This window comes from Ursus americanus, chromosome 27, assembly GCF_024610735.1.
Source record: "Ursus americanus isolate L20-20 chromosome 27, mUrsAme1.1.p, whole genome shotgun sequence".
NCBI lineage: Eukaryota > Metazoa > Chordata > Mammalia > Carnivora > Ursidae > Ursus > Ursus americanus.
The window spans coordinates 7,326,948-7,391,040 of NC_142153.1; the positions used below are offsets into that span (position 1 = coordinate 7,326,948).

The 64,093-nt window shown below is 38.2% G+C and overlaps 1 protein-coding gene and 1 long non-coding RNA gene across 2 annotated transcripts in view; both read right to left on the reverse strand.

The window, feature by feature from the left end:
* The window catches only part of TCIM (transcriptional and immune response regulator), a 1,422-nt gene extending 1,199 nt beyond the window's left edge, over positions 1-223 (reverse strand). The window contains exon 1 of the mRNA XM_045779179.2: positions 1-223. This exon is cut by the window's left edge and continues 1,199 nt beyond it. Within this exon, the coding sequence (XP_045635135.1) occupies positions 1-33 (33 nt within the window). The 5' untranslated portion in view covers positions 34-223.
* A 35,026-nt stretch (positions 224-35,249) lies between these two features.
* On the reverse strand, positions 35,250-57,205 carry LOC123780333 (uncharacterized). The gene is made up of 4 exons (XR_006776376.2): positions 56,743-57,205; positions 41,018-41,166; positions 39,210-39,339; positions 35,250-37,428 (listed from the first exon to the last, which is right to left on the reverse strand). It is a non-coding gene; the product is annotated as an uncharacterized LOC123780333 (long non-coding RNA).
* Positions 57,206-64,093: the final 6,888 nt, after the last annotated feature.

Sequence of the window (64,093 nt, forward strand, 5' to 3'; positions counted from 1 at the left end):
GATGGTGGCTTGGTGGCTTTGCTTTGCTTTCATCGATGTGGGGATCTTCGGGAATTCTGCTCCCGGGCTCTCCAGAGAGTCTGTAGCAAAATCATTCCGGGACTGCTATTTAAAGTGTGAACAAAAGCTCCAGGCTCAAATTACACTGGTGACATCAGAGTGATCTCAAGGAAGAACAATCACAGACAGGTTTAACAGTTGAGTTGCCAATATCCTGTTCTTATGCAAAATGTTAAGAGCTGCGCTCAGTGATGGAGCAGGGATCTGGGGATTTCTTTTTACCACATCTGTGGCAGTAGGATTTTACAGGCTTGGGCCCGTCTTCCAAAAATAGCTGAAACCAGGAAAGGGCAAAGGTAAGACACAAACAAAGTGGCATAGACTCTCAAACTCTTTCCAAACAACCACCAAAACAAAGGTTTCTGCTAACTACAGGAAAGTTTTAATTCCCGGAGAAGTCATTAAAGTGTATTCCAAACATTTGGCAGCCCACACCCGTGTCCTTTGGACATCCCCATCCAGGGCCCCTCCACAGCTGTGGAGAGAAAGCCAAAGAATCAAGGACGTCAATCTGGACTACATCTGATTATAAAAGGAGAGTTCACCCACAAACACTGACATGATACAGCCTGAAACTGTGAACTTTCAGAGACTGTGTACAAGAGCCCATCTGTAACCACTGAATAAAACTGTCTTTTATTATTTATCTATTTAAATATATTTTTTATTTTTATTTTTTTAAAAAGATTTTATTTTTAAGTAAGCTCTACCCCCCATGTGGGGCTCGAACACACAACCCTGAGCTCAAGAGTCGCACATTCCACTGACTGAACCAGCCAGGTGCCCCCAAATTGTAGTTTAATAAAAATAATAATAGCAATAGACAACATCTCCTTAGGCTTGTGTATCTATCAACAATCCATATTTTTTTAAAAAGTCGGAGGGAAAGTCCATCAGGTGCTTTATGGAAATTGTACTCACAAGAGTGAGTTGACGTTTTCCTTTAATATTTATTTTGGCACTGCCTGGACATAGAGCAGTACCTTCTTTGGAAGAATTTAAATTTGTTCTTCTCAACTTCCACAGTATTCAGCCAGCCAGTGCCCCAGTGGTGTGGCGCACTTACATTCAACCAAGTGATAGATGTCAACTTCAGAGTGCCCCAGAGACCTCTCTTAGAGAAGCAGAGCTGGTCTTCAAAATTTCCTCTAATCAGTCAAATCACGTCTAGAACACACAAAAGGGGACAGAGTGTGGGGAAGGTACCTCACTAGAAAATTGAATTAGAGACTCTTCTTATGTATTCATTCATTCACTCACTCACTCATTAATTCAGCCAATATTTAATAAAGGTCTACTTTTAGCTAGAACATTTTTAGGCATTGGAAATATAAGAGTAAATGAAACTAAACCAAACAAATCAAGCCAATCAAACAAAAAATCCCTATGTTACCTTAATGGCGTTTACATTCTACCAGGAAATAGATACTAGAAAAATGTACATTTATAATCTAGATGATGTCAGAAAGTAATACCTATTATGGATGAAAACGAAGCCAAGTTGTACAGGAGAGGAAGAGGAAGGTTGAAATTTGCCTGGAATATTCAGGGGCAGCTTCTTAAATGCCACACTGTACAATGACTTGAAGGAGGCGAGGGAGTTAACTGTGGAGGTATCTGGAGGAAAGGTGCTGTAGGCAAAGGGGACAGCAAGTTCAAAGGCCGGAAGATAAGAATGTGTGTGGAGTACATGGAGAACAGCCAGGTGATCAGTACGGCTGGAGCTGAGTGGCCAGAGAAGAGGGGAAGGAGGTGAGGTCAGGAGGAGACGGCAGTGGGAATAGGATGGAGACAGACTGAATACAACTTCTGAGGCTTTTTCATGGATTGAGCTTTTACTCTGTAGAATATAGGTGGTCTTGGAGAATTTGGAGCTGAAAAATGACATGATTTTACTTATAATTCAAACTTTTTCTTAGTAGAGAATACATTTTAAGGAGACAAGCCATTGTGTGAGGAGAAAAAGACTAGTTCTATGGCTGTCAAAATAATCCAGCCAAGAGATGATGAAGGTCCTCACTAGGTGAGAGCTGATCAGATTGTGGGCATACTGTGAAGGCCAAGTCAAGAGGATTTGCTGAAGGCTCCGACGTGAGGAATGGAAGACAGATAGGAGCCCAGCACGACCTCTTCCTGAAGGATGCTTCTTTGAAAGGTATCTCTAGGTGAGCTGGTGCTCAGCTCGCCAGCTGTGGCCGTGGCTGCTTGCTCCAGCTTTCCCACGGAAGGACCCTGTGATCTGCCGCCGATGACTATGGGTTTACTGGCACACCTTTGTGGCTATTAAAACTGTACTCATTTTCCTCACTGTTAAAAATTGTTATTATTACATCAGCAAGGATTTTTACTTAATTTTTATTAGGTGCCAAACACAGAGCCCCAACATTACACAATCCACCTTCATGTTGGCATTATCATTACTCAAGGCTTTGCTGACCTTATTAATCCTATGCTCTTTCTTGAGGCGATTCTTATAGGCTCATGCTTTCTAGCCCCTACTCACTGATTACTCCCAAATGTTAAGTCCCCATTTATTTAACTAACCGATCAATACAAATGTATGTAAATAGATTTGTAGATTTACATATATGTAAATATGGTACACATAGCTGTTCAATTATTAAAGTCAGAAACCCAGCTATAATCTTTCATTTCTCCCTCTTTTCTCTCCTATCTAGATCTTTCTCTGTCTCCCTTTCCCTCTCTCTCTATATATATACATATGTGTGTGTGTGTGTGTGTCTGTGTATATATTTTATCGACAAAATATTTCTCAAATCTATCCACTTTCTCTCCATTTGAACTGTTACTGTTTAGACGAGCTTTCATGTGGTGGATTCCCTAACACACAGCCTTTAACTCCCTTTAGGATTTCCCCAGATGCTCAGCTGTCAGCCGCCTTTGGGGACAGCCTCCCCTGAAGAAGGTCACCCTCCTCTTGGTGCAGCCGCATCTAGGGACTGACCAACTCTGAGGGGTCATGCACCCTTCAGAGAATCCTTTAGGGTTAGCTGAGACCTCCCTCTGGCCAAACCTGTTTCCCACCCCCATCCGAAGGCATTGATCCCAAGAACACTCCATAATAAATCACCTGCCTGCTGATCTCCCTCTCGGGCTATGATTCCTTGGAAGCCCAGTCTATGACACCCTGTCTTCTCTCACCTGGACTAAAGCCAAACCCTTTTCCTGGCATTCCTGCTTCCACTCTTGCCCTTCATTCTCTACAAAACACCCAGAGCAATCGTTTCTAATGAGCAATCTGGTCAGACCACTCTTGCTGTTACTCTTAAACAAAGCCCCCAAGTCTTAACATAGCCTTTTTAAGCACAATCTGCTCTGTTTCCTGACGACTTCGGCAGCATCATGATTTGTCACTCTCCCCCATGCTTTTATGCCTTCCAATTCCTTGAATGCACCACACTCATTCCTGCCATAGGTCTTTGCACACGTTTTTCCTCTTTCCGGAATGTTCTTTTCTACATTTTATTTCAGCTAGGTAATTCCTACTCATTCATAAAATCTTAACTAAAAGCTAATTGCTCAGAGTGGCCCTCTCCGTCCTCTGGTTCTTTTAGACGTAGATCAGTTCTCTTTGCCAACATACTCTTCACTATTCCTTCGTAGTACTCACTACAGTTTGCAAGCGTACGTTAATTTTTCCAAGTATTCATTTAAAGTCTGACTCCACCAAAAGCAGCTATCAGATTAATCTTCCTCATTACTGTATCTAAAGCTCCTGTATACTTGTTTTTTCATAGTAATACTTAATAACATGTGTGTAATCCTATTTAATTCCATATCAATGTTTCATAGTAGGAACTATTGCAATCCTCATGTTAGAAATAAGAGAACTGAGGCATTGACAACTTATTACCTGTTGTGGGTGAATAACAGCCCCCTAAAACGGCCATGTTCTAATCCCTGGAACCTATGAATAATGGCAAAAAGAAACCTTATATTACAAAAGGGCTTTTATGGTGAAAGGAATTTTGCAGGTTTAAATAAGTTAAAGAATTGAGATGTAGAGATTATTTTGGCTGAGATCTTGAGATGTGGAGATCATCCAGGTTGGCTCATGTAATCATAAGACTCTAAAAAAGAGAGAAAGATGTTATGCTGCTAGTTTAGAAGTCGGAGGAAGGGGCCATGAGCCAAGGAAGGTAGACAGCCTCCAGAAGCTGGAACTGGCAAAGAAACAGGTTTGCTTCCTTCAGACAGAATAGATCATTACATACCCATTTTAGACTTCTGACCTCTTGAACTATAAGATAATAACTTTGTGTTGTTTAAAGCTTCTAAACCCGGGGCAATTTGTTACAATGGCAATAGGAAACTAATTTACCCTGCAAATCCTGCAGCTGTGATGAGACAACTTGAACCCAAGCTTATTTGAGACACATTTTTCCCCTTTCCAGAGGAAAGCCCATGATTTTAAACTCTCAACTGTATTACTCTCAAATCAACCACTAGCTCTGCTATCAAAAACCCTGAATAATGTTTCTACGTGACGTTGAGCAGTTCTTCTTGAGTGTTGCCTAAAAGCATTCAGATGCATTTGAGAGATTAAGGAGTTTCAAAATTGTTTAGAGGACAAGACCATCCACAGGGAAACAATGTCAGTTTCTGTTTCCCAGAAATGTGACACAAGCCTTAAGGTTGTCGCTGATGCTCTTTGCCAAAGGTAAATCCATATGTGCCTGGAAAGCCTTTTACTGCTGTCACCCTGCCTGTTGCCTTCTTTGTATAAATATTTTCAGTGAATGATGTGGACAACAGGATCTAAAAATTTACTGGCAAAGATTCCCAAATTGCATGTGGACAGGATCATATCATATAGACATCTTACAGAATGTTTTCTTTCTGTAGTAAAGACAGGAGATAATGAAAGCTGTTTGAAAGAAGTAGTGTCTGAGGTCCTGTACTTTCTTCTGGGCTCCATTTTTGCCATATGTTTTCATCACACAAAGAGATTAAGTTTCTGTTTGACAGTAATACATGTGCACGGTTCGTTTCGTGTCTAATCACTAAGTGACTTGTATACCTCGTTATTCTTCATGTAATACCTACATGACTCTTCATCACAATATTGAAGGCAGATATTACTGACTTCCATTTTGACCACAAAGAAGGAACTAGGCTGAACAACCCACTCAAGGTAAGTGGTGAAAACTGCATTCATTTCCAATTTTTTTTTATCCCCAAAATCTCTTCCGGAAAGGTTTTCCTAAACTTTTGCTGCATTACTTACCTCTCCTGGTCACATGACCAGGACTCTAGGTTTACCTTTTTAGATAAAAAATTATGACTTACTACTAAATTTGGTAAAGCACTAAAGATATAAAGGTATAGTGACTGGAACATAGAATGTATCCAATGAATACACACTGAATAATTACGAGTAAGTGAAAGAAAGCAAACACACAGAATTTTACTTTGATGCTGTCTTTATGTACCAACTCACCTTCCTAGCAACTTCCTGAATATGAAGCAGAGAGAAACCAACAACTGGAACTTTGTACGTCTTACTTCAATTAAATTATCCCTGGACATTTTTGTTTTAACAACAAAAATTTCACACTGTATTGCAATTTACAAAATGCTTTCACATATATTATCTCATACTGAGTAAGGGACAGGCGGGGTGAGGTAGGGAGAGACAGGTAGGGGGCTACTTAACCAGGCTCCCAGATGTGGAGAAATATTACAGACAAGATATTAATCAGAGAGAAGAAAACATAACAAATTCATCTTGTTTGTCTTCTGATAGTTTCATAATATTAACAATTCCATCTTGTTTGTCGTAAATGTTGTAGACAAGATATTTACCAAGTTCCCTGGTCAGTTTTCTATACAGACCGACAATAAAAGCCCTCAATGGCAACCCATTTGGGACCCCTTGTCATCTAGAGACCTTTTATTCCTTTCCTTTCTGTTCTCACCTTCACTTTATAAACTTTCACTTCATGTCACCCTTTTGTCAGCGAGATTCATTCTTTGATTCCATGAGACAAGAACCTTGCAATCCTGCAACAATATGACTTTCATAACAACCCTGATATCCTTGTTCCTATTTTACAGATGAGAAAACTGGGTATCACAGAAATTAAATAAGTTTTCCCCAATCTTGGAGCCAATTAAATGACAGAGCTAGTCCTAGAACCCTCATTTTCTTCTCTGAAATCCTGTTGTATAGCTTCCCGATTAAGTTCATTATTTACTTACTCCTATAGTTTGAAAGTTCTACCAAACTCTCTTTCATTTCTCTTTGCATGTATTTATTCAGTGATTTATAGATCCATTCGCAAAGTGTTGGATACTTACTATGTGCTATATGCTTGAGGAATTCATTGGGGCAATTGGACATGGTCTTTGTGTTTGTGGAACATGAGGTCTAGAGAAGAAAAGAGACTTTAGATAAATAAATAAACATACAAACATTATGAAGAAAATTTTCTTAAGTTTTAGAAAATGAAAATCAGGTGATATAAAGTAGGAAACAAGGAGAGGCTTCATTTTAATTTTCCCAGTTATGAAAAGCCTTTCTTAAGAACAGACATTTAAGCTGAGACTCAAAGTAAATACTGAAATTAACACGGAGAGGAGCAAGTTGGGGAGATTTGGATGCAGAAAGAAGTCCTGTGCAGAGGCACTGAAGTGAGAATGAGTTTGAAGGGCAGGAAAACAGACACAAAAACAATGCAGGCAGGAAACAGAAACCAACAAGGAGAGAGAAACTAGATTGGTAGGCAAAGGGCCAAATGATGTACAGGAGAGTACTGAAGGTCACGGCAACGATTGAAAATCTTATCCTAAGTGCAATGCGCAGTCTTGCAAAGATTTTAAGTATGGAAGGGGCTTCTTAATTTATTTATTTGTAATTACTTTGGCTGTTGGGCCATCAAAGACAACTAAAGAGAACAATTATGGTTTCAGATAATAAGTAGATTATTCTCAGTGCATTTGGGAAATGAATTTTAAAGAACGTGGCGTGAATTGGATAGAGGATAAGGTACGGGTCAAGAGTTGCTCCAAATAGTCCTGTGCTCCTTGGTGGGAAGGAAAAGGCAAAACCGGACTTGGATTCAGGAGAAAGATCCGGAGTTTAGTTATGCACACAATCTGCATGCGTGGGAAACTGCCAAGATAGTCTGAATACATCAATCTGGAGCTCTGAGGAGTCTGAAGTGTCTTTTGCATTCTTTACCCATTCTCAGCAATAATTGTCAAGAAATCAACATTGACTGTAGCTTGCTTGCTTTCTTTCTTTCTTTCTTTCTTTCTTTCTTTCTTTTTTTTTTTTTTTTTTCGCCCACTAATGCACAGATTTAGAACCCAGCAACGCCCGGTACAAGGTAGGTTTTCAATAAATAGTTTTAGAATTATATTACATTAAAAAAAAAATACTGAAACCTATGGAGGGCTAAGCAGATACAAAGGAGAAACAGCTGGTCAGTCAGTGGCTGTGTTGTTTCTTGTGATTTGATGTCGAAATAGTCTACATTTTTCTGTACTTAGAACGGCTGTCATCTCTTAAGTAATTGTTTTAAGGGTCTTTATTATATCCCATATTTTTATATAAGGTTGATTCTAGATTTCCATTCCTTTGATGGTTGTGGTCAATCCTTTTTAAAAATAACCAGCAAACATTTTTCTTTCAGTACCTTTTATTACATGTACCTTCAATCTTCAATTATTGCTGATGAGAAGGAATAGCAGTTTTATTTAGAAACTTTAATTCTGACATTTATTTTTCATCATTGAAAGGAGCTAATTATAAATTCTGGAGCAATACACATTTCAAGGCAAAAAAAAAAAAAAACTGGGAAATGCATTTTCAAAACGTTTCAGTCAAAATATGGGGAAAAAACCCACAACTGTATTGAAAAGAATTCCAGCCAAGACCATTTTAAGAAATGCTTCTTCTTTTCCATGTGAAATGAAACAGCTGTCTTTGCTTAAGCGTCAGTCTATATTTGTAGTGTTTCCTAAAAAAAGAACTGAAGATAAGCTTTTCTTTTTAGACATTTCAATTAGTTGTTCAGATTCAGATATTGAGCTCCTGGTATTTATAGCTTCTTCAAAAAGAAAACACTTGTGAACATAAACTAACATGTTTTTCTCAGGAAGTGAGCATGGGATATTTTTATATATTTATAGTAGACTGTGTGTTTCTATAATCTGTGACTAAAGCCAAAATACGTCTTGGTGAACCGCCTCCTCCCACTCCTAGCTCCCACCCTCTCCTTGCGTGCTTCTGGCTGAGAGTAGTGACGTTGGCCAAGTTTCATTTTTTCCTCAGACTGGAACTATTAGCAGAGAGGGTTGCTGCTTACATGGGCTTCCCAGATTTTGTAAGTCATATTGCAAAGGATGTGCATGGCCACTCCTAAACCTCCCCTTCTGTTTTCTTTTCCTGAGCAGGGGCCATCACATCTGGCTCCTCTCCCTGCAGACCAGCCTCATTCAATATGACTTTCTAAGAACTCGATGCAGCCCAAATTCGTAAGGGGCATAGAGAGAAATCTGGTCAATGAAGGGTCTCAAAGTCACTGAGGGACAACTGGGGCCTTTGGAATTCTTCTTAGTGAAGGAAATCCTTAGCAGAGACAACACATCTCAGTTTACATACCCAAGGGTTATTATGTGGAAGAAAAATCAGGCTTGTCTGAAAAGTGCCTAAGGGTAGCAATTAGACCAGTACAAAAAGTAAGCTTCAGGAAGACTGATTTTGATTCAGGACAATAAAGGCATTTATTCAAAGAGAGTAGGCAAGGAGAGCACTCAAGTACAGTCAGGGCCACCACTTGGTAGGTACAGTGTAGAGCCATGGAAGGAGTAGAAATAGATCAGCACTTGTTCTTATTTATTTTATTTTTATAGTCACGACATTAGACACACATATAAATGTATGTGACATTTTTGTTTTAGTCATCATATATGAGAACATATATGTATACATATATAATACATATAAATCATGTACATAAAGAACTGAAAGACAAATTGCAAAGACAATTAAACCTACTAGCTCTATGCACTATGTTGGCCATTCTACTGTATTGCATCCTCCCGTCATTTTTTTAAAATTTTTTTAAAGATTTTATTTATTTATTTGACAGAGAGAGAGACAGCCAGCCAGAGAGGGAACACAAGCAGGGGGAGTGGGAGAGGAAGAAGCAGGCTCCCAATGGAGGAGCCTGATGTGGGGCTCGATCCCAGAACGCAGGGATCATGCCCTGAGCTGAAGGCAGATGCTTAACAGCTGAGCCACCCAGGCGCCCCTTCCTCTTGTCATTTAGAAATGGTCTAGTTGCAACCCATTGAACAGATTTCACAACTCACTAGTGAGTCACAGCGTGCAGTTTGACGCCCACTGAACTGGACAATTGACTCTAACAATGCCGAGCAGAGAAGATAGTCATCCTTCTCTTCAATAACTGTTTACGTAAACTAGTTGTTTGCTGTGTTGCTGCAGCTGTTGTTCTTGACAATTGTCAAAATAGCAGAAAGACATTCAACACGGTCGCCCAGGAATGATAGATCATCCAGTACCAAAGCCTTCACTCTAATCATTTTGGGGATTTTTTTCTTAAATGTCTCTGGAGCTAGATTGTAGAAACACATAAAAATATCTCAGTAATTTAAACCACACAAGCATTCATTCATTCATTCATTCCTTTGTTCATTTATTCAATATAAAAAACGTTTTACTTTGAAAGCCTCCTACTTTGCTATACCCTTAAGAAATAAATACTATGTATGTAGATGGGTCCTGTTTGCCACTCCTCCAAACACCCCAAAGTGTTTCCTCTAATATTTCTGCAGAGACGATGACATGGGAGCTGGAGGAGCAAATAGTAAGAAGGGAGCCGGGCCGGAGGGCAGTGATGGTGAGGGGTGGAGACTGTGAATAGCCTGGGGTGAAAGTTGACCAAGTAGGTCCGAACGGACTCCCAGGACACTCAACAGGCACCTGTTTTCAAATGCAGAGTGTAAAACCCTGACCCGCAACTAATTTGCTGTTTCTTGACACTTGAATATGAGAATCCCTAAAGTACTGGGAACACTGTACAACCGCTATAAAATCTAAGCTTGCTTGCTATCGATAAGCCAGCTTTTCTACTCAAGGGAGTTAAGTAGACTTCAGCTACTGTCTAAGTTTTTAGACAGCCAGGAAAAGAGAGGAAAGCAGCATTTAGCATCTTCATGTGCTTTGGGATCATTCAGAGAAGGGTACTCGGTAAGAATTTATTGTGGGTTTTATGTTTCAAATATGGAGGAAATGGATCCCGGTTCCTGAACTTGGGCTGTTTTTGCTTTGAGCACTTTTGTCTGGTCCACAGTCACTGAGCAATACTGACTGAATGTTTACCGAGCCCTTTAGAGTGTGTTATCTTCCTATATAGTTTCTAAACACTCTGACATTCCCTTAAGCTGTGTTTTGTCTTTTTCTTTTCAAAGTGTGGTGCTCTACACAGGCTCTCACATCTTGTGAAATGTTATTTCTGGTTAATTATGTTCTAAGTTCTTCTGTGCATCAGGTAATTCTTCTAGGAATAAAAATGAATTACATTGAAATGTTGGCAGAACCATGCCGTCTGTCCTGCCGTATGGATCTTGTGACCAGAAGGGCACCGCCGTCCCTATTTAACAGATGAGACTCAGGAAGGTGATTTTCTAAGGGTCCTGAGCTGTTTTTGGGTGGCACAGCAAGGGTTAAAACAAACCAACGGCTGCTCTTCTGCAAATCTGGGTCATAGGCCGCCTTTGTTTTGAGCGTCTCGGACTCCTCTTCCCGCTTCTTTCCAGGTAACGAAAGCCTTCCCTCCGCATTCAAACTACTTTCCAACATGACTGAGAATCAGCACTTTATACTTTAAGGTAAATGAGAATAACTTCCTGTGGTACCTTCTAGAGAGGATGTTAGAAGTTATGCCATATTCTCCGCCAGTAAGGGAGACCTTCAGCTTCCCGTAGTCAATGAAAGCACACAGCTGGCGCGCCACCCTCGTCAGTTTCTACCCAGTTGCTGAATAGGACTATCCGCCCGGCCAATAGTAGTTATCAATAAACCACAAAACAAGATGTCACAGGCCTAGTAAATGTGTAGCGTGATGCCCGCGTGTTCTTGACTTTCAAAAGGAATATGCACAGCACCATGAGGAGTCCTGCTCACTTGGACTGAGCCATGGTGCGTCTGTCTCCAAACAGCCAGCCCAGTTCCAGCATTCGCTTTGTCTAACCTTAAAGACACTTCAGAACGCCAGGTTCCCAGACGTTCCTCTGGTCCAGTCAGGCTCCGAGTCCCGGAGTATACCACAGCTCTTGCATGCACTCTTTTCTCCCCCAGCTCCTGATCCAGAAGGAAATATGGAAGCACAGCCAGAAGCTGCACGATGAGCCGCTGTGAGGTTAAGCGCTCACTGGCCCTTTGGGCTTCTCTCTCAGTCCCAAGTCCCTGGGGTTGCAGAAAAGGTTAAGGCTGTGGATAAGCAGAAGCTGGCTGTTCTGGTGTCCTTACCTTCTTTCCTCTTGGTACTCCTGACAGGAAGTCACTGATATAAGATGACGCTTTAAAAAAAAAAAAAAAAGCGGGAATAATGGCATGTTGCCTAAAACCGAAGCTTACTTCACAGTTTTCCGCTTGCCTAAGAAGCCAGTACAACTGAAAGATGACATCAGATTGCACCATCTATTTAACAGATATTTTGAGAAGGGCCTTGTTACTGGACCCCTTACAATAAAACCAAATGCCTTAATCATTGCATTTTATTTATTTTTTAAAAAGATTTTATTTATTTATTTATTTATTTATTTATTTATTTATTTATTTATTTAGAGAAAGAGAGAGTGTTGGGGGCAGGGGCAGAGAGAGAGAGAAGGAGAGAGAACATCTTTTTTTTTTTGTTTTGTTTTGTTTTTTTAAGGTTTATTTATTTGACAGAAAGAGAGAGAGAGCCAGAGAGCACAAGTGGGGAAACAGCAGAGGGAGCAGGAGAAGCAGAGTCCCTGCTGAGCAGGGAGCCTGACGTGGGGCTTGATCCCAGGACTCTAGCACTGTGACCTGAGCCGAAGGCAGATGCCCAACCGACTGAGCCACCCAGGTGCCCTGGAGAGAGAGGATCTCAAGCAGACTCTGCAGTGAGCATGGAGCCTGATGGAGGGCTGGAGGTTTGTGAGCAAACCTGAGATCTTGACATGAGCCAAAATCAAGAGTCACATGTTCAACTGACTGAGCCACCCAGTCATTGCATTTTAGAGATGACAAGGGCTACGAAGTCTTTCTATAAAAGGGATATGGGGTAAGGCAGAGTCTTGGGCTGCAGGGCTCAATTCACCCTATCTCTGCTTCTTGGCTACTGTTTCTCTGAAGCCTGTGTGGCCTGTGGTGGACTGGAGACTCAGTTTTTCAGAGACTTGCAGAACTACAAGAGACAATGAGACTTCTGACTGTCCGTCTCTTGACTCTGGCCCAGATCACACACTCATCATTTTAAGTAGGCAGATAGGAAATTCTTCTAATTTTGTTCCTAATCCCCTGGCTACTATGTTGACTTACCACCTATTTTTATTTGATGATAGTCTTGGGAGAGGGTTAATTAGTTTCTTTTTAAGAAAAATTCCAGAGAAAAGTTAAAGTCTAAAAAATTACTGTCTGGAATTTGATATTAGATAGATGTTGGCCATAAATAACCAGCAATCTGGCAAACAGTGCTCCAAATCTGGGTAGAGGAAAGAGGGAAAGAAAGTCCTATTTCTCGAGTTCCCCCTGTTCCAGACATCTCTCATACACTTTGTAACTCGTCACCAGAGTGCTGAGAGATAGCAGTCAGATTTTTGTGGAAACTGAGTTTCAGTTAATCACCGAGTGCACAGTATCCCTTTTTTTGTTTGGGACTATCTGAGAGCTTATTTGGAGGTTCTAGCACGGGAATGCTGCTACTCTGCTTGTATACCCTTGACCGAAGAACGGTCCTCCTCTATCGGGGAAGGTCATCCTCTTGAACTTACTAAGCACACAGCTTCAGGAGGGACACAGAGAGAGAGAGGAAGGGACACCTGCTTAGCCAGCCAGATCAGCTGCATCAACCCTAGCAATCAATGGGGTGACAGATGTCACAGCCAGACCCTCTCACATCCTGTTTGGAACCATCTGAATCCAAAACCACAGAGACACTTTGCACCAAACTGCTCCTGTGGCTTCCGTGTCTTCCTCCCCTTTCCTGCTCTATCTGCACACACAGTGTGCTCTACCCATAGCATCACATTACATATATTAGCTAAGATAATCCTCATAGCAACGCGATGAACTCTTGAGAGAACTTCAGCTTAGGGAAGTTAAGTCTTCCCAGGACACGGAGGAGCTGAGACGGAATGGCTGTCCCAGTTCTGTGTCACTCCAGGTCTTGCTTGTCCACAGTACCACCACATTCTCAGGGGACATTTGAAAGAGGACTTTATGGATGTTAATAATTCTGCGGCTGGGTGAGACCTAAGAAAACAGAGAGGGAAGTGCTCTATGATGAAGACGACATCTGAACGGAGGCAAGAAGGAAGGTTAGGCATGCTTTAGATGGAGAGTCCAGCAAGGGTTACAGAGATGGATAGATTGGTTTATGTCTTCATTTAACTTATTTTATTAATTTATTTAAAGATTTATATATTTACTTGAGAGACGGAGGGAGTGGGGTGACAGGTAGAGGGAAAGAGAGAAACTTGAGCAGATTCCCACTGAGCGCATCTAGGCAGGGCTTGATCGCACGACGCTGAGATCATGACCTGAGCCGAAACCCCAAGAGTCAGACACTTAATCGACTAAGCCACCCAGGTGCCCCCATTTTTGTTTGTGTTTTGTTTTTTGGTTTTTGATTTTGTTTTTGTTTTTTGGATAGCATATATTTTAAACATTGTTCAAGTGCTTACTCTGTGTCCCAGGACTAGTTTCTCTACTCGATCCCCTCTCCATCCCCAGTCCACAAACATTTCTCTCCCAGTCCGTCATCTCAGTTAATGGCAATAATACGCACCCTGTGCTCTCTTCCTCCACCTTGTTTCCTCTCTCTCTCTCTGTCTCCCACCTTACACTCAATTCAGTGAATTCTGGTGGGTCAATTTCCCGGAATATACCTCACCAACTCTGCTGCCCCCACTACTCTCGATGCCACCATCATGTTTCTCCTGACATCACCAAAGTTTCCTTACTAGTCTCATGCACAGCATCTAGAATGTTTCTTTTAAAGCATAGATCTCATCATAATTCCCCCCTGGATAAAATCCTCCAGCAGTTTCACACCGAATAGAATAAAATCTGAACTTCTGTGAGTTTACAAAGCTCACTGTAATTTGTTCCCCGTGCACATATATGGCCTTAGTTTCTCTCTGTCTCTCTCAGTCTCTCTCCGTCTCTCTGTCTCTCCCCATGATCCACACTGGCCTTTCTGCCTCCTGGTATGTTAAGAGTGCTCCAGCTTTAGGACATTTACACCGCCTTTTGCATAGAATCATTTCCTTCCCTGACCGCCACATGCCTTCCTTTTTTCATCAGTCAGATTCCAGTTCTAATGTCCTCTTCTTACAAGGGTCTTCTCTTAGAATTTATTGTGGGTTGAATTATGTCCTCCATAAAGATATGTTGAAGTCCTAACTCCAGAGCCTGCAAATGTGATCTTTGAAAATAGAGTCTGCAAATATAATGAGGTTAAGATGAAGTCATACTGGATTAGGGTGGGCTCTAATCCACTGATGGGATTCTTATAAGAAAAGGGAAAATGTGGACACAGAGGGGAGGACCATGTGAAGAGTAGGGCAGAGAGTGGAGTGACGCATCTAACAAGCCAAAGACTGCCAGGGATTGCCAGCAACTGGCAGAAGCCAGATGAGGCAAGGAAGGGTTTCTCCCCTCGAGCCTGCAGGCACAGCATGGCCCTGCCGACATCTTGATTTTGGACTCCCAGCCTCCAGAACTGTGAAAGATAAATTTCTGCTGTTTTACATAACTTAGGTTGTGATAATTTATGTGGCAATCCTGGAAATGAGTACAGAATTCAAGCAAAAGTTCACCCCAACTATCTCTCCGTCCTGTAACCCTATTTCATTTTATCTATAGCATTTATCACTCTCTGAAATTATTCTTACGTGATTGTATATGGAATTCATAGCTCCAATTATAATATCTGTACCTATATACTTATAATATTTATGTATTATATATAATACATAAATTTATATATTTATGTATACATTTTAAAATCCATATTTCTATTTAGATGTGCTTCAATAGAATATAAAATGTATTTTTGTAAATTTATATATTTATTATATCTTCATGTATATATTTTATATATATATATATACATATATATAATATATGGATATTTGAAACACAAAATTTGTCTGTCTGTTTCCTCCAACACCTAGAGGATTGCCCATGTGTGACAGGGCTACACAGGTATCTGTGACATTAATGTGTGAAGTTTTTCATTCAGTAGCAGAACCATGCTCAGCTTCCCTCGGAACAAAGCCTTTATCATAAATGTTGCAAGCTCTTCCCTCACTAAAGGCCAGCCTCAAATACAAAATATATCAATACTTCATTTGATAAATCAGATTCCGTGAGCACTGAACTCAAATTCTATTCCTTTTATTCAAACTCCCAGGGAGGTGAAGAAAATCATTAAGATGTGATTTTTCTCTCAGTTAAGGGACATATATGTTTCGGTGTGATTCTTACAACAAAGTTCTGAATTTGAAATTATAACAATAACTAGCTATTCCGAAAAGCATTGAAAATGCAAATTAAATCAAATATATTAGGTGAAAAGACCCAAGTAATTTACTTTTACCTGTTGCTATTGCTTAAAAACTGAGACAGGAGATCCCCAAACAATTATGATTTCCTATGACTTGGCAAAAATCAGTTCTTTTTTTAATTTGAGTTTAGGTTTGGCTAAATGAGTATAGCAATTTTTGTGCTCTAATTATCATGTGATCTGCTTAATTAAGTTCGTACTAATGTCACCTTTTTCCTAAGTATAAAGCCTTGCAGTTGTGTTGAGTAACATAGGTGAAACTTAACATAGAAAAATCAAGTTTGTTCCGGTGGGCAAAGCTAAGGCTTTAAGAATCAAAACTATCTGATTTCTATCACAAGGCACTACATGATCATGGGTAAATAACTTTGATTTTCTGAGCATGATATATCATTGTTTTTCATATCATTTGTTACTTTTAAAAAACTATCATAAAAGTACATAAAAATACAATAAAATGCCAAAAAAGAGAAATCAGTCATAGTCTCACCAGCCTCAAATAACAACTGTTACTACGTTATTTTATCTTGTTCCAGTTGGTTTTGCATGTCCATATTAATAAAAAATATATGCACAGAAGTGTGGGTATGTTTCTGACAAAATTAAGAACATAAGGTATACAATATACAGTTTTGTATCCTGCTTTCTTTGGGGGCTATATAAATATCCATTTCTTTTATTCATATTCTATGTGAATTTTGTGTGTGTGTGAATCGGCTTTAAATGATTGCCCTAGGGACACCCTGGTGGCTCAGTAGGCTAAACATCTGCCTTCGGCTCAGGTCATGATCCCAGGGTCCTGGGATTGAGTCCCACCTCTGGCTCCTTGCTCAGCAGGGAGCCTGCTTCTCCCTCTGCTTGCCCCTCCCCCTGCTTGCGTGCTCTCTCTCTGACAAATAAATAAAATCTTTAAAAAATTTTTAAAAATAAATAAATGATTGCCCTAAATTTAATTACATCACTACACTATAAATTAGCAAGCAACATTTTGTTGAAAATCTGATCTACTGCTAATTTATAAATGATGTTTTAGTAAACGCTGTTGTCCATAAATCTTTGTGTACATCACTGATTATTTCCTTGAGGTAAATTCATATAGGTGGAATTATAAGGTCAATTCTGTGTCTCTTCCCCTGCCCCCCCTTCATATGATGAAGTCCTAAGTCCCAGTAGCTCAGAAGGTGACCTTATTTCAAAGTACGGTCATTATGTATGTAATTACTTAAGATGAAGTCATTCTGAAGGAGGGTGGGCTTTTATCCCAGTAAGATGGTATCCTTATAAAAGGTGAAATTTGAACATGGACATGGACATGCACACAGGGAAGGTGATGTGAAGACACAGGGAGAAGACAGCCACCTACAGCCAAGGAGAGAGACCTGGAATATGTCCCTCCCTCACAGCCCTCAGAAGGAACCAACCCTGCTGTCACCTTGATTTTGGACTTCTAGCCTCCAGCACTGTGAGATGATACATTTCTGTCATTAAGTCACCTGTTGCGTAGTCCTTTGTTATGGCAACCCTAGTTCACTAACACAAGAATAATTGAACTAGACATTCTCATTCAAAAAGAAAAGAAATGAGAGGCACATAGCAATAATTGTTTCATGGCAACATGTACTGAAATCCATCCAGGCACATATCACCAGTTTCTTAATTTGACTCTCCTGAGGTATGACGTTTTGTCGATCTTATCTCTGTTCTCAGAACTCGAAGCTCTTCACTCTGGGACATCCCCTCTTTTTCCTAAGACATGGTCCATTTTTGTATTTGACTAGCTTTGTCAGCCCGCTTCCTGCTTCCTGGACTCAGAGGTTCCCTTTTTATATTTGTCATTTTTAATCCAAGCTTACAATGTTTCTGCTAGTACAATTATAGTAAGTATTTTATAGGTATTCTATAAATGTTATTAGGGTTTATTCCACTAGACAAAATCTACACCTACAAATCTCTGGCTTGGGCTGAGAATCTGGATTCTGTGAGACAGACAGCCTTATGTTTGTTAGACACATTTTGGTCTAGCTGAATAGACTTAGCATATCCTCAAATCCTTTTGAAGTTTTAACAGACTTACAGCCACACACCTGACTCGTTCTTTTTTCGGACATTATTTCTTTCTTTGAGAATCTTTTGCCATCCAGAGAAGCTGGAAATGAGAAATGGTTTTATTTTTCAAATCCAGCAGGGTCTGACTTTTCACATTTCTTCAAAGTTCTGCTTAAAAGTAAACATATTCCTTTATTTTAGCTAATCTCTTTCTATTGATAGCTTATCATATGTGATTATAAAAAATTAGACATTTTCAGACTTCCCCTGACAAATCTCTTTACCCAAACCCTCCATTTCATTAGTCATATTTCCTATTTTCCAAGTTATTACAGACCATAGAGTGTTGTCAAAATTTCTGCCATTACATAATGCAGATTTCTTTTTCTTCAGCATTCAGTAACAATTTTCTCACTGTCTCTGAGGTTTACTACAGTTACCATGGACAATGTAGTTTTTATCCACCATACAGTCTCAAAGACAATGCCATACGTTTCAGTCTTAAATTTTGACAATTCCAGACTCTAATTTAGGTATCAGGTAGGGTTCGATAAGGGAAACAGAACTAAGACTGACATAGAAGAAGGGATTTATTATAGGAATTAGACCTTATTCATTTACAGGAGTTGGTGCAGAAGTCTATTGGAAAACTGTTTACTCTCGTGGTGTGACTAAAATTCTTGTAGGTCAGGAAGAACAAAAGTCAGGCAGAAAAACTAAAATTGAATTGGGGAAGGGTGAAGAAAAATTGGAACCCCTGGGGACAAACTGGAATCCACAAGGATAAACTGCAAACCATATCTCTCACCCCTCTGACTTCGATGACTTTAGTGACTTGCAATGGAGCTAGTGTCCTTTGCCACAGAGCTATACGTACCCACACTCCTGACTTAGGATGCCAAGAAGCTGAAAAACCAAATCTAGTGGAAGCTGGAGGAGCTGCAAACCCAGCTGCTCCCTCGTTACCACAAGGTAAGTCAGCAGACTGAGGCACCAGCTGTGAGATGTCATGGCAACCAGCACCCTACACCCTTAGAGTGTAATGGCCACTGTGTCACTTACACCTTCCAGGAAAAACTGCTTCAGTGGGAGGTGATATAACTGAAGGCAGTAGGAGGTTCCACATCGATTCAAGTCTGATTTCTGTAATCATGATTCACACAACACACTTTTTATTATGGGACTGAACTCTAAGAGGACGTGGAATATCTTAATGTAATGGTTTTCTTTCCATTAATAGGATAATGAGGGGTTTTTTTTAAAATGGATTTTCAACTTCTGCTTTGGCTGAAGGAAGCTCAAACTTATATTGTGATGTTCAGTTTTTGTAATTATCTTTGGTCAGTGTTTCTGGTCTAATAACTGCTTCCCCTTCATTATTGCTTTTTTGACATTTTGATCATTCTTTTAATTATTTAGTACTTAATTTTGTAGGCCATCTCAAGTAACTTCTGGAAGTAGGTTGTAAATATAGTATGTTCTTGTGGTAGTTGTGCTGTCACTGCCAAAGCTTTTTCTCTCTCTGGTTGATTCTTTTTGGTTTTCCTGTCTTCCTCTCTCTATCTATCTCTCTCTCTTTCCCCTTTTCCTTTCTGTCTTGTGTGTAAACCTTAGTTTTTAAAATTGATCAAGAGGTCTTAGATTAAGTTCAAGTGTGGTTATATGCTATGTCGAGGGAACAAAGTCTAAGGGCTCATTTCACTCAACGGAGTTTTCATACAATGAAGCAGATAGTAGAAAACCCCCCAGAAGAAGCATGGCTCTTCCAATGAGCACCATAAGCCAGAGGCTTCCGCGTTGCCAACCAGTCTTCAGCTTTTCCTTATCTTACTCAAGGGTAAGTTAATCACATTATGCAAAACCAGGAAGAAAAGAATATGATGAATTTTAGATTCTCATTGAGAATTAATAGTCTGATACTTCCCATAAATTCAGTGCCATATCTTGAGTTCGTAATAGCGCAGTACATAACAAGATAAACTGCTATCGACTCTTAGTAAATTACAGAGTTTTACCAATCTTAGAAACAAAGGTGAAACATGTGACATTTTCCAAGTGTTCACAAAGCAACATGAAAGAATTTCCAATTCTTCATACTCTTTTTAAACCATCTCCTTGCCTAGAATGTCTTTGTACAGGTCAGAGAAATGGAGGCTGAGGGTCCATATAGACACCTATACAAACACATACTCCCTCTCTTGTAATTTGGAGGCATTTCTGTTCACAGGCATGCAGCTTGATCTAGCCAAAAAGCAATAATGTAAAGAGGGTCAGGAAGAGGCTCATACACTGTCCTTTTTCTTTCTTTTTTTTTCTTTTTAAGTATTTCTCCCTCTCTCTCAGTTATTGCTCTGTTAGACACTAAGTTATCTCCCACAGTAACTTACATAGTCCACAGTAGATATTAGATAAACATTCATTAAATTAATTAATGATGTTGAATATAAATTGTCTTTAAATGGTGAAGAACTTGTGTGTGTTTCTGTGTGTGTGTGTGTGTGTGTGTGTGTGTGTGTGATAGTGAGAGAGGAGAGAATCTGGTATGGTTATCTGCTCCAAGTGATACCACCAGCAAGAAGTACTGAAGGTCTTCGGCCGCCAAAATGAAAAATTAGTTCCATGTAAACAACAGCTGGAAAACTGAAGTGATGAAAAAGATTCAGGCTCCAAGACACAATAACAGCACAAAATTACATACTTTCATTTCTTCTCTTCTTATCAAAAATAGATTGGAAAGTCTCTCTTTCTGCCTTTTATTTTTTTTTTCAGCTCTTTTTTTGTAACAGAATAATGACCTTTATGATTCAACGACCTAAGTAGTTAGACCATGGAGTCAGGTAATCAAGAACAATGAAGGTCTGGGGCACCTGGGTGGCGCAGTCGTTAGGCATCTGCCTTCGGCTCAGGGCGTGATCCCAGTGTTCTGGGATCGAGCCCCACATCAGGCTCCTCCGCTAGGAGCCTGCTTCTTCCTCTCCCACTCCCCCTGCTTGTGTTCCCTCTCTCGCTGGCTGTCTCTCTCTGTCAAATAAATAAATAAAATCTTAAAAAAAAAAAAAAAGAACAATGAAGGTCTGAATATTCTGGTTTGACTGTGAAGAGAAAGAGCCACTCTAAGAACTGACTGGAGGGGCGCCTGTGTGGTGTAGACAGTTAAGCGTCAGACTCTTGGTTTCCGTTCAGGTTGTGATCTCAGGGCCCTGATCTCAGGGCCCTGATCTCAGGGTCGTGGGATCGAGCCCTGTGTTGGGCTCTGTACTCAGCGTGGAATCTGCTTGGGTTTCTCTCTCTTTCTTTCTCTGCCCCTCCCCACCATGCCCCTGCTCCCTTTCTCACTCAAATAAATAAATAAATCTTAAAAAAGAAAAAAAAAAAACCCAACTGACTAGAACACAACGCCATTGATCTCATTATTTGTGGTTGTGTCAGGTTCTGTCAGCACTATGAACACTGAACTAGTGGATATTGAACCATTGCTCCTTGGGGAAATATACTGTTAGGCTCCTGAGAGTCACTGGTCATAACATTTTCATCAACAGATCAGCACAGACCTTCTTTTATGTGTGCTCCTACTTAGACATCTTGTTGAATATTTATTATTTTCTCATTAACCTTAAACTCACAGCCAACAACACTATAACTCATGCCTGAACAATGCTTATCTAGTACATGTTTCCTCCCAAAGGGGGATCACACTGGATAGCACTTAGCACTAGATCAGTTGGAGGCCAACTGAAACAGCAAAATCACCAACAAAATACACAAAAATGAGGCATTAAATAAACCACAAAAAAGACACTTGTTTACAGTATGAGAGCTGGAACAAAAAAGCAGTGTCTCCTTGTTCAACCTCAGCTGGGACTGTGTGTGTCAGACTATGCACATTTTTTTGCTATTTCCACATGTCTGCAAATGACCATGAAAATACCAAAAACTATTAGTTTGGGAGGTTACTGATAAACTTTCATGATTAGGTAAATTCACAAATACAGAACCCATGAATAAAGAGGATTAACTGTATAGACAAATTAAGACCCCTTAAACTGAATCCAATTATGTGAGCCACATTTATAATCATCCTTATTATGCATAACACAGGTTCAGCAGGAAGTAGAAACAAATGGTTCTGGGACATGTTTCTAATAAATGTGGTTTCCCATTAAATGTATGGTGGGTGAGAGGCTCAACCACTTGGCATAACAATGAGAATTCTGAAAAAAAAAAAAAAAAGCCTATGTATCATTTAAGACCCAATGGCATTAATGGAGACCATAAAATGATGGCTTGACAAGTGAAAACAGCAATGAAGCCTCTTGAGGAAAGTTATCCTTAATGCTATTTTGGTGATCTTTGAAGTGTCTCTGGGCTGTTGAGAAGCATTAGACATCATTTCTGAAGAAGAGATAATGATCATCTTACTGGGAAAAACTGCAGGTTATCTGGATCTTGTTTTTGGATAAGGTAAAAAAAAACAAAAAACCAAGGAAATGGAACTGTTCCTAGATTCACATCTTAATGCGTCCTAGTAAGTTTCAGAGCCGAACTCTATTCAGTGCAGAGCTCATTATAGCCAGGTCAAGCAGGTTGTAAGCAAATGTTGCTGAAAATCCTAGACAATGCCGTAGAAAACAATGAACATGGGACAACATAGAAACACTGTAACGCAGGTATTTTTATATCCATTTGATACTAAAAGGATTTTGTTGTTTTAAGAATTGATAAAAGTGTTGCATAAGCGCGATTATTACAAAAATAGGAATAAGACTCATAAAGTAGGGGCGCCTGGGTGGCACAGCGGTAAAGCGTCTGCCTTCAGCTCAGGGCGTGATCCCGACGTTATGGGATTGAGCCCCACATCAGGCTCTTCTGCTATGAGCCTGCTTGTTCCTCTCCCACTCCCCCTGCTTGTGTTCCCTCTCTCGCTGGCTGTCTCTATCTCTGTCAAATAAATAAATAAAATCTTTAAAAAAAAAAAAGACTCACAAAGTAGTACGTGGTATTCAATATATGTCAGTTATTGCTATGCCCAGTTTTGAATCGGGTAAACAGAGGGCCTTTGAAACCACTTTCTCTAGACAGGCTTCTGACCACAAATAGGCATTGTGGGAGTCTTCTCCCTTGTAATGGAGACTGCTACCTGTCATATAGCTTTTCTCCTTTTCCTTTCTAACAGAGCCTCACTGAGCTACTTCCCTCCAAGCTTTGGTGCAGAAAAATGTGGTCATGTGACCAAGTTTCAGCCAATCGGGTGCAAGTGGAAGTCAGTGGGTGGGACTTCTGGGAAAGCTCTCTATAGGGAACTGGCACACTTGACATATTGTTTCCCTCCCTTTTCTACTACGTGAGGGCTCTTGAGGGTATTTTGAGAGTAGAGGGCAAGGGTTACACCCGAAGAACAGAGGAGCGTAAAGCTAAAAGGAGACTGACTCCCTGCTGAAAGTGTGACACCGCCATACCAACACCAGGCTGCTGACCTCCAGTAAGAAGAACAAATAAACCCTAAGGTGTTTAGGCCATTGGGTTAGGGTTTCCGTTACTAGCAGCCAAATTCACTTTCTAACATGATCATTGTTGGGTAACATTGAGGCCAAAGAAGTAGAAATTTAAGAAACAGTTTTCTTTTGTATGTTGGGTTTAACATAGAACAATTCATGCCAACAACTATGGCACACATATTTCAGTTGGGTGAGTTTCCAGGTTTTTTGGTCAAATATTTGATTCCATATGATCTTGTCTATAATGTCCTTTGTAAATAGATATTAAAGTGATCCAGGATGTGGTCAAAATTTAGATCACTTAGATGAATGAATTATGTCTCTCTTTGAAGTTGGTCACCAATGCTTCCAGGTGTTACTTTATATATCCCCATCAGTTCGAACCAGCTTCTGAAAGACAGCCTGAGTTCAAGCTTTCTGCCTCTTAGCCTTACTGTTGGATGATAGCGGACCCCTCCCAATTACTGAAAAGAATGTTGCAGATTTCCTGTTTAACAAATGATGGTGAAGATGGGCAGAGAATGGAGGCGTCAGTGATCCTACCTATGAAAATACAGTACATGCTTTGCTAAAAAAGGATAAAGATGAAAGGTCTCTAAGTGGCTGTGTATCCATCCATTGTTTAGTGCAGACGGCGCTGACTCACTGTCCTTATGGCGAGGGGAAATCCTGTATTTCCCTCTCTGGGGCTTTTGGTTTAATCTTTGCTTAAGAGAGGCAGGCACTTCATTGTTCAGCTGGAGCCTTGGTGTCACTATTCCAGACACACTTGTGCCAAGTTTCAGGTGGCCTCTATAAATCATGTCATTGGAACTTGGAGCATAACTTTTTTCTCTTCTCTTTTGGACACTGGGTAGCATTGTGTTTGCACGCATATGTGCATCTTCCTACTCACTGGGACAGTTCAGCTCAGTATTCCTGGCAACATCCTTCCAAGTTCACCTGTCATTCTCAAGAATTATTCTCAGCTTTTTTTTTTTTCTTTCTTTCTTTTTTTTTTTTTTTTTTTTTTTGAGAGACAGAGAAAGTGGGGGGAGGAGAAGAGGGAGAGGAAAAAGTAGACTCCAGGCTGAGCACAAAGTCACCCAGGACCCTGAGATCATGACCTGAGCCGAAGGCAGATACCCAACTAACTGACCCACCCTGGTGCCCCTTTTCAGCTATTTTTTGTTGTTGTTGTTTTTATCATATTAGGAAAACTCCATACTATGAAAACTCCAGCTACTTATTTCATCGTATTAAGAAAATACAATATAAATTGTCAATCATATACGATATCATGTACTCAACACTACTCTCATCAATCTGCAGAAGGAAATCCAAAAACATTTAAGACATGGCATCTGCCTTAAATGGGTGAAAAGAGTAAGTCAATCGACTTGAGAACTATATGTTCTAGAACTCACAAAATTCTTCAGTCATTAAACTGCAACTGAAAACCACAAAGAATTTAATGAGAAGCCAAAGGGACTACAGTCAGGGAAGAATTCACCAGAAAGGTAGGTGGCCTCAGAGGTTAAACTTTATGTAGGTTCTAAATTAGGAAGGAAAAAAAGGCAATTCCAGCAAGAATCAGGAAATGCAAAAGTTGGGGATCAAAACTGACTGCATGTTGGCAGGAAAAGGTAAGTTAAAATCTTGTCTTAAAAAAAAGAGGATTTCCAAAGAGAACTAGCAGGATTTTAAATTGTTTAAGTGAGGCTACATGGTGGAGAGTGTTTGAGTTTGATCTGTTAGGAATCAGAGAAACTTTAGAGACGCTCAGGGACAAAATGAAACAGTGTTTAAGGAGAAATTTGGCAAGTGTTCATTAACTATTAATATAATGCTTACAAAGCAAATGAATAATAAAATTAAAATTTAATGTAGGGATGTTTAAAATTACTTAAAAGGATAAGCAGTTTACTTGCATTAAAGGATTTGTAGACAATTAAGATGCTATGTCCAAATTACACAATGATGAAAATGGTGGAACAAAAAAAGAAATTATTTCTTTCAATCTTCTAACATTCTCTTTTCTTTCTTTTCTTTTTTCTTTCTTTCTTTTCCTTTCTTTCTTTCTTTGTTTGTTTTTTTTGTTTTGTTTTGTTTTGTTTTGTTCCGTTAGCCACTGTATAGTACATCATCATGGACCATAGGGGAAGAGGGAAATCTGAAGGGGGAGTAATCAATCTTCTAACATTTCTGATGAAGAATTTCCTCTCAGCTATTCACTGTACTTTGCTGCCTATCATCAACAAAACAGAACAAAATAAAACAGAATTCCCACTGGCATACACAGCCTGATGCAGGGCACACAATCTAATTTTAAAAAACCAAAACAAAAACATTTTGTAATTTAAACTTAAGCTAGGTCTTTCCACTAGTTGCTCTAAATTAGTGAGTCATAGTAACCAAACTCTGGTTTTATGCTCTGAGCTGTAGTTGGTTGGCAAAGCTGCATAAAGAAGGCCATTAAAAGGGCCGTTGTAAAAACTGAGCTTGCTGCCCGTGACCATCACATAGTTTGTTTTCCAATTCAGCTGCTTCAAACAACAATTTGTACTTGACAATTATTTTTGTCCAAAGTCCGGTTATTTGGTATCTTTGAATTCATTTTACTTGTTACTGTTTTTCTCTCTCTATCTTTCCCATCAAGTTGGTTTTTGTGTAGTGTATTTAGTGTTTATTTCTTCCAGTTCAACGATCTATCCTTTAACTCTTATAAAATCTGATGGACTTAATCTTTCTTATTTGATATCTTGGCTATTCCCTGTGGTGCTACTTTTGAGTGGCAGTAGCTCTCTGGCTCTCATCTTTCATTTCGAGAGCAACCTAACATTACAAGACTCTTCTGGTGTTTGTCTGTTGGGTATTGTGGGTGTTACTCAAGGCCATCTGTCAGAACTTCTGGCCCACAAAGGAATGGCCAGTAGGTTCAATTATGATAATTTCCAATAATTTTATTCTTTACTATATGTAATACTTTTATTCAAGAACTTTAAATGTAAAACATAGTCATCTGAGTAATAGCGGGGTCAAATCTCTGGATAGATCTTCTCCCAACCTGACAAAGAAATGGTGATTTCATTCTTAATTTAGAGAATGTTTTGGCTGTATGTAACCTTTTAGTTTCCAAATTTTCAATTTGCATGTTCTCTTTATCATTTGCATAAATTTATATATTGCAGAGTCTTGCTCTCACATCAAAGGAAGTTTTGAAGTTAAAAGGTGTTATTGTCATTAAGTCTCTCTCACTGACAGATTTAAATTGCCAGTGGTAAGACCAGGTGGGTCACAGCTCAGAAAGAAGGATTGGGGAACAATAGACAAGAATGACCTCGTAATTGCTGGAGGGAAAAAGTAGCATCTCCTAGTTCGAACTTCTCAGTATATTGTTTTATCTGCTTGAATTAGAGGAGCAGTTTCTCTGTTGTAATGCACCACAGGTTCTGATTCATTCACCCATTGGGGAATGCCATCCAGCTTCAATGGTCAGAGCTTTTATTGGGTTTTATTATGTAGGAAAATTGGTTGAATCATTAGCTTTCTTTACCCTGCAGCTGGGAGGTTGGACTGACTTCACATGGCTTGACGTACCAACCCACTAATCACACTGTTGATTTTTCCAGCATGGCCAACCCTATGCTGAAGCTATCTAGGGTCTCCCCAGGCGTCACCCAATTAGCATAAACTCATGTGTGGTCCCAGAGGTCTACTATGAATAACAAAGACACTCTTATAACTTGGAAAACTCCAAGGATTTATTCTTCCTCTCAGGAACCAGGGACAAAGACCAGTCAAATCCTTTATTATACAATAGGATTCAATGAATTTACCTACATTTATTATTGTCATTATGCCATTGAGTATCATAATAACTTTGGGAGGCAGGGAGAGTTTTTCATATAAATCTTTATGCTGTGCTTTTTAGAGGTGAGAAAAAATGCAGACTGAGGGTCTGTTCAGTTCAAGATAAAACTTCTGAGACTCTTTGGAAAACCAAATACTTTAAGGAAGCAAAGAAGAAAGCTAGGCACTTCACATTTTCACTTCTCACATTTGTAAGCAAAAGAGTAAAAGGGTTAATATTGTAATAACTTTGTATCATGACAGATTTTAACTACACTCACCATCGTGAGCATTTCATAATATGTGTAATTACTGAATCACAATATTGCACATCTGAAATTAATATAACACTACATGTCAACTATACTTCAGTGAAAAAAGAAGAAAATAAAATAACATAAAGCTTTTAAGAAAGACTAAAATAAGGCTAACTGTAACATATTTCTGTAAAGTAAGTCAAAATAAAAAAAATGTGTACTTGAATTCTGTGCTAATTATGTATAACAACTGTTAAAAAAATAACTTCTGTGGGAAAGCTGATTAACTCATTTTTGGAAGAGAAAATGGAGATGGAAAGTAAGCCAGACCTTTGAAAATACAAGGTACAGATGTTTGGCATATGCTGTTTACAACCATTATCACTGGTGGCAACCAAGGAAAATGAACTCTTGTCAAAGTGCCCTGGATTTTGCTGTATCACTATAGGTTTGATTTACCTTCTATTTTTCCCAGAGAAGCAATAACAGACTTATAAAGATTACATTAGCATTTTTATACCTTTGTAACGGTGGGTTTGATGATGGCTTTGCATCCTATTAAACAAAAATAAGGATATTTGAAAAGTGTTCTGCTACAATTTTAAGATGTAGAGTCTCATGGTTCACTTATTTACCCAGATGGATCCTGACTCAGCAGATGAGTGGCACGAGAAACGAGACTTGCCTCACCGAAGAAGGTTGCCAAGTGGAGGCTTTTCAAAAGGAATCTGAACAGAGTATCTCTTCAGGCTTCTTTATTTCAGACAGTTAGACAATTCTATAACGTTTTATATTTCAGACAAGTGAGGCCCAAAACTAGGTAATTTGATCAAAGTTATGTGATAGATCTTGGTTAAATAACAATGATGAAAAAAAAATTTAAGCCTGAAAGTCCATGAGGCTGAAACATTTCTTAGCAATCCATCCACTTTACGTGAAAGTGTGTGATAGAAACTGCTGGAAACTATTTATTAGGAAACCACAGCTTCTCTGAAAAGAAAGAGTTTTTTCAGACATTCTGAGTTGCCTATTTTGTATAACATTTAAGTAAATACTTCACTTGTCAGGTCGCTTGCATCAAATTAACATGATTTATTTACATGCTTATCTTAAAGTTTTAAAAGAAACTGGTCCTTCTGTAGTGTTGGAAACTCTTTGTTAATATAACGTGTCAGAATCATAAACCACCAAAGGGGACTGTTTGGTTACTATGCAACTCCAAGACAAATTATTTTCTTCTTCTGTTTCTTGGAGAAAAGACTGTAGAGAAAGACTGGAACTAAGGGCAGAGGCAGCTGTAAACCAGGGCGAAAGCACCAGATCATTTCTACTTCTGGGTAGAGGGGAAGATGAAGTGAGGTCAAATCGTAAGCAACGTAATTGGTTGCCTTCATGGTATAAATACAGAGTCCCCAAAAAGCCACTTTTGGGCTAAGATCGGTTTCGGCATAATTTTACCTTAATGTTGAGTAATTATTTTATCCACAATAGTTGATTAGGTCTCTTTGTGACTCAGGTCCTTGTCTATGAGACCTGGGATTTCATAACGGAGCATATAACATGGACAAATGATTCATAAGCAACTGTGAGATAAATAGTACCCAACAGATAAATAGGTAAATGGTATGTAACTGGCAAGTTATACAAGGATAAATGTAAATAGACATTAAATATTTTGAAACTATGTTCAACCTTATGAGGAAACAAATGATCAAAATTATTATTAATGATTATCGAAATCATTAGCAATATTTATCTACCAAATTGGCAAGTGTGTAAAAGTAATGAATGTTCAGATCTGTCTTTACTGCAGTAACTGGAAAGCAAGATGATAATAAGTATGAGTCATCTTTAAAAGTTTTATATGTTGAAACAGAAAGTCCACAGTTAAGAATTTAGATTGTATAAGAGATATACAATGTACTGTTGAAAATGAGCATTTGTTGCAGTGAGATTTGAAAACAATGTTACTTTCTAAGAGAAATTCTCAAATTATAGGACACCTTTATGATGGAATATTTATATACAGTAATTAACATCACATCCTCAAAGAATAATTAGCATGTGGGAATATGTTCATGATATAGTAAGGGCAAAAGGCAAATTTCAAAAGGCAAGTATGATTCCTATTTTGCTATAAAAGATGACAAGCATAGAAAAAATATTGGAATCGTAAACTAAAATTTTAACACCAGTGTCTCTAGGTCTTAAAATATGTTTTGATTTTTATATTTGTATTAATTCTTATTTTTTTTTAATGAAATGTGGATTACTTTTAGAGTTACAGAAGGCAAAGAATGTTACTTTCCAAAAGAATCTGGAATGGGGCGCCTGGGTGACTCAGTGGGTTAAACATCTGCCTTCAGCTCAGGTCATGATCCCGGGGTCCTGGGATCGAGTCCTGCATCGGGCTCCCTGCTCAGTGGGGATTCTGCTTCTTCCTCTCCCACGACCCCTCCCCCAGGCAAATGCTCTCTTTCTCAAATAAATAAATAAAATCTTAAAAAAAAAAAAAGCTGGAATGGAGTAGAATGATCTCTAATAGCTTCTCATTAACAAAATTTCATGTTTCTTCCTTTGGACTGAAAGAGCATGTTAACACATTTATCATCCATCAATCAGTTGATGGGGGCTTGTTTAGCATGTTAGCTAGTCCTACATGGCATGCCTTTAAAACAAACTAGAAGTGAGGAAATATACATCTTGAAACGGGAGAAAATGGAGACCAGAATTTTAGGAAGCATCACAGCCTTATTGGAGGCACTGCAGCACAGACTAAGTGCTGGTCAGGAACTGGGTCTGTAGTGACAGAGATGTTCTTTTTCTGTTGTTCTTTTCAAATTCTCAGTGCAGAGCTTTGACAGATATGTCTGGAAGCACGCCTCCAGTTTTTAAAATAACACCCATAGTAATAAATAAGTTTTACAAAGCAATTCAGCACACTCAAGCGCATATGAGTGCATATGCAAACACGCACACACACACACAGAAATTGAACAAAAGTTTCGATCACAAAAACTTACCACTCTTACCACATACTGAAATTACTAGTCTGTTTCATTATAACAAAAGAGTTGGGTATAATAGCATAGAACTCTGCATTGTCAAGGGAGCTCAAAACATCATGAACACACAAAAAAACCAAAATAATCACTAAAGACAGAGAGAAGATCCAAATTCTCTGACGTGAAGTAAACTCATCAAATGAGTGAAAAAAATGTTTGCGCTTTTATTCATATTTATTTATTATTTTATTTTCTATTTGTGTATCTTATTTATAATGTATGTATTAGTACTGCACACACATGTAATTTATAATTTAACATATAAATTAGCATGGTCTGGAGAAGTGTGCTCAAATTATGTTTTCTTTGATAGGGCTTTGTGATCAAAAAGTTTGGAGAACAGTATATGGTGCATACCTACAAAAAGAGTTGAAAGAAGAGATTTCTGGGAGTATGTAGTTAGGAAAGTTTCTTTTCTCAGAAAAGAATATTATTTGGTTTGAGCCTTGAGAAATGGATTATATTTGGCCAGATATGTGTGTAAAATATGTCATGTAGGAGTTTGGTGTTCAGAGGATCAGGTTGCAAGGCAATGGACTGAGGGACCTGGGAGAATACCAAAAGAGATGGGAATCAAATCTTAAGACAAACCACACAGGAAAATAGGGGCAGAAGGGAGATCAGAAAGTCTCCCTTCCTTTTAAGGACACTGAGGCTGGACATTATGGATGGTTTCTGAAGCTCTTCTGCTACTGTGCCTTAGAAGTTGTGCTTCGTGCCCTCATTTACTCATCCAGATTTATTCGCCACCCATCTCCACCTGCTTCATGACCTGGGAAGCCCAATTTGAGTGCGTGATCTATTTCTTGGGACCCAGATTGATAGAGGTGCAAAACAGGTGGGGGTGGATTTCTAGAAGGCAGGATGTGGAACAACAGTAGTCTGAGCACTTGAAGGATGGGCAGCACGGGAAGAGAGATGCAGGTTAGTCTGGGATGCAAATAAAAGAGTAATTCCCAATTTAAAAAAAAGTAATCATATGCAGAAGGGTCCTGAGGAAGTGAGTGCACTCACTGTAAGGTATCACTCTCCCCCATTTCCAGCCCAGGAAAAGAGCAATAAAGGGGAAGGACGCATAGAGCACTTCTAAGGTTCTGGCAGTGTTCAATTTCTTGGTTTGGTGGTCAATTCATAGCAATTCATTTTATTGTTTACTCTGTAACTGTATATATTTATTTTATACAATCACCCGCATGTTGGTGTACTGCACAATTAAATAGATGGAGGAAGAGTGAATAAGGGTATGCTGAACAAAATCACCCATGATTTCTGTCAACATCATATTTGATATGCTTTACATACTATTTTCTGGTATTTAATCTTCACACTAGGCTTGTGAGGTAGAAATACTCATCCTTTATTTCAGATATTGTCAGGAGTGTGGGAAAGTGGTATATATTAGCTGGCAGTATTTTATGAAATGATTTAACCAGAAAAAAAAAATTGTGAAAGATTGCCCAGATTGTGAGGTCTCACTTTGCAAAACATCCTTACTTTCCATCTCAAATCAATGTGTGAGCCCAGAGTGTTTTTAATAAGTAATTATTATCTTTTTGAAAGAGTCTTTAATCATTAACAGGAAATTTTAGAGTTCAATGACTGCAAACTCAAAACTATTGCCAACTTGTGAAACAACCTTAAAATATTTACCATATTTTTATCACTCTGGCTTTCAAAAGCAAAGAAAATTTCCAATTTTTCTCAGTTATCAGAAAAAGTAGAATGCTTATAAAAAGCTAAGCAGGATGAAGTTTGGCATTATATTTGGTTTCTAAACAGAAAGTTCCCAGTACATGTGTGCATAAAGTCCCCTTGAGAGTGACCTAGCAACAGTGAATAGTTTCAAGGATAAAAACAGAAAAGTGTTTTTTATACTCATTCCCTACCAAGAATATAAATGAGTAGAGACATTATTATTAAACCTCTTTGAATTGGAGTTTTTCTCCAACAACTCACAATTACTACTGTTAGTTTCATTTTAAAGTCAATGTGAATTCAGATGTGAGGAAGGAAATGCTTTATTCATATGAAATTTCTGCAGTGATTTATACACGAATGCTTCAGGCAAAAAGTGAGATGAAAGCATTTTTTCCTCCATTTAGAATTCTTTTCCACAGTTCATAAGTACAATTCCTTCTCACTGTGGTTATTGAGTTTAAATCCACTTAAGGTGCTGAAAAAAAAAATCATGGAAGAGGTACTCTTTACTTGGGTTCGGTCCCATCCTTCTACAGAAGTTGCTTAGACAGAAGGTTCAGGGAAGTGGATATAAGAAACTCACCAACATGACTAGAACATGATACATAGTGGCCTCACTTGATTTCCCTGGGGAGACAGTGGGAACAATTGCAAGGGGTTGGATTATGGAGAGCCTTGAAAACTCAACTGAAAATTCAGCATTTTCCATTCATCAGTAGTAAATCATTAATATATTCTTGAGAAGCAGAACAGTCTAATACATGCAGTATTTTAAGAGCTGTAGTTTGATAGTGTACCAGTTAAATTGTGTTCACAGAGGACAAATTTAGAGTAACCCATAACTACAACAATAAAGTCCGTGTAATTATGAGGAGGGATGGACAGGGTGATAAGCTTGAAAGGTAATTCAAAATTTCCAAGAAAGAAGGCTTGGATGTTAATATGGACATATAAAGGGATGGAAGAATAGTCCATAATTGCAAACATCAGGCCTTCGAGATTAGAAAGATAGTGAACAGAGCAAGACTAGGGAATGTGTCTGTCATCTGCTCTGGATTTGGGTGAGTTTGCTTTGGGTCTGTGGAATTTGTGGTGGCCATGGGACATCCAGTGATGTTCCATTTAGAAGGTAGCAAGTGGAATGGGAGTCAAGTATGGAAAAGTATTGACAGTGACTAATTCTACAAGAGAATTAGAAAGAGAGAGAAGAGCAGAGGGGACAAGAAATACCTTCAGTAAAAAGGAAAAATGTGCCATGAAATTAGAGTGAAGGGATAGCAAGAGAAGTAGGAAAAGGAAGCAAACAGGACAATGCTATGGACACACAGAGAGAAGAGTTTTAGAGAGTAGGTGGGTACCAGGGTCGCACCTTTTACAGATGTCAAGGGCATGAGATTTCAGACTAAGTCACCTAGGACGGAGCAGTTGCATTCAATGGGGGTGGTTTAAGTGAAAACTGGAGGTGGAGCAGAAGACAGCTAAAAGAAGGTGTGGATGCAGATCACAGTAAGAAACGAGCAGGGACAAGAAGAAACTAGAAGGCATGAAGTAGATTACAGCTACAGAAACAGCAGGGTCAACTGGAAGGATTTATTTTAGGACTTGGGACACTTGGGGCATGGGAACACTTTTGAACCTGGGGTCAAGCAGTCACATATTTTGAAATACAGTGCCGTGAAGCACCGTGATGAGACTGATCATGGCTCCAATGCTGTAATCTGATTTCCAGTTTTCGGTTTGTGGCTTCAATGTGTAAGTTTCAGAGATTAGCTCACAAAATAAGAGGGAGAGAGAAGAAATGCTAAACTACCCTTGTACTCAATTTCATTGCAAAAGACAACCTTACATCCCCCTTCGAACTGGTTAGAAACTGGCATCTTCAGAACCTATTTACTTCCTGCTCAAACTGTGAGGAAAGACTCAAACCAGATGTGTTGTGACCTTATCAAAACCTACAGACAGGCAGGAGGCCATAACATACCGTTTAAATACAGCCCACGTGTCGCTAATACAGGCCCCCATTTTCCATGATGTACCGCAGGCCTAGTGCCCAGCCAGATGCAAGGGCCCCAGGCTAGAAGTTTTCAAAGAAGACGATCCCCTGAGAGGAACGCCTGGGCCACAGACAGATGAAGCACAGAGTGGCTGCTTGTCCACATTGAGATGTTTTACCTTAAAGCTTAAACCACCTAGGAGAAATGCGACATGGTATTTTGACCCTTTTCAATTTTCTCATAATGAAAAGAAGAAATGAAGATGGGTCCCTGAAAGGTCAACTTTCAAAAACTGGAAAAGACAAACAAAATAATGCTTTGGGTTTTTTGGGTTTTTGGGTGGTTTTTTTTTGTTTGTTTGTTTTGGTTTGTTTTTTGGGGGGTTGTTTGACATGACTCAAGTAACAGACTCCCGCCACTTCCCTTGTGGTTCAGTTCCACCGTCCGGTGTATCTCTCATTGGGACTTTTATTTTCTTTTAATTTGAGCTTTGACATTTTTCTTAGTTTGTTTCCATTGCTTCTTTTAGACCACCCTGAAGCTGCCTTTCTTTTATTTCTGTCTCCTCTGTCTCTCTCGCACACACACGTATGCACACGCACACACACCACAATTTCTCTCTCTCTCTGAGTTTAAAAGATTTCAGCAATGTTTCATTTCTCACCTTCAAGTTTTAATTCGACAAACATGTACTGACTACCAACCGCATACTAATCAGCCATTTATCCTTGTTTTGTCTTGAAAATGGCTATGTTGCTTTTGCAGAAATAAGTAAAGGGTCCTTGTTGAAAAATCTAATGAAGAAAAATGTAAGAAAATCTTTCAGATCCCACTGTTTAAATACAACCTAATTAACCACCCATTAGCTATTTCTTCAGGCATATTTATTATATATACATATATACATACATATATATATATATATATATATATAATTTTGTAAATTGTAAAATGGAATCATATATATCTCCTATAAGGAAAATGAATGCCCACTCAATATGCTGTGACTATCTTTCCCAGTCAAAATAATGAGGCTGATCACTACATCATCATTTTAATAGTTACATCATATTACATGATACACATTCACTGGAATTTTTTTTCTTTTTTTAAAGATTTTATGTATTTATTAGGGAGAGAGAGAAAGTGAGAGAGAGAGAAAGAGCACAAGCAGGGGGGAGGGGCAGAGAGAGAGGGAAAAAAAACTCTCCATTGAGCAGAGAGCCTGATGTGGGACCCCGGGATCATGACCTGAGCCAAAGGCAAACGCTTAACCGACTGAGGCACCCAGGTGCCCCTCACTGGAATTTTCTTAACTAAACTCCCAGGGTTGGTCATCTAAGTTCTCAAGACTTTTTTCCTATTCAAATTTTCAGAAAGAATCTTTTACATACATAGTTTTGCATTTTTTTCCTCTAAGTGCTTATTGTCTGTCAGTAAGTCAGCAACTCTTTTCCCTTGATGCTTCCTCTTTCTACCCCAAATTGGCTTATGAGGGCTTGAGAGTTATTTTCAAGATGGAGATCTTTCACGGAACAAATATTTTTTGTGTTGCTCTGAGCAGATGAGATCACAAGATGGAAGATTAATAATCACGCAGGCAGATTATAATTCAACACTCAGAAATATGTCTCGAAGTAACTTGATTAAATAAATGAGATAGTATAGATTTAAAAGTGTGCTGAAAGTTGATAGCCCAATAATTATTCAAAAGAATGCCATTATTATATTGTAATTATGGAAGGAATTGCTTCATTAAGTGGTGCATTCTTGCTATATTCATACTAAAGCTGGACCAATGACTTTCAACAATTACAAGACACGTTCTTAGGTGAAAGTTTGAGCAAGCTGACTTCCCATAGATCATTCTGTAAGTTCCTAAGCTTCCTAGGTGGAGCTAATATTGAATTGATCTTTAACCTCACCATCACCTCCTTAAATCCTTCCCTCCTAAGGTATTTATGCTTCAGTAAAGGATTTGGGGATATTTTAAATTTTGTCAGATTCTTGACAGTAGGTAGAGAGAGACATTTGGAGACAAGGAAGACTTTTGGAGTGCCTCTTTAAATCACAACTCTTGTTTATGTTCCCAACTCAGATTTCATGGGTCTCACATGGGACTAACTCTCCTCCTACACACACACGCACACACACACACACACACACACACACAGAGGCACACACACACACACACACACAGGCACACACATCTGGAGTCTCAGCCCATAGAATTTTCTGGTTTGGGGGATTACTGGGTGGATGAAGAAGAAATAGCAACAGGAAGAAACACATACATTCCAATGTTGCATTATTTCCCCAGTTATGAATTATGAAAAGGTAGAATATACTAGATATTGAGGCACATGTAATCAAAGATTGTCAACACAACCATTGGGGTGGGAGAACATAGACAACCCCATAACAGCTTCAAGAAAAGCTGTCTTTCTAAAAAAAAGCATCCCTGCCCAGCACCTAGGAACCAGGACCAGCCAGCATGCACGCAGAGACTCTCAGCTACGTTCTTAGCCTTGTTCATACAAATAAATTAATGGAAAGTAGGATTATCCCATCAAACAAGAAAGTCCTCATTATTGCAGAATGAAAATTTGAACTTGGAAATTTAATATTTCCCAAAGTAGAAACTTTTTCAAATAAACTCTTGACTTTTTCATAAAAGTAATAGTGTTCTCAAATAAGGAGAAAAGTGTACAAATTTTCCTAGTGGCCAACTCTTTGTAAACTCTGAGCCATTCTTTTTTCTTTTTCTTTTCTTTCTTTCTTTCTTTCTTTCTTTCTTTCTTTCTTTCTTTCTTTCTTTTTTGTACTGTGGTCATGGGGTGTTGTTGTTGTTGTTGTTATTTAATTAATCTCAATTACAGTGTAGTTAACATACAGTATTATATTAATTCAGGTGTACAATTTAGTGATCAACAATTCCATGTATTACTCAGGGCTCATCAAGATAAATGTACTCTTAATCCCCTTCACCTGTCTCACCCGTCCCCCTACCCACTGAAAGAATACGCTGAAATCAAAATTAAATCATGTATGTGCAATTGCCTTGAAGATGTAAAGATTGTCTGCTGTTTATGAATGACAGTGACAGTCTTCATCTTCTCTGTCCTGTGAAGTCTTCACGGTGTGAGGAAGAGTTCAGGAAAAGGAAGGATCTCCTAGAACAGAAGGAGTTTGCATTTGCCTATAGCTCTGGTTTCCTTTTAAAATTATGCCATGCCCTGAAATAGTGTGTGATTCTCTTCTTTCCAAAATAGTTGCAATGATTTTCCATAATGTAAGGCTGGACTAGCTTACCTCCAGGGTTATTTGGCTGTAAGCACATGGTACGTAAACCTCTAAGATAAACCATTTGCCTACAGCTTAGATTTCCTGGAATTTTTGATAAAAGAAAGTCATAATTGTTATAATCAAATGAAAATATTATGGAGTAGAATACAACATTGATATACATTATTTGATTTTATTTTTAAAATTATCTCTATAAATTATCATAAAACTTCAAACATTTCCCTTTACCGTCAAATGGGAATAGGAATATTCTTATATTCTCACCAGCCTTGGAGATACTTCTGTGGAAAATTTGAAAAGGCGTTAACCTAAGAGTAGAGCACAGACTCCCAGCCTGGTATTCAAAATCCTTTATAATGTGGTCTCAATATTCCTCTTTGAGTTTTTTCCGCTACCCTTCTATCGCAAATCTGAACACCAGCTGACAAGTCCACCCCCCTCTCTATCCTTCAGGCATGTCAAGCTCTACAATGCCTCAACCTGCTTCCCTTCCAGGATGTTCCTTATCTCTACTTCTCCCTCACTTCTGATTTTCAAAGTTTGGCTCTTACTAACTCTTTGGCAGCCCCCAATCCCTTAGTGGTCATCCTCTCCTCTACCCCACATCTGTACCCATTTTTTCATGTTCTTTGCCTAGTGACAAAACACATTGCTTGACCAAAATACATACAATTTCTTGTTTTAATTGTATTTATTGTCTTACCAACTGAAACTATATATTCCCGGAAGGGAGGACTTTTAATATTCTGTATAAATCCCGACACAACGTGAAGCGCGAAGTGACATAGATTACAATACACGGACAGCATTTTAAAGATCATTGAATCTGAATTTCTCATTTTATAGGTAAGAAGAAAGAGGCCAAAGTTAGGAAAGTGACCACTAACTGAATGAATGAGAGAATAAAAATGAGGAAACCTGGAGGATCAGACACAACAGTGATGTTCATAACCTTTTAGTTTGGTCAGAGGTTAGCTGTACACAATGCCCTCTAGTAATTGAGAGAGAAAGAGAAAGAGAGGGACTGTTGCTTAGTCTATGGCACACAGATTAGGTCAGAAATATGGAATTTTGTCTGATAGAAAGGATTGTTCCATTTGTTTCATTCTGGCCTCTGGGGATCTTTCCTGCTGATCTGAGAGAGGTCTGGTATTTCCTGACAGGAGGAGGCACTGCATTCTTGTGATTTCCCTCATCTATACTCAGCTCTAGTTTGGCCTTCATTTTTAGCATGGCTTTATTTTTGGAGTTCTACCCATTCACATGCAAAACCATAAGTCCCACAGCAGTCCTCTGAAGATTTCTCTACCGTCTTCTCCGCGTCTCTTACCTCACCCCCACATTTGTTTGTTCAGGTGTGGCAAGCCTCCTTTATTGAGTATGATGTCATTTGAGAGGCTGGTGGAGGGTGAAAGTTGAAAGACAGGCAGATGTTGGAGGGGGGAGATGAGGCTTATGGCTACCAGGGTACAACCCGAGAGGGAAAGTGATTACAAGGACTTCTTTATTCACTCCCCCTTCTCTCTAGAAGAATAATAGCATTGGTCTATACAACCTGTATTTATTAACTCACTGAATTCTCACAGAAATCCTGGGAGATAGGTACCACTATAATCAGAAACTGGAGCCCAAAAGGGTTGTAACTCACCCAAGTGAGCCAGCTTAATAGTCGTCAGCACCAGTATTTGTACACAGGGGGTCCGGAGCCAGAGCTAAGCTTCCATCTGCGATGGACCTCTTCTACCCAAAGCCACTCAAGAGCAGGAGATGAAGCTGACCTACTTCGTACATAAAAACAAACACAGGGAGTTAGATAAAATGAGGAGACAAAGGAAATGTGGCTTTTTTTGCATAATCTGGCCCGTGCTGACCTCTCCTGGACAAGCCTGGCTTGTTGGCACTCTACTGTGATTCTCTCACCACCTGTACCCACCTCACAGGCTTCTAACATTCTGGAGAAATCAGCTCCGATGTAATGCCATAATGGAAACTCACACAAGGTTGTGTCCTCTCAGTCGTATCCTTTTAAGAGTCCCAAGTTATTTGTCCATCATAGTCCTTACTAAATGTGGCATTTGATTGGCATCCTGCAGCTTCACAAGACCAGAAGCTCCATGAGGGGCAGACAGCGCATCTATTTGGTTTGCCCCTCTACCTCCAGTGTCTAGAACCCAAACAGCCATGGAATCACTAGATACTGTATTTCTAGGTAGGCATTTGACTTGCCTTTTCAATATGCTAAGTTTATTTTTAGGTTTGTTGGGTTTTAACAGCAGGCTCCGTGATTTGGTGGAAAGATCACAGGCTGTGGAATTAGACACAGCTGAATTTAAATTGAGCTGTTACATTTTAGTTGCCCGGATTTAGATGAAAGAGATACCAGTTGCTAATATTCAGTTCTCATTTTCTTTGATCTTTCCATCACACATTCACTTTTACTTAAAAGTGTTCCTTCACTTTGTGGTGCCGCTCTTATGGTTCTCCTATGAGATCTCTGAGAATGTCCTCACCTTTTTTCCCTTTGCCCTCAAAGTTTTATTTTGCATCCTCTCCTCATTTGATATCCTTTATGCCGTGCTCTTATTTTCTCTTGTAGTTTCAACAGTCCAAACCTGAATTTTCCTGCTGCTTCATTAGTATCTCCGTGAGAACACAGTAAGGAGGTAGCATAGTTAACCCCAGAACCATGTTGTATGATGTCTGCCCATCACTTGTGATTTCTGTGTAGTTTAAAGCTTAAGGTACTATTTTAGTGAATTACTTATGGTTTATTTCTAATTGCTGTGGGAAATGTATTTGGCACCGTCCTAGCTCAGTTTCACTTACTTTGTCATAACGACAATTCCTGTGCATGCACAGTCTATAATAGACAGCTGCATATTTTATCTAGTGCAAGAAGGAACCGCTCATATTTCACTGAGTGATCTCAGGGATCAGAAATCCATTCTAGTCCATCCATAGAACTTACTGAATACAATCCTCTTCACTCAGATACTTAGACAACTTCTCAGGGCAATAAAATCCATGTGAGGGAGATATATATACTCTAAAAATAATTTCAAAAGAAAATTCAAATATCAGGATAAGAAATAGGTCATCCAGATATATATCTGTGTTAAGGGAGGCATCCCCAAGCTTACTATAACAATCTGAAGTGGACTGGCCTGAAGAGGAAAGATAAAGATTTGACAAATAACTACCCAGCAAAAATCAAACCTGCCACTCATCAAAGAGGAATGGCTTTCCTTTGTGTTTAAATAGCCTCTGCTAAGTTAAGACATTTTCCTTGATTAAAAAAAATGTATTAGTTACATTTTTAGCTTCACATTATGAGCCTTTGAGTGATGCACAGGTTATAGATAAATATGGTTTTAAGTCACTCTGCAGCCCTACAGAGTGGGAGGCTCACTTGGAAAGACAAAAACTAATCAGGCCACAGTTGTGGGCTGGACGAACCTTAGGCAATGAGCCTTGCTTTCCAAGATGCTTTTGCCCATCAGCTTTCTCATGTTATCTCTGAAATCAGTGGCTGCTTGGAGACATCTAGAGACTAGGTAAATAAGAAGATAAAGGCTTCATTGTGGCTTTTCTAGACACCCACGCACCTAAAGTCATAATAGAAAAAGGAGGAAAGAAAAAAAAAACACTGAAAACATTTTTCACACTATTTCAAATCAGTAAACAGTTGTCCAACATGTTTATGGACCCAGAACATGGAAGCAAAGCCTCTAAATAACTGTCTGTGGTGAGAATTAGGCACTTGACTTGTAGACATACTCTTCAGTCATTTATTCAAGCCCATTTATGGTTATTTTGTGCTATTTTAAATAGATGTTCATATTTGGTAACAGAGCCAATGTCAGCTTAAAATATAGACATTAGAATATAGGAATGGGTGGGCCTTACTTTCAGCAGTGATATAAATCATTGGAACCTATTTGATAGACAAAAGAAAGAAAAACTAGGCTAATCAGTCATGTCTCAAAGGGCACAGAACATGTGACATCGGGGACATGCAGGGAATCCTACACAGCACAATACATTCTGATGAAACTGCATTATAAAAGTAAAAACCCCTGCTGATCCTAAGATACCAGGAAACATGAAATTTAGAATCTTCTCTGAAAGGGAGTACAAATTTTTATTTTTATTTAAAATAGATAAAATCGGAGTATTGATGTTTAAAGAAATCTTCAGCTACTCATCAGTTTTACTGTACTAATAATTTACTATTTTCTCTCATTTCCAAGCTCATCCTCTGTCCTCTGGTATGTGATGCTGGGGCTGGACTGTCCCTTGTCTTCTTGGTTTTGGTTAGCATCTGACTATGGGATTCACTTGACAGTCAATGGAGACCAAATGGAGGAAAGAAGTCAGAAGGCACTCCTTCATGTTTTCCTGTGCCCATCAGCTCTCCTCAAGCAGCAACAGTTGGTTCCAGTTCTCAGCACCCCAGCACCTGCCTCAGCTGAGTCCTTCCCCAATAACCCATCTACAAAGTAGTGAGGACAATTACATGGTTGTTTTGTACCACAAAGTTCTGAGATAATTTCTTGTGCAACAAAGGTAACCAGAACACTAGACTTTTTAAATGTATCCTCATAGTAGGTGATCAAATAATATTTACTGACTAAAAGAAGATATGCAGAGAAAGTAGGTGGGACAAGGTGGTGGTGGGATGCCAGCAGCATACTCTATTTACTCCCTAGGTTTGCATCAAATAGAATGAAGAAGCCACCCAGAAACATACAGAAAACAAATCCCATGCCACAAAGTAGTTGTTTCCCCTCTTGTTTTAGTGAAGAGAGGAAATTTGCTTTAACCTTATAATTGAGGAAGTCTGCTTGTTGAATATTGACACAAAACAGTAATTTCCACATTTCCCATCCCATCACCTCAAATTCCCTTTTATTTTCTTTGATTCCTGAGACTACACAAATTGTGCATGCTATTTCAGGAATTCTAGAAATTGGGGTGAATAAAGTGTTTATACTATCTCATAATCCCAGCATTGGTAGACTTCTGAAGAGATTATTAAGGAATTTTTATTCTTAATTGATTAGCATGGACATTCCAGATGAAGCTCAGATTTTAAATGTTTACAAGAACATCACAGTAGCAGCAGCCACATCTCGCACCCAGATCTTGGTTTCTAATAGAATTCTCCAATAAAAAGATTTGGGGCTCCTTGACAATGCGGCCGATTCTTAGACTGGGACAGGAAATATATGAGGGGAGTCTGGACCATCTGGTAGTTCCAGAAAATAAGAAATTGCTCAACATGTAAAAAAGCCCACACTGATGGGGGTGTGAAGGGACATAGGAGCCAAAGAAAGTGTTCCCAATAGTCAAATCTAGAATAATTTGAGCAATAAAATACTTATTGGATTATAATCTGAAGTCTAAAATAAATATCCATCAGTCCATAGTTATATAAATAAAAGATTGCATAAACAAATGGAGAGAATTAGATACATTCCAATGTGGAAGAATTCAAATAGTTAATGTAAATATTCTACTTTTAGGGAAGTGTACCTTAACTCTTCACTCCTTACATGAAAGCTACACAGAGTGACTTCTTTCCAAGAAATACAGTATAGAATGGGGGGGGGGGTAAGTTTACTGTGGAGAAACTGACAATCACTACCTCAAACCAGGTGATCAAGATTAACATCAACAGTCATAAGTCATGTGAAAGTACGTTCTCTTGATATAATGTGATGTGAAGGGCATTTTACCTCTGTGGTCTCTTTTTCCAAAAATACATCACCCCAGTATAATTACGAGAAAAACAGACAAATTTCAGTTGAGGGACATCCTACAAAATACTTGACCAGTACTCTCCAAAACTGTCAGGGTCATCAAAAACAAGGAAAGTTATAGAGACTGCCATAACCAAATTCAGTCTAAGGAAGACACGACAACTCGATATAATGTATATCCTGGATGGGGTCCTGGAACAGTAAAAGGACATTAGAGAAAAACTGAGGAGATCTGAATCAAACATTCACTTTAATTAATAATAATGTATCAATATTGGTTCATTAGTTATGACAAATGTAACACACTAATAAAAAAAACTTAATAACAAAGGAAGCTGGGTTGGAGTATATGGAATCTCTCTATACCACCTTCACAATAATTAAATTTATTTAATTTATAAGCATTAAATGAATAACATTTAAAAATGTTGACAAAGCTCAACAAAGTAGCTTCACTATGTGCACAGCTGACTGCTATGTGTTTCAATGGCTGAGTTTACAAGCACAAGTCAAACCTATACATGGCTACACACAATAGGCAGGATTAAAACCCTGCCAACTTGGGTGATTAATAGCCGGAATGCTGCCATAACAAGGCTGCTCCAAGCATTTAGAAAAAGCAGCTTAGTCATCCGCCCACTCTCTCCTTCATTAAGTTTAATTTATGGACTGTGGATTTCAGTGTAGTGAAATCTTGAAAACAACAGCAAATTCTTCCACAGAAATGGGATGCCATGGGGGCTGAGGCCCACGGATCTCAGAAACAAAGGGGAGATACGACGATTGGAAATGAATAATAGGGTCACATTGTTGAGGTGGTCCTAGGACAGACCTTTGTGAAATAACTAAAAATATGATTTTAAAAAAAAGTTAAAGCAGAAACATACCCCAATCTTATTTATGTATTTGTGAGAATTTAAATTATTTCTCAATTTTAATATTTAAAACAAACTAAAAAAAATATGGTACTAATGGGAAAAGTCTATGAAACCCTTCTAGAAGTGACTTTGAAGACATTGTCTGTATCACTTGGGCAACATGTCTGCCTTAGAAGACAGAAAAAATAAACCAAGGCCTAATAACTGACCACAGGGAGGTTAAAGCCATGATTTAAAAGGGAGGAGATGTTTTCATCATGGAGTTCTATGGCTTTCTATTGGCTCAAGGTCAATTTACTTTAAAAGCAGGGTCCTAAAAATGAATACAACTGAAAGATAAGTTTATTCAATTACTGAATTTAATAAACTTAATGAATTATTAAATCGTTGAAATATTTTTCAAATGTTTTCTTTTGCCCCTGCCTCCCTCGACCTCTTCCAGCAGCTCTGCTTTGCACTTGCTTCTACTCCAGCCTGTTGTTTTTTATGAAAGAGGTGGGCTTTCCTTTAAATACTGGCCCAGAGAGAGCTGTGGCATACAGTGTCAGACCCTACATGAAGGTAGCATTTCTGATAACTTTTTGGGATAAAATAGGTACGGAATCAAAGGCAGTGTCAGGACTCAAATCCACAAAAATAGACTAAAAAGCATAGAAGGAAAGGCTACCTTACGTACAAGCTGGCAAGAATAAGAACAAGAAGAATAAATCCAAGTGCTGGGTAGGAGCTGAATAAAATCAAAACTTTGAAAAATCCTCAATAATTTGGCAATTAGGACTCTTCAAAAATTTGATCTATTGGCAAAATGGCTTTTTGCAAGTTGACTTACTTCTTTTTTTGACAGTTCCTTGTCATGAAACCAAATTGTAATGCTCTGGACTTTACCAGAATACACTAGAAATTATTTGGGAAATAAACTTTCAAATAGTCATGCACACGATCCTCTTTCTGATGTTCCTTACCAGTTTACTGTGTGCCTTAAGTAAGAGCCTAGAACTGTCTGAGTTTCTACATTTCTATTTTAGGAAGGAGAGACGGGGGAGGAAGGAGAGAAGAACTTCTCCCTTTTTCTAACTTCTGGATAAAATCACTTTATGCATAACTGGTGACTGCTGTCTTGCTTGAAACAAACCTACTCTGATCCCAGAAGCCTCTTTGAAAGAATAGTGTGATTTTCTTAAAATCATTTAAGAACTGATAAACACAGTGGAGGGTGTGCCAGTGATCTGGGGCAGCGCTAAAGTCTGTAAGTTAAATTCCCACATCCTCAAACTAATACAAAGTTCTTACTAACATTATTGTGTTCTTTTTTTTTTAAGATTTTACTTATTTATTTGACGGAGAGAGAGAGAGAGACAGCCAGCGAGAGAGGGAACACAAGCAGGGGGAGTGGGAGAGGAAGAAGCAGGATCCCAGCGGGGGAGCCTGATGTGGGCTCGATCCCAGGACTCTGGGATCACGCCCTGAGCCGAAGGCAGACGCTTAAAGACTGAGCCACCCAGGCGCCCCCATTATTGTGTTCTATCCAGCAAACTGTTGGAAGGAAGAAGGGACTGGAAGGAATGATGGACAAGAAGACAGGAAAGGACGTTGATGTTAAACCCCTTTGATATGGCCAACATGGAGCCCAGTGTTGTGAAGATTACAAGATAAACATTTTCCACCTTTTCCATACTAGTGTCTCCCAGAAACAACCTCATCACTGTTCTCCAAACACACTGCACTTAACCTGACCTCCTCGCAGCGATTGCCTTTCCTTTCTGACTCTCCAAATCCCACCTGTTTGTCATGATCCAGTTCAGTGACCCTTCTCCTATGCCTTTCCCAGCCACCGTGATCTACCCCTTCTCATCTACCCCTTCCATAAATTTACAGTAGATTAGAAAAGAAACTCATCTAAGTTTTGACCCCTTTTTTTTTTTTTTTAAAGATTTTATTTATTTATGTGACAGAGAGACAGCCAGAGAGAGAGGGAACACAGCAGGGGGAGTGGGAGAGGAAGAAGCAGGCTCACAGCAGAGGAGCCCGATGTGGGACTCGATCCCGGTACGCCAGGATCACGCCCTGAGCCGAAGGCAGACGCTTTAACGACTGCGCTACCCAGGCGCCCCGAGTTTTGACCCCTTTTAGTTTTTATAACTTACTTAGAAATTAATGAGCAATAAATGAGCAGGATATTATTATTTCCTGTGTGTATTATATAATAGAAGTATGAGCAGGCCCACTAAAATTCACTGTCTTGCAATTCTTTTTCCTTTCAATGTTTACAGCCTGCTTGGAGAACATATGGATTAATGAACAAATTGAAAAGTGAGTGGATACACTGACCTAACATTTGCAGACATAAATGGAAGAAGCATGAGGAAGGGCCAAGTAATAGAGCAAAGAATCAGGTCAGAACAATTTCATTGGCTCAGTGCTCCCTCTTTCCCTCTCGGCTTTCTTCAGAGAGCCTCAGTTGTTTTGAAATGGTCATGGCAAAGAAAGTGAGAGGACTTCAAAAGAAATATGAATGATTTCATAAACACGGATCTCTATATTAACAGCCCTTTATGGACAATAAAATGTCATAGGAGGCAAACCTAAAATAAATTTCCTTTCCCAGAGCCCAAGAGAAAAATAATCATTGAACATCTTTCTTTAATCAAGTCTACATTTCCAGTAATGGAGAAGCTCAAACAACTCCATTTCCTGTTTATGTAAAATTTTTTGCCACTGAATTCAGGGAAAAATATTCATGTTGTTGGCCTTCCCAAAAAGGTATCACCCACTCACCAATGCCCTGTTCTTTTAGAGTGTAATTTATTAATGTCAGTGCTGGTAATCCAAAGACCATGTTGAGACAGACTTCATGTTTTCTGGTGTCTTGCTGTTCCATAAGGGAAGAGATTCCACTTGTCTGATATTTCATTTGTTCCATGCCCAGAGGTTTTGGAAAGCACACTTTAAAGTCCAACATGGGGTCTGTCTGAGTGATTTGGGCTGGTATAGTTTTCTATAGCAAGCCTGCCTGAGCTGGTGCCTTTTAGAGATCTCTTTTGTCGTGAATTGAACGTGGGTTAAAAACTATTTACATGGCATTTGTTTATTGTTTATTGCCTGCCTTAAGATACTACACATTTGGTCAAACTGTAGTCTTGTTCTGCCAACACATTGAAGAGATAACATCATCTAAAGCAGGCCATTGTTACTGCTGACTCCATCATTCAAAGGAAGGGGACAGCATGTAATTCTGCCTCTGGAAATCGGCTTGTGGCGGACCTTTTATAGCCTGCATACTTTTGCTTACTGTGCCCAGATGTTGCATGATAGTTCACTAAAAATGCATATTTTAAGGAATTTGTCTTAACTGTTTGGAAATTATTTTATGCTTACACCATGTTTGTTTTTATCATGCTCTCTCTCCCTTGTCAAATGGCTCTGTTTCTCTGTCAATGTGTGTAAATACTTTTTCTGAATGATTTGCCAGTAAAGTGCAAAGGTCATGCCCCTTTACCTCAGTGTGTATTTCCTAAAAACAAGGGTATTCTCTTACAAATCCAGACTACAATTTTCCAAATCAGGAAATTTACATTAGAACAGCTCTTTTATCTAATCTACAGACCTTAGTCAAGTTTTATCATTTCCCTCACTAATTTCTTTGTAGCATAGGATTTCTTTTTTCTGGTCCAGAATTCAATCCAAGAATTAATGTTGCATTTAGTTTTCTTGTGTCTTTATTCTCCGTTAATTCAAAATAGTTCTTCAGCCTTTCTTTGACTTTGTAACCCTATTATTTTTGAAGACTAATGCCTATTAATTTTGTAGACTAACACTCTACTGAGATTTTTCTTTATAGTTAGATATGCAAAATACATTTTTGTCAGGAACATCTCAGAAGAAATGATGTGCTATTCTCAATGCATCTCATCAGGAGGCACATGGTATCTCTCTGTCTCATTAATGGTGATGCTAATTTTGTTCGCTTTGTCAAGGTTTCTTATCAAGGTTTCCTTTCACCCACTGGTTTTAGTAGCTATTAATGATTCTTGAATTAAACTATTATTAGTACGGTGATTGTCAAATGGCGAATTTCTGAATACATCATGCTATCTACATTTATTTATCCTTTGCCATTCTACAGTAAAGAACTTACCCCTCTTGTCTGTTTGTTTACTATGGGCTTACGAGTGTACCCTATCCATATTCACCATGGATTTGTGGATTTTTTTTATGGGCTAAAAGACAATTATTATTATTTATTTTGATGTTCAAATTCCCTTGATTTGGGCCGGTGGGGGTTGTTCGAGCTGGCTCCTATATACTTTTGATGTACCTCATCATTCTTTGAGCATTTCCTTACTTTTTGGTGTAAAAATATATTCTAGGATCACCTCATGCTTTTCTAGCCCCAACTTTATAATTGGTATTTTCTACAAGGGTCCTTGATTCTTTTTACTGGAAAATAAATACTTAAAGTCCAAGATCTGGGGCTAGGTGTGCTAATTAGTATTGACAATGTTGTTGTCTGAGAGATCCTCAATAGACAGAATTAAGAAATATATGCCTGTGTGTATAAATATATGAATAAGTAACTTTATAATTATAATACTTAAAATCTATCTATCTATAAAAAACTGATTTCTAACTGATGCTCTGAATTCCAATCCAAGATAGTGGTTCTCAGAATGAAAGTCCTACAGAAAACCAAAAAGATAAATATAACCAAACATATTTTTTAATCCCATTCAATCTGCATCAGGTAGAAAGAGAAAATGCAAAATGGGATTTGATGGAATACCTGAAAAAAAAACTGAAAATCTAATGGGTCTAAAATACCATGAAGCTATTGAAAACAAACTTCAGGTTTGTATTCTATACAAAGAAAAAATATTTTATAGTTTTAAGTTAATAGTATGAATAAGTCCTTGTTGACTGTAATCAAGAGAGAGGCATAAATCATGAATAAAGGGGAGATCTTCTTTTCTTAAAGATTTAATTCATTTATTTGTCAGAAAGAAAGAGAGAACTAGCACAAGCAGGGGGAGCAGCAGGCTCCCCACTAAGCAAGGAGTCTGATGTGGGACTTGATCTCAGGACCCTGGGATCATGACCTGAGCCAAAGGCAGCTGGCTTAACAGACTGAGAATCCCCAGGGGGATTCTTTATGAAACTTTTTTTTTTTTAAGATATAATTTATTTATTCGACAGAGATAGAGACAGCCAGAGAGACAGGGAACACAAGCAGGGGGAGTGGGAGAGGAAGAAGTAGGCTCATAGCGGAGGAGCCTGATGTGGGGCTCGATCCCATAACGCCGGGATCACGCCCTGAGCCGAAGGCAGACGCTCAACTGCTGTGCCACCCAGGCGCCCCTTTATGAAACTTGATAAGCTGTTTCTAACATTCAAGTGAAAAAGAAATGTGTAAGAATAACCAAGATAGCTGTGTAAATGAAAAAAAAAGAGAGAGAGATAATTCTTGTCCTAACAAATATCAAAACATATAAGCTTTTAAATATCAAATCAGTGTGCTAATAGAAACAAATAAACACAATTAGGCCAATGGACGGACCAGAGAGTCTGGAAACAGAACTTATGTATACAAGGAAATTTCTTATATGGCTAAGTGTTGCCTTTATATTGAAGAGAAATTCTATGGCATTGGAAAAACTGGCTACACATTTGGGAAAACATTAAATGAATCCATAGTTTTCAATATTCACAGAAAAAAATTAAATACCAATTTGAGAGCTACATGTAAAAAAGTACACAAATGTAAGAAGAAATATGAGATAATACATTTATCAACATAAGGCATGGTTGTCCTTAAATTGAACACATAAAGCAATTGATATAATGGAAAATATTGAGTTCAATAAATGTTCAAATTTTGTAAGGTGAAACACACACAAAAAATAAAACTGTGATTCATAGACCATAAGATATATTGATTGTAATGCCATAATAACAATTATTTTGTTACAAATCAATAAAAAAACAATGTGCAACCGATAGAAAAATGGGCAATAAATATTAAGAAGAAATTCAAGAGGAAAAAATGGCCATAAATGACCATTAAATATATAAAAGGTAAAAAAGTTTTAGCCTCTTAAGTGATCAAAAAAATGCAAATGCCAATAAAAACAAACCAGTCTGTTTTCACTCAATAGACTGACAACAATTTAGAAGTTTGATAACGGAAATTATTGGCAGATATGTAAGAACTGATTGTCATATGAGGGAATATAAATTGGTATGGACATTTTTGTTTAAAATTTAGCAGTATCTATTAAAAGAAAAATGTGCGTATCTCGTATCTCAGCAATTTCACTCTCAATATCTACTCTGGAGAATTATTTGCAATATTCAAGACAATGTATGCTGTGATACTAATTGCAGATTTATTTGTTGTAAGAAAATATTGAGGGCGCCTGGGTGGTGTAGTCGTTAAGCGTCTGCCTTCGGCTCAGGGCGTGATCCCAGCGTTCTGGGATCGAGCCCCACTTCAGGCTCCTCTGCTGTGAGCCTGCTTCTTCCTCTCCCACTCCCCCTGCTTGTGTTCCCTCTCTCACTGGCTGTTTCTGTCAAATAAATAAAATAAAATCTTTAAAAAAAAAAAGTAAAGTTATTACTATTTAAAAAAAAAAGAAAATATTGAAAAAATTCTAAGTGTCCATCAGTATGAGAATGACTATCAAATATTATTGAAAGAGTTAACATGTATCTCTAAGGTATCCCATTTAGTGGGAAAAAACATATTTTAAAGTGAGATATGTGATACCCTTTATGTCATGAAAAAACCCCAACAAATACGAATTCTATGGTACAGATGTATGAGAAAACAAAGAACATATTTAGAAGACATCTCAGACAGTATTAAAACCTCTGAATGGATTAAGGTATCCCAGAGTGAAGGTTCATTTATGAATGTAGCACCCAGTGAATTGTTTCTATTAGACAGAAAAGGCTCAGGTAAAAAGAAGACTAAACAATATGACTCTCCCATCAAATATCAATGTAGGTGCAATTGAGAGAGAGGAGGAGGAACTAAGAAAGCAAAGGAAAAACTCAAAAGAGGAATGTTTAGAAAGTAATTGTGGCTACTGTTGCAGGAAAGAGTATAGACTTTAGAATTTTTGAAATCCAGCTTTTGCCATTTACTAAAGATCTGCATTCGAGAAAAACAGAGGGACAAAGCTACAAAGCTAAGTGACCCTTCCACCTCTGTACTGGTGCCTCAGGGATACAGCCCCTTTTTTATTTATGAGTGCAACCTAAGATTCCCCTCAACACGACCAGCTTTCCAGAAATTGTTTTGGAAATCCATAGCACTCTTAAAAGGTAAAAACAACAAATAATGTATATTTCCATATTTTCCTTATCTAGTTGTTGATCTGGTCTTCAATCAGATCATAAGCTCTGTAATGAAGATGGGGACTTCTTTGTTCTCACAGGTCTATTCTCAAAACCTAGAACAGAGACAGGTACCTTCATAAACAAAAGTTTGACTCCCTCTTGGGAATTTCAAGAGAGAAAAAGATTTTTCCCCAAATTATCAGTGATATTCCATTTCTGAGGGATTGAAAAGTTTCCTTTTTATCATTTTTCAGATGATCTACCTTTCCAAGATGACTTGGAAATGCCAGTTCTCTCCAGAAATCAATGTTAAATCTATGTCATGGAAAAGCTTTTTCCACCTGTGCTTCAGCCTCTCTCCCTGCCCTTTGGTAGTGGGACGTTGGCAGAGGACCAGGTAGGGCCCAGCAGGGATTGTTGGTGAAGTCACAAAAATAGATAATACAGGGCTCTTGGGTGGCTCATTTGGTTAAATGTCTGCCTTCACTCAGGTCATGATAACAGGGTCCTGGGATGGAGTCCTGAGTTTGACTCCCTGCTCAGTGGGGAGCCTGCTTCTCCCTCTTCCTCTGCACTCCCCTCTGCTCATGCCTTCTCTCAAAATAAATGCATAAACTTTTTAAAAAAAATTTAAAAAAGAATAGATAATATATATTTGAAACCAGTCTAAGTATACATTTTGAAAAAGAGGAGTGGCAATAAATAAAACCAAATATACTATCAGAAAACAAGGGCAGGCATAGTGAATAAGGTAAAATATATACATGAGAAGAGATTTAGACAGACATTTGAAAAAGGTAGTTCTAATATAATATTCATTCATAAAGACATACAAGAATATGATATTTAATATAGATAAAGGCGTCATGACTTTGTTCAAGGGATAAAACATTGCATATTTTTATCAGCATCTCATCTATTGATGGCAATCAGTTCCATATGCCAGTAGCCACACTTAGACAAAAGCAGACCCTCCATATTTAACAGAGCATTGTGCCAAATATTCTAAAAGTTAAAAAATTGACAAAAGTCTAAAATGATTTTTTTTCTTTGAATTTTCTGGTCGCAAGACTCACCTATCTGGATTAAAGGAGACTGTGTCTGTTCAAGTTTAAAATTAACACTTGTACCTCCCAACTGCTCCTGGATAAGAAATGGAACTTAAAAAAGCCCCCTAGTCCCTAAGGAGGGTATATTACGCAGTGTTCTTTTCATATGTAGCCAGGGAGAATAATGAAAAAGAACTTCCAGAAGGCCTTAGGGAACAGTGGACAAGGGAGTACAAGCCACTCCCTGGGAGCAACTGAGGACTTAATCAAGGAACATTACACACTTCCAAGATAGGAAGCCCTGTAAATATCTCCCCCTGAAATCTAGGAATTGTTACAGATCTTTGTCAACTGTGTGTCTTCCATCCTTTTCCTGTCAGAAAAGGAGTTAGTGGAATTTCCTATTCCTCTTCTACTCCTGCATACTGACTATGTGTGTTGTGAGGGTTCAGTGAAGCTTGCTTCCTAGCTCATAAAACCATGTATCAAAAACAAAAACAAAACAAAACAAAAGCATGTATCAAGAGGTCCCATATTTGGACCAGTGGTAGAGACTACTGCACATTTTCCTTGGTGATAAGACTGCTCAGCATCATTCAGAGATCCTGGCCCTTGAGCTTGTCATAACTGGATTTTTGGCCTGTTTCCTGATTGGAAGGGACGTGGGCATTTTACACATGGAAAAGGGAATGGGCAAAATGTTTAGCGGTCAAAAGAGGAAACTGTGATTAGTCATTAAGTCTAATCATAAATATTCAATTTATCCTCCACCCGGGCGCAAAAGAGAAGTGAATTCTATACTTTATTCCCACTCTTATAGTTAAATGTGGCCGAGTGTCCTGTGTTGACCAATAAAATAAATGTAAAGCAGGAGTCTGTGCCCTGCCATGCACAAGCTTTCAGGGTTGGTAGACTTATCGCTATATACTTTTCCTCCCTGCCATGGCACTGCCTGTGTTCCAGATTGTGGCCGTTCCATCAGCCTGAGGCCTGAATTGGAGGAAGGAGGCAAAACAGAGTCTAGGATGGCCCTCAGGGCCTAGATTAGGAGAAAGAAAGAAACCTTGTTTTGCTAAGCCACTGAGGTTTTAATATTGTTTGTTAATGCAGCATATCCTAACTTGTGCTAACTAGTTCAGTGATTATACATTTTTTAAATAAAAATACAATGAACTATTACCTACATAGTATGAAAAAGAAAACCACAGGCCCAAAATGGCGTCACTTCAGCCAGGCCAAGTCACCAAACTAGGGCTTAATACCTAACCTAATTGTAGTTTCAACCTATCCCAGAAATGTAAGTCTTAACCTGTTATTCAGGAATTTTCTGCTAAGCACCAGTGAGGTAATCTGTCACATGGGCCTTCTCCAATACCCAAAGGAAGATGGGGAGGTAATCCACCTAATAAGACCCCCTGTCCTTCCACCTAAGGAAAAGTGACTTTTACTTTCTTTCTGTTGCTAATAATTTCTTGCCCCATCCTCCTTTGTATAAAAGCCTTCCCTATTGTACAATTTCTCAGGGCTCTCCTCTGCTTGCTAGAAGGGATGCTGCCTGATTTATAAATCATTTGATAAAGCCAATTAGATCTTCAAATTTACTTGGTTGACTTTTTTTCTTTAGCAATAGTAACACCTTTTTTTTTTTTTTTAAGATTTTATTTATTTATTTGACAGAGATAGAGACAGCCAACGAGAGAGGGAACACAAGCAGGGGGAGTGGGAGAGGAAGAAGCAGGCTCCCAGTGGAGGAGCCTGACGTGGGGCTCGATCCCTTAACGCCCTGAGCCAAAGGCAGACGCTTAACCGCTGTGCCACCCAGGCGCCCCAGCAATAGTAACACTTTTCATAAAATTAAGGAAAGATCAGAGAGGTGTCCAAGATAAATGAATTAAAAGAAGAAAATGCAGATGATGACTCTCTGTGAAAGACTTGTCTAAGGAGGGAGCTGGGAATTTGGGATTTTGCCCAAGCTGCTTTGTGAAATTTTCACCGTTATCCAAAAGTAACCTCTTGAGTCCTCAGTACAGTAGGTCATGCGCAAAGGGGACTTCCAATAATCCACCGAGCTGGGAAGATGGGAAAGCAAAACACCAGTCAAGTCTCAAAATAACAAGGGTTAACTTCTTGGACTTTTCTGACTCAATTGCCCTTTGTGGTTAAAAATTAAAACAAAGAAAAATGGATATTCCCTCTTTTCTCACTCTCAGTCAGCAAAAACTTCTGGGAGACAGGCAGGGGTAAGCCTTGTTTACCTTTATATTCCTCTGCTACGCATGTCCATAAATAATGATTACATGAAAAAATAAACATGAAAGAATGGATAATTGAATGAAATCTACATCTATGGTTTGGGCAAAAGACACACCATCTGGGGTATGTACAACTCATTCTTCAGTAGCCAAGTGAAGAGTATAATAAAATACCTCCTTTTACACAAGCATACACATGCATATTTAGTTCTTTCCAAAGGCTATTGATTCCATCATTTAAATATCCCCTATCTGCCTCCATTCTCCAACTTCAGTGGCTTAATTTGGAACCTCATTATCTCTTGCTTAGGCTATGGCCATAGCTTGCTAATTGGACTACAAATCTTCTTCATCTTCACCCTGTAATTCATCTCCACACAGCCCTCTGAATGTAAAGCGGATTATGCTACTTCCCTACTAAAAGAAAATTTTAGGCTTCAGTTAGCACAGAATCAAATTCAACTCCTTAGCTAGTTAAAGGAACCCTCATCTTGGTCCATTTATATTCTCCAGTGAAATTTTAACTCATTCTTGGCCAACCACTAAACTTCCTGAACTACTTAGCTTTTTGCCTTTTCCTCAAAATGTTGTATATGTGGCTGAACTCTTGCACTGGGCATGCTATTCCTTTAGCAAAGACCTATCCATCTGCAAAGATCCCTTACACATAACAAAACATAACATCAGCTGACTGCTACTATTTCCTAAGGGCCCGCTGTGTGCCAGGCAATGGGCTATCCTATTAATTCTAAGATAAGTATTATTGGGACAATTAGATGGTGAAAAAAACTGAAGCCGTGAGATAAAAGAATCAACTCAAGTTCACACAGCTAATAGATTTGGGAGCTTGAACAGACTGACTCCAAAGCCCATTAAATACTGTTACAGCAAACTCAAATGTTAGCTCCTACCTCTATGCTGTCATCCCTGGAAACTTGAGGCAAATTGCCCATACTTTTTGTCCAAAATTCTCTCGTGGAACGTAATGTATTATAGCTCTTTGTTACACAGCTCTTTAAGTAGACTCTGAGCTCTCGAAAGTTAGGTTAATGTACCTCATTGAACTCTGAACGTTCTTTTTGCACATCATTGCTGAGCAGAGTGGTTAGGCAAGAGATCCTAACAAATGTTTGGGAAAAGAAAAGTAGGGAAAGTGTGAGAACAAAAGTCCATTCACAGTGTCGAGAGAGAGACAGAGAGACAGAGAGACAGAGGGACACAGAGAGAAAGAGAGAGAGAGGGAGAGAGAAAGATGGGGAGAGGAGGAAGGAATATGCACAATTTCAAAACAAAAATGGTACAAACGCTGTAACGTTGTATGGAAAAGATAATGTTTCATGGAGATACTTCCTACTCCCAAAGGAAGAAGACATACAGAGATTAGAAATGGAAAAAAGACAGGAAGTCATAGAGTTGATGAAAACAAATAATTGGCCATTTTTTGATTCGGTTTATTTTTAAAAACATATCTCTGCATACATCACAGCCTCCTTCATGGCTGCGCCTGCAAAGGGATCGTGGCGGTCAAGGTGGCAAGTAGGTTTAAAATTGGGATAAGTGAAAGAGAGTGTCACTGCAATGAGCCAAAAAGAATATAAATTTAAAATTAAGAAGTAAGAGTGCCAACGATTTGGAAAGAGAAACGGTAACAATATACTGACTTTGAGCAAAGATTATTTGAATCAAAACATTAATCAAGAGAGCGATTCAAGAAACTTTAGGATGACATTAGAAGCCTCTCAGATACTTCAGGAACATTGACCAAAGAATATTTTATTACCGGAGAAAACTACATCTAGGAGCTAGGCTGAATAGAATATTAATCAAAAGTAGTGGGCGATATAACAGTGCAACTAAGTCCCAAGGCAAACCCAACTTCGAAGGCTGGGGCAGAAGGGCTCTTACACAGTTTGCAGCCGAACAACCGCAACGCCAACACCGAAGCTCGAATCACCCGGCTCCGCCGCACAACCTGGTTCTAGGAAATTAGCCAAATGTGATAGAAACCGTTAAAGTCAGGAGGCATCTAAAATCCAAATGTTTTCAACCCAGTTCCATTTCAGATAATCATAAAAATATAAAAGTAAAAGAAGAGAAAGCAGGAGAATACTCCTTTGTTTGTGCAATCCGGCTTCACGGGATTGTAGAATGCTCCGAGGAAAGCAAGTAAAACCCGGGGAGGATGAGAAAACCGATGGGAACAATTTCAGAAGCCGTGGGTTGTGCTTGAAATGGAGACTGAGCTTTGCGGAATTCTAACCAGGGGAAAGGGCATCGGAGGTTAGCCAGAGCTGGCTGAGGAGAGATACCAGCTGAGTGTGTGAGCAGACAGGGAAGTGCTTAGAGAGTCAACAAACATCCCAGACATTCTGAATAAGCTGTTTTAAAACACAACATGCACTAACTTTCTCATCTGTTTTGCTCCCAAACGGAGTGAAATCAAAGGCCAAAAGCTTTCTTTTCCTAATGTGGTGCTCAGGGCATCGACTGAATACCAAAGGAACACCCGTTCGTCATCTTCTCAATTAATATGGTTTAATTTGGTTTACTATGGTTTAATACTAGATTGCAAAAGGCTCAATCAACAAGTATTTATTAAGTGCAATGCACAAAGCAGAAGTTGCCTTAAGTAATAACCAGGGTTTGACGTGCATATTGAGAATGGACTGTTGTGAGTAATCGTATTACCTTAGTGGGCACATCAATGTTTATTTTAAAGAAGAAAAATGAGAAAGTAAATGTTGTAAAGGGATTTATCTCGTTTGCAACCTCCTGCAGCCTCATTAAAAAATACACAAACATTTCTTAAAAGTAGTCTATACTCCCTGACTTCCATTCCTCGTCTCCAACTCATCCTTTCAAAAAATGTACTTGACACCTAGTTTTCAAAATGCAGGTATTTAGGAAATGCTGAATATATAGAAAAATAAACAGACCTACGCTTATTTACCAATCAGTACCCCCCTTTTCCATATCTCTCATAGATTATTGTTTAAAAAGAGAAAATATCGCAAAACACTTAAAAACTTGCCTTATTCACTCTTCCCTCTTCCCATTTAATATATAACCATTATTTTCAGGTTGTTAAATGAAGTTACATGCTGCTATTTATAAGTTTAATAAACGTGTGTAGAATTTTTTTCCTGACCTAGTATCCTATATCCTAAAATTCCTTCTTAAAGTTTTAAGGTTTTTTTTTTGTTTGTTTGTTTTTTTCACCTTTAGGACCTTGCCCCACGGGAAATTCCATTCCCATTGCAATTGCGGTGAGTGTGTGGTAAAGAGCTCGGGGTCCACATCAGACGAAGAAAGCACCACTCTGCTTCTGCCACGAACTCACTGTGTGACTCTGAGCAGATTCTGCCTCTTTCTGAAACTGGATGCAGTCACCTGTCAAACGCCTCCTTGACATGGAGAAAGGATTAACTATACAGCATATATTAGACCAACGCCAGGCCTGTGAAGAGCACTCAATACATGTTAATGATTACTGCTACTATTGCTGTTGCTGCTGTTACTATTACCATGTGAAGCAGAAATTTAATTTATTATGAATGGGTAATTACTCCAACCATATTTATCATGTAATCAACTACTTTGTCACCATTGATTTCTAAGCCACCTCATAAACCTGCTTATATACATGCACGTGTCTGTCCCGGTCTCTTAGCTGTGTCGTTGTTCATACCGCCCATCCCTGCATCTCTACCACACTGCCCTAATTGGCAGCCTTACAATAAGTCTTGTATCTGGGATAGCTAGTCCATCCTCCTCCCTCTTGTGTGTAGTTTTGGCATTTGTGACCCTTTATTCTTGTATGTTAGTTTTAATATCCATAAGTTAATTTCTTTAAAAACAACAAAGAACTAAAAACAATGTGGGGGTGGTGGTTAGAATTACAGATATTTAGTGTTTCCGTTCATGAACATGACTTCTAACACCAACTGTTTTGATCTTTTTATAATATCTCTCAATAAATTTTTATAATTTTTTTCATTAAGTTTATTCTCTAATTTTTTGAAATGTATTCTTCTGTATTCTTGCTGTCGTCACAGATAAGATTTGTTGATATGTATTTTCTGAAGTTTTATTGTCGATATAAAAACATTATTTTCATATTCAGTAATGTTGATGCATTTCTATTAATTCTAATCGTTTGTGCATTTCCTTTCTTTTCTGTGTAGATAACCATGCCTTTGAATAATGCTCATTTTGTTTCTTTCAAATTGCATGTTTGGGGCATTTTCTTATCTTATTGGCCTGGCTGAGACAGAGGATATAATTCTGAAGGAAACTGCTGATAGTAGGCATCCTTATCTTTTCTTTTTTTTTTTAAAGATTTTATTTATTTATTTGACAGAGAGAGAGCCAGCGAGAGAGGGAACACAAGCAGAGGGAGTGGGAGAGGAAGAAGCAGGCTCCTAGCAGAGGATCCCCATGCGGGGCTCGATCCCAGAATGCTGGGAACACGCCCTGAGCCAAAGGCAGACGCTTAACGACTGTGCCACCCAGGTGCCCCTATCTTTTTCTTTACTTTAGAGGGAATGCTTAATGTTTTAGCATTAAATACAATATTCAATTTCAGATGTTGATTGACAAGCCACTTTCAGAAAGTTAATGCCACTTTTTATGCCTAGTTAAGAGTTTTTTAAAAATCATGAATATTTAATTTTAACATATGCTATTTGCATTTGTTAAGATCGCATCATTTATCTCTTTAATCATTAATTTATGAAAGGAGCGAATTATAGTTGTAGAAACTATCAATGAATTATTGGGATGCCACTGAAAAAGTGGCTGGATTCAATAGAGTCTACTAATATTTTATTTAGAATTACTGCATCTATATTCCTCTGTAAGATTGCTTTACAGTTTTTCCTTTTGATACTTTCTTAGTCTAATTTTAGAACTGAGATTATGTTAATTTCATAAAGTGACTTAGAAAACTGCTTCTCTTTGGCTATTTCCTGGAATATATTATATGTTAAGAATGCTTTAATTTACTTTCTAGGTAGGCTTTTTTATTTTTGGAGGGGGAATAAAGAGAAGGAGGGATAGGTAGATTTTTTATCATTAATTGAATAACTTTAATGACATAATTACTAACCAGATCTCTATCTGTCTCTCTGTCTCTGTCTCTCTGTTTCTGTCTTTGTCTCTCTCTATCAAGGATTTGCCTATAATATTAATTATTTCAAAGAACGAGCTTTGATTTTTGTTAATCCTTTTTAGCTTTTTTCTCTCATCTTTCCCCTCTTTATTAGTTATTTCCCGTTCTTTTATGTTCACTCTATTAGTCTTTCCATAGTTCACAAATAGAACACATAGCTCACTAATTTTTAAAAATTCTGTGTTTATTCTTACTTGTGCATTTAAGGCTTCTATATTACTTCAGTTGCAACTCATGAGTTGTGATATGTGGATTTTCAGTTCTCTAGATATTCTAAAATCCATTCTGAATTCCCCTTTGACTTATGAAATACTCAAATACTAACATTTTAAAATTTTCGAACAAGTTGTTTGGGTATTTGTGGAGGTATTTTTGGCATTTGTTTTTAATGTGGTCTGTACCATGTCAAATTCTGGCACATCTTAAGATCTGGTAGATTTTTATCAGTATTCTGCCTGTTATTTAAAAAAATAAATATCTTAATTGTTGGATACAGGGTTTAATATAACAATGTAAGCAAATTTGTTATTGCACTTTTTGATTTTTTTTCTTACTTTTTACCATTTTTCCCGATTGTTCTGTTTCTCACAAGTAACAAGTTAAGATCTTCTGCTATAATTTTTTTTATCAATTTTCCTTATAATTCTATTTTTTGCTTTTGCTTTATATATTTTGAGATTATACTGTTCAAGTAGATGGATTTAGTATTACTTTATTTTCCTGGGGAATTGTTTCTTCTATGATTTCTATCATTATCTTTATCACTAATATTCCTTCATACCTTCAAATTTAATTGATTGACATTAATATTGACATACAAATTAAAATCTTTATTTAGGTTAACATTTGCTTTATATATCTTTTCTGATTTTTTATTAGTGTCTTTTCTGTATAATACCAATAAATTGCATATAACTTAACTTTTTGTTTATCTCAGTTAGAGGGTCTTTATTTTTTAACTGACGAGCATGCTATATATTTGTTGGTATTGTGGATACGTTTGGAATTATTTGCCTAATTTTTTTGTGTGTTTTCATGCTATTTCTTGATTCTTTTTTTCTCCTTTTCTTAATCATCCTTTTTTTAGATGATTTAGAATTCTTTTCTGCTTTTCTCCTTTCTACCAAATTAAAAGATATTTAATATATTTTGTCTAATAGAATGATGTAATGTTAAAATGCAAACCTGAATTAACAGGTTTTTCTCATGAGCAATAAAGAACAATCAAATGGCTGTATCTTCCAGATTATGGTCCTGTGGCATTTTAACAACATCCTGCGTTACCCCCTTCTCCCTAATTTGGCATTATTTTAATTATAATCATTAACTATGACAATAATTTTTCTTGAGATTTACTCACATTGTTCTGATTTATTTCCTAACCATTCAATTTTGCTTCCTATTTCCTCCTTAGTTTCAATTCCCATCTTCATGGGATACACTTTGTAACAGTTCTTTGAGCAGGGTATCTGAGGGGTTTAAGTTAGCGTCTGTGTGAAAATATTTCTATTTTACATTTTCTCTTGGAGGAGAAGTTTAACTGAGCATAGAAGTCTAAATTCACATTATATTCCTCAGCAACTTCAAGATATTATTCAATTATGTCTACTCTTTCTATTTTTCTTGACCGAGCATCTAATTGACCAGATCTAATTGTTCATGTTTTGCAGGTAAAATGTCTTTTCTATCTGATTGTATTGGAGTTATTCTGTTTCTCTTTTCGTCTGCAGTTTCACTATGATGCATCCCACTGAATGTTTGTTTCTATTTATCCAGCTCAGAAATTCATATGATTCCTTACAATGAACACTCATAGTTTCTTATCAGGTCTGAAACTTCTTAGCTATTTATCATTTTGTACATCCTTTCGCCCAATTTTTCCCTTACTCTTCTTCTGGAGCTCTTCTTAGACACATGTCAGTCATCTTTATTCTATTTGCCATGACGTTCACTCTGCAGCTTCCATTCCTTTATCGCACTGGGTTATTATTTCCTGTACTTTTGGCCACACACTAATCTCTCAGTTCACTGATTCTTTATTCAGTTGTGCTCAATGTGACATTTAGCTAAATCTTTGGGTATTTAATTTCAGTGAATATATTTTCATTTTTAAAAATTCTTTTTGTTTTCTTTCAAAAACATTATTTCTAAAATGTTACTTTCTTCTGTAATTTTATTATATCTTTTAATTCTGTAACAGTTTCAAGCACATTTTATGATTTTTCCGTTACTTCTAGCTCTTCAGAACTTATTCCTTGGTTCTCCCTCAGAAGATTATTTTCTTGGGGGGTTTGTAATTTTTGCGTGTGCCTTTTTATTTAGCTGAGTTATATTTGTGTGCGTCTGTGTATATGCCTGCTCGTGCATGAGCACTGGGCAAAACAAATCCTAGAAAATCTTCTCCTTCTTTTTGCTTAAGTCAGCATCCCAGCGTATCTTCACTCGGGCCGGTATTCATGCCAGGTTTTTCTCCCCATTTGGATAAATCTATGAAATGGGGGCTTCCATTTTCCAATGAATATTTTTTCCCAACTTACATTTCCAGGAAGAAATTAAGATCTTTGACTCTTCCTTGAGTTAATGGATGGATATATTTTAGTTTTCCTTCTACTCACTGAGCAACTACCCTCAGCTGTGGACTTTATGCAGAAGTCTTGCTTACATATTGCTGTTTCAACTGTGCCTGATGTCATGAACCCCACTTCTCAGGCAGCATTGCCCTAGCCCTGGAAATTCAGTTCCTGCCTGGGCTACCATGACATCTCTCGGGAACTTTCCTCTCTGACTTGAAGATATTCTTCATTTCTGGCATCTAGGAATTTTACCTTCTTTCTCTTTAGGTCAAATATATATTAAAATAGTTTGGTTTACATATTATCAAACACTTGTATGTACTTGTTGCAAAAAGGTAGGCAACTATCTCAGTATATCATGTACGAACCAAAAGTCCAATTACTCTTCAAAAACAATTATTGTCAAATAAATTTATGTACTGATAAATGCCCTATTTGTGTGTGTGTGTGTGTGTGTGTGTGTGTGTGTGTGTGAACTTTATAACCAGCACCTAAATTCCCTGGTCACTCTCTGAATGATGACACTTTTCTCCTTCATTCCCAATAATGACAAACTGACTTTTGTGACAGGCGTTTTCTTGCTTTTCGTTATAGTTTTAATACTTATATTAATTATGAAACAAAAGAGTTTACTTTTTGATTTTGAACTTTATAGGACTGGGATAATTCTCTATTCATTCTTAGGTCCTGCTTCTTTTGATCAAGAGTACATTTTTTTTTTTAATTTTATTCATTTATTTGACAGAGAGAGAGGCAGCCAGCGAGAGAGGGAACACAAGCAGGGGGAGTGGGAGAGGAAGAAGCAGGCTCCTAGCAGAGGATCCCGATGCGGGGCTCGATCCCAGGACCCCAGGATCACGCCCTGGGCCGAAGGCAGACGCTTAAAGACTGAGCCACCCAGGTGCCCCAAGAGTACATTTTTAACATCCATGTTTGTCAGGGGTTGACAAACTTTTTCTGTAAGGGGCCAAATAGTAAATGTTTTAGCCTTTTCAGGGTAGATACATTCTCTGATACATATTCCTTTTTGTTTATCTGTTTTACATGTCATAGAAATATAAAACAAACAAACAACAAAAAACAAAACAAAACAAAACAAAAGCTTAAGTTTGTGGGTCATGCAAAGGTAGGTCACAATGGATTTGTTTGGTCCATGGGCTATAGCTTGCTGATTTTTGATCTCTTTTTTTGCACACAATGATAGTTATTTGTATATCACTCTATAGCATGCTACATTTATTCATTCTGATGTTGATGTGCATTTGAGGTTTTTTTTTTAAGTTTCTTGTTTTTATTATTATTATCCTGCTAGGAACATACCAGTACCTATTTCCTGTTGTGTGTTTGGATATATACACACATATACACATAAGTTTATACTCAAGGGTAGAATTGCTTAGTTTGCATATATTCAACTTTTGAAAATATTGCCAAACATTTTCCAGTGGTTATACCAATTTGTATTCTCACCAAATAGTATGATATTTTCTACTGCTTTATATCCTTGCCAACA